The 72,089-nt window shown below is 42.2% G+C and overlaps 4 long non-coding RNA genes and 2 pseudogenes across 5 annotated transcripts in view; 2 read left to right on the forward strand and 4 right to left on the reverse strand.

Annotated features, from left to right (window-relative positions):
• Window positions 1-7,837: 7,837 nt before the first annotated feature.
• LOC133392891 (uncharacterized) lies at window positions 7,838-10,344 on the reverse strand (annotated as a pseudogene).
• A 14,140-nt stretch (window positions 10,345-24,484) lies between these two features.
• On the reverse strand, window positions 24,485-26,862 carry LOC133393729 (uncharacterized). Of its 2 annotated transcripts, XR_009766348.1 has the most exons (3): window positions 25,992-26,788; window positions 24,881-25,884; window positions 24,485-24,794 (listed from the first exon to the last, which is right to left on the reverse strand). It is a non-coding gene; the product is annotated as an uncharacterized LOC133393729 (long non-coding RNA). The 2 variants fall into 2 exon arrangements; XR_009766347.1 differs by having other exon boundaries at window positions 24,881-26,862.
• Window positions 26,863-33,136: 6,274 nt separating this feature from the next.
• On the reverse strand, window positions 33,137-35,835 carry LOC133393670 (uncharacterized). The gene is made up of 2 exons (XR_009766318.1): window positions 33,367-35,835; window positions 33,137-33,306 (listed from the first exon to the last, which is right to left on the reverse strand). It is a non-coding gene; the product is annotated as an uncharacterized LOC133393670 (long non-coding RNA).
• A 5,470-nt stretch (window positions 35,836-41,305) lies between these two features.
• On the forward strand, window positions 41,306-43,618 carry LOC133393465 (E3 SUMO-protein ligase ZBED1-like; annotated as a pseudogene).
• An 8,479-nt stretch (window positions 43,619-52,097) lies between these two features.
• On the reverse strand, window positions 52,098-52,828 carry LOC133393814 (uncharacterized). Its single transcript, XR_009766407.1, has 3 exons — window positions 52,556-52,828; window positions 52,295-52,498; window positions 52,098-52,228 (listed from the first exon to the last, which is right to left on the reverse strand). It is a non-coding gene; the product is annotated as an uncharacterized LOC133393814 (long non-coding RNA).
• A 14,330-nt stretch (window positions 52,829-67,158) lies between these two features.
• Window positions 67,159-72,089, forward strand: part of LOC133392895 (uncharacterized) — a 13,953-nt gene continuing 9,022 nt past the window's right edge. The window contains exon 1 of the long non-coding RNA XR_009765874.1: window positions 67,159-72,089. This exon is cut by the window's right edge and continues 7,189 nt beyond it. This is a non-coding gene — a long non-coding RNA (uncharacterized LOC133392895).

The following is a 72,089-nucleotide window of genomic DNA, read 5'->3' on the forward strand; positions in this document are numbered from 1 at the left end:
CACACACACACACACACACACACACACACACACACACACACACACACACACACACAAATAGCTACCATCTCTGCTGGCGTACCGCAAGGATCAGTACTTGGCCCCACCTTGTGGAACATTATGTACAACGGAGTATTAACCCTGGCCCTACCCACAGGAGCTGAGGTCATCGGGTTTGCAGACGATATTGCACTGACTGTCGTAGGAAATAGTGTAGAGGAGGTCGAGTTGCTGTCTACGGATGCTGTCGGCAGGATTGACTATTGGATGCGAGAAATGAAGTTGGAAATAGCACACGCCAAAACGGAATTTATTCTCATAAGTAGCCACAAGGAGGTTCAAAAAGCGCACATAATGGTAGGCACTAAGCAAATAGAATCTATAAGAAGCCTCAAATACCTTGGAGTTATCATAGATGACAGATTAAAGTTCCGAAAGCACCTTGAGGAAGTTTGCATAAAGGCCACAAAAACTGCAAACGCGTTGGCTAAATTTACACCCAACATAGGTGGTCCAAGCAGCACAATAAGACGCTTACATGCCAACGTAGCCATTTCTAATATAAGGTATGCAGCACCAGTATGGGCACACATACTAAGAAATAAACAGAACCAGTACGCTATAAATAAGGTGCACCGAAAAATGGCCATACGCGTTGCTAGCGCGTACCGTACCATCTCATATGAAGCAGTATGCGTAATTGCGAGTATGATGCCCCTTTGCATCACCCTAGAGGAGGACTCCGTAAATTTCCAGAGCTCACGCGCGGCAGATACTCGTGCTATATCCCCAAAGGAGGCAAATGAGGAGTCCATGCGAAGATGGCAGGCGGCTTGGAATAACGCTTGTAATGGGAGATGGACCTTCACGCTAATCCCCGATGTAGCAATGTGGATAAACCGGAAACATGGTGACGTGGATTATTTTGTCACGCAGATGCTCTCTGGCCACGGGTGTTTCAGGAGCTACCTCCACAAATTCCGGCACGCTTCTTCACCTCGATGCCCAGTATGTAAGGACAATGACGAGACTGCGGAACATGTAATGTTCTACTGTCCACGTTTCCTAGAGGAGCGCCAGCTGCTTGACACGAAGTGCAGAACCGCCGTAAGACAGACCAACCTAGTGCAGCTGATGCTACATAGCGAAGAGTTGTGGGAAGCTGCAACAACATGTATGAGACTGATCCTGACAAGGCTGGACCAGCTGTGGAGAGGAGATCAGGACCTGGGACGCGTGTGAACGTGGTACGGTTTGGAGTGTTTTGTATGTGTGCCCCATGGAGCAGTATGCGAAGTGTGAAGTGCTTGGTGTATTGATTGTGAGCTCTATTGCTGTGTGATGTTTGATAGTACTTTTGATCTGTCTCGCGAACTCTGGTTCATTGTGCAATAGCGAGGATGCAATGCTAATGCATAAGCCCTTCCCCAAGAAGCATACCGAAAGGTGAACCCATGGGGAAGGGTATATGGCCCAAGGAGGGGGTTTACTGGGTAAGAATCCCATGTCAACACCCGTGCGACAACGGGAGTCTTTCGAAGATTCCCCCTCCTTGTAAAACAAAAAAAAAAAAAAAAAAAAACACACACACACACACACACACACACACACACACAAACACACACACACACACACACACACACACACACACACACACACACACACACACACACACACACTCACACACACATACACACACACTCACACACACACACACACTCACACACACACATACACACACACACACACAAACACAAGTAACGTGGTAAAACAAGTGCAAGGTGCGTTGAAAACACCAGGGTTCTATCTTTATGTCCGATACTGTACCTGGTGATTGTTTAGCAAATTATACAAATTTTACGGAAAACTGACACGAACAAAGAAATTGCAACACTCGTTAGCTAGAAGTGTCCAAACCGACAGTATTGAAAAATGCATTCATAGCATGCTGCGATAATTGGTACCCTGATGTTTAGTTTGTGGCGACCACGTTATAGCCTCACCACAGTCCGGAGCTGACGTCAACCGTCAATTCAAAATATCGGGCACTCTAATTCGAACACCCTAATTCAAGCACCCTAATTCAAGCAAACTTATTCGAGCACCCTAATTCGAGCAATAGTTACCAACTTAGCCAGACTAAACTATTTCCCGTTAAAAAAGATTATAAAAGCCGTCGTTCCCACCACGCATTCTCTTCTCTTTTCTTTCTCATCCGCTAGTGGACGTGCTCCCGTAACTGCGTAACCCGTGATAAAAAACATTGTAAAAAATTGTATTTTGTGACATCTTGGGAATCCAAATAAAAAAGTGGTCTACCCACGAGGTAGCCAAAACTGGTGACCCCGACGTGATTCCCGAGATTCCCCGATCGACAGATTCATCATCGGCCCGCTTTCGCCTTTCCACGCTACGCGGTTCCCGTTCGCCCAGGTCCGTCAACGCCGCGAGTAAAATCGGTACGTGTAGTGTGTGTATCAAGCGTCGCCGAGTGTCGTGCCTTTTTTTTTTTTTTTTTTTGCAAGGACAAAAACCGTGTTCGATCGAGTTTCCGCGCGTGCATATAAGTGTCGCGAGTGCCCTACACGCCCGCGTGTGCATAATCGTCGCGAGTGCCCCTCACGCCCGCGTGTACATAAGTGTCGCGAGTGCCCTACACGCCCGCGTGTGCATAATCGTCGCGAGTGCCCTACACGCCCGCGTGTGCATAATCGTCGCGAGTGCCCTACACGCCCGCGTGTGTCCTTCACGCCCGTGTGTGCGTAATCGTCGCGTGTGTCCTTCACGCCCGTGTGTGCGTAATCGTCGCGTGTGTCCTTCACGTCCGCGTGTGCGTAAGTGTCGCGAGTGTCCCGTCCCGAGTGCATTGTTCTCCATACGCACCGACGTGTTTCCCTTGCATCGTGAACCCGCATCGCTACACAGGATCGAGCCGCGGGTTACATCGCCGTCCCCAAAGAGAAGGAAGAGCAACGATCCCATCGTTCCAGCCCGGACAAAAGAAAGCGCTCCTTGTAAAGCCGTTGACTGCCGCCATTTTGCACGTTCGACGCCATTGACAGCCGCCATTTTTGTCTCGCTGAAGTAAGCCCAACTCTCGACTACCACGTCACTTCTTTTGTTCTCGCTTCTCGTGAAACCACGTGCTCGCAAGCGAATAAAAGATGATGCAACATAGTCCAGAACGTCAACCCGCTCCCCAAGCGGCAACGCACGATGCACCCCCGGTGAACACGGAGAAAACTGGCACGTCCCAAGCAACAAATGCCATGCCAGCAGCAGAAACGGCAAGTGATCCTCGAGTGGAAGCAGCACAGGCCGTTCGACTGAGTGTACCCGAAATGGACCTGCACAATTTGCCTGCGTACTTTTGTGCACTGGAGCATTGGTTCGCCGCGACCGGAATCACCGCCAAAATGGACCATAAGCGCTACCACGTATTGATGGCCCAAATTCCTCTTCGAGTGTATAACGAGATCCAGCCGATAATCGAGAATGTACCTGCAACGGAACGGTACAATTACATCAAGCGGAACATCCTCCAGCATTTCGGGGAATCCCAGCGTAGCCGTCTCCATCGTCTCCTATACGGCATGGACTTAGGGGACCGCAAGCCATCCCAGCTGCTAGCTGAAATGCACCGAGCCTCCAGCGACACGTTGGCCAGTACGCTCCTCACCGACCTTTGGATCAACAAGCTTCCGCCACATGTGCAATCGGCCGTCGTTGCTGCACCCGGAAGTGTAACTGAGAAAGCTGCCGTCGCCGATACTATGGTGGAGTGCCTGTCCGCATCCAACAACACCAGTGTGCACCATGCCGTAGCCGGGGTGCGCACCACACCGAACGATTTCGAGCAACGCATTTCGCGCCAGGTGGACGAACTCACACAGCAACTTAACGACTTCATCACAGAGTGTCGTAACCGTGACCAACGCCAAAGTCGACCGCGCCCACGTCCACCAGTGTCATCTCGTGTCGGTACAGAACCATCTGAAGGAGAGTGCTACTACCATCGACGTTACGGGACAGCCGCCCGGACCTGCCGCCAGCCCTGTTCGTTTCCAGCCCCTGTCAGCCAGCGCGTCGGCCAGCCGTCGTCTTCAGCCTGAGGATACGCTGGAGATATCGGATCGCAGGTGGCTACCATCTCACCTGTGAGCAGTCGGTTGATGGTGATCGACCGACGAACCAACCAGCGTTACCTGATCGATACTGGTGCCGATGTCTCCGTGTTACCGAAGCCAGCCAACTACACCCCCCCGACGCCGTCCACCATGCGACTGTTTGCAGCCAACGGTACTCCGATCATGGTATTTGGTGAGTCCCTCCGTACACTTGATTTTAGTTTACGCCGCCCCTTTGTGTGGAATTTTATTATCGCGGACGTAAGCTCTGCTATCATTGGAGCGGACTTTCTTCGCCATTACCATCTTCTAGTAGACCTTCGACAGCGCTGTTTGGTGGATGCCCAAACCAATCTACGTGTGCCAGGACTTCCGGATACCACTCGACAAACCGCCGTCAAGGTGTGCGACGCAAATTCACCGATGGCCGACCTGCTGAACGAGTTTCCTACACTCATCACAAACTCACCGGGTGTGCGGATGCAATCCGAGGTGGTACATCGTATCGAAACAACGGGTCCTCCAACTTTCGCCCGTTCGCGTCGTCTTCCACCCGACAAGTACCAAGCAGCCAAAGCAGAATTCGACTCCCTCGTGCAGCTAGGAATTTGCAGACCGTCCAGTAGCAGTTGGGCCAGCCCGCTGCATATGGTTAAAAAGGCTGATGGTTCCTGGCGTCCGTGCGGTGATTATCGGTCCCTCAACGCGCGTACCACCCCTGACCGGTATCCATTGCCTTATCTACAAGACTTCACGATGCAACTGGGAGGAAAAACCGTTTTCTCAAAGGTGGATCTACAGAAAGCCTACCACCAGATCTCCATCCATCCAGAGGACATTCCGAAGACAGCGATCATCACTCCTTTCGGCCTATTTGAGTACGTGACGATGCCCTTCGGATTACGCAATGCGGCGCAGACGTTCCAACGGCTAATCCACGATGTGCTACGCGGCTTGAACTTTGTGTTTCCCTATATCGACGACATTATAGTGGCCTCGAAGACACCAGAAGAACATCGCGAACACCTGCGACTGCTATTAACTCGCCTCACGCAGTACGGTTTGACCATCAACCTTGCGAAGTGCGAGTTTGCCCAGCCTGAGATCTCCTTCCTGGAACACCGTGTTACGTCTGCAGGCATCCTACCACTGGAAGAGAAAGTCGTCACCATACGTCAGTTCCCGAAGCCAAACACTGTCATGGAGCTTAAGCGATTTTTGGCGATGATCAACTTCTACAGGCGCTTCATCCCTCACGCACTGCGAGCACAAGGACCGCTCCTGGAGATGATTCCCGGCAACAAACGGCGAGATAAGTCATCGCTGACGTGGACCCCAGCTACCGACACGGCCTTTGAGGACTGCAAACGGCAACTTGCACAGGCTACCATGCTGGTACACCCTGTACCATCCGCCGAACTATCACTGTGGTGTGATGCTTCAGATTTCGCTGCGGGCGCCGCCTTACATCAGGTCATCGACGGGCAGATGCAGCCGCTCGGTTTCTTCTCCCGAAAGTTCGACAATGCACAGCGCCGATATTCCACGTACGATCGCGAACTAGCAGCTGTTTACTTGGCCGTCCGGTATTTTCGTCATCATTTGGAACGACGTTCTTTCCATATTTACACGGATCATAAACCTCTGGTTTATGCTTTCCGCCAGTCGCTGGATAAGGCCTCTCCTAGACAAGCACGGCACCTCGACTTTATTGGCCAGTTCACCACCGACATCCGACATGTTGAAGGCCAGGAAAACGTCACTGCCGACTTGCTGTCCCGAATCGAACCCATCCGGTCATCAACATCCATCGACTACGAGAAATTGGCCGAAGACCAGACCCGAGATCCCGAGCTCGCTGACATCCTCAGCGGGAAAACAAGGACGGACCTGGTCCTTCAACGAGTTCCAATACCTGGCAGCAGCATGGCTTTGTACTGCGATTGCCCCACCGGCATCATTCGTCCGTATGTCACGAAACCGTTTCGTCAACAACTACTACGCGCGGTTCATCAGATGAGTCATCCCGGAGCGAAAACTACCACGAAGCTGATGACGGAGAGATTCGTCTGGCTGAACATCCGCCGAGATACGCGAGATTTCGTCCGCCACTGCTTAGCGTGTCAGGCTACGAAGGTGCAACGCCATACCCGCAGCCCTCTAGGACGCTACCCGGTACCGGATGCTAGGTTCGCACACATCAACCTGGACCTGGTTGGACCGTTCCCGATCAGCAATGGACACCGTTACTGCCTCACCATCATCGATCGCTTCACACGCTGGCCAGAAGCTATTCCCATCCCTGACATAACATTAACGACTGTAGCCGCAGCCCTACTCAGTGGATGGATAGCTCGCTTTGGCGTTCCATCGTTCATCACCACGGATCAAGGCAGGCAGTTCGAGTCGACGCTTTTCGCGGAGCTGAACCAGTTACTGGGCATCAAACATCTACGCACAACGGCTTATCATCCGCAGGCCAACGGCTTGATAGAACGATGGCACCGTACGCTGAAGGCAGCTATTTGTACCAAAAACACCGCTCATTGGACCGACCACCTTCCCATCATACTCCTTGGATTGCGCACAGCGTACAAAGACGACATCAAAGCTTCGCCAGCAGAGCTGGTTTATGGAAGCACGCTAAAGATCCCAGCGGAGTTTTTCAATAGCAGCCCGATGACCAGCCTGCCAGACACCACCGAGTTCACCAAGTCGCTTAAGTATGCCATGAACACCATTCGCCCAACACAAACGGCCTGGCATGACAAAGCAACACCCTTCGTCCATTCGGATCTTCGGACATGCAGCCACGTCTTCGTCCGGAATGACACCGTCCGCCCAGCCCTTACCCCGCCGTACCAAGGGCCTTACAAGGTGCTTAGGCGTAGTGACAAGTCATTCGAAGTCCTGATCAACGAGAGGGCAACTAACATCTCTATTGACCGCCTGAAACCGTGCTACTCACTCCAGCAACCCGAGCCAGTGACACAGCTTACGCCACCATCTGCAGCAGAGTATACGCCACCACCACCAGCGCTACCACCACCAGCTTCACCACCATCAGCGCCACCACCACCAGCTTCGCCACCACCGACAGAGCCGTCACCTCCGAACGACTTCTCGACCGGAGTTACGCGTTCACAGCGACGTGTCATCCCCGTTCGTTACCGGTAACTCCAGTCTAGCAGGGGAGCACTGTGGCGACCACGTTATAGCCTCACCACAGTCCGGAGCTGACGTCAACCGTCAATTCAAAATATCGGGCACTCTAATTCGAACACCCTAATTCAAGCACCCTAATTCGAGCAAACTTATTCGAGCACCCTAATTCGAGCAATAGTTACCAACTTAGCCAGACTAAACTATTTCCCGTTAAAAAAGATTATAAAAGCCGTCGTTCCCACCACGCATTCTCTTCTCTTTTCGTTCTCATCCGCTAGTGGACGTGCTCCCGTAACTGCGTAACCCGTGATAAAAAACATTGTAAAAAATTGTATTTTGTGACATCTTGGGAATCCAAATAAAAAAGTGGTCTACCCACGAGGTAGCCAAAAGTTGTTCCAATTGTGGACTATGGAAAATTACGCCCTTTTTCGATGAAATGTGAGAAAAATTTGAAGTGAAGTGATTAAATAACTAATATTTTGTAAAATGATGTTGTTTTTTCGAAGAAATACTGGTCTCTAATACTAAATATTCCTTATTACTCAACGGTATTCCCCTTAGCAAAATGGTAAGAGATGTCAAACATCTTGGCAACACATTTTAAAAGGGTGATATTTAAGAAACGGAAGTGCCCAGCATGGAACTAATGAAGCACAAATGTTTTAAAATGATCATATTTGAAATAAAAAATACTACCGTGGTTTCAAAACGCAAATTGACTGTTTTAGAGCCAAAATATTGTTCGTTATAGCCATAATTGGTGACATAGCCACAATTGGTACACTTACCCTAAATGTAAAGGCAAAAGCTGTAGAGAGAAATAGAGAAATGTAGAATTAACTGCGGTCGTTCAACATGAGTATGGTCATTATAGTAAGCTATACAAAAAAAGCATAGTCCCCCGATCTTTTTAGTATTCGATCGTCAGCAATTGACGTCGTATTCCAGCTAGCACCACGAGGAAGTAGGATTCGGAGTTTCAAGACAGCGGTTGCATAATAATACATCTGCTTCCTGGCATTAGCTAGCCAGCTGGAACGAGCGCGATGAATTTAAAATGTAAAAATAAGAAGAACAACATATAAATACATACTCAACCTCCTGAACTGTTTAAAAGGCACGCAAGATGGTTTGGAAATTGTTTGACTGGGATCGCTAAGTTGGTACTCGCGTATATTTCCTATCAATGGTCCCGGGTTTGTGCCTTTAGAGCTTAAAAAGGGCTTGACCCAGCGCCATAAATTCCTGATGGTCTGAGTGTGTATTGATGGAACGCTTGGGTCGACAACTCGCCAACTCGACATCTCGCGCTCATAGCCTTTTCCGTCCAATCCGATGTATGCGCGCCAACCATCCGTCACAATTGTCGTGCCGGGGGCCACATTGTTTATGATGATTTCCTGCAAGTTTCCAGCGTTGCGTTTCCGAACCAGCTCCAGAAAAATCTCCTTTGTCTCCCGACAAATACCACCGACCAGCCAAACCTGGTTGTTATCGGCGATCCGTCCTCTGTGGTACTTCCGTTTGGTAACGACGGACTCGTCGATCTCCACTGTGAGCTATTTGCCTCCAATCGATTGTCGGTGGGTTTCCACTTATTCAGCGCTAATTTCTCGGAGTATTTTGAACCATTTTAGAATGGCTGTCTTACCTGCAATGAGATAAAAATAAAACAGAACAAAACAATATTCAAATCAAATAATATAAAAAATCTTATAATAAATTGCCGGCTGCACATTCAGCTTCCGCAACCATTCGCGTCGTATCACGAGACCACTAGAAGGTTATCTCTATCAATTGTGATAGAGACAGCCTCGAATTTTTGAAAATACTATGCGTGCGAACAGTACATTCTCAGCCGGTGCAGCTCGATGTAGGCTTGAAAATCCATTTGCAAGCATTGAAGCGCTTGGTTACCTTTAGTTTCATTTGCCTATTCTATTTGCTGTGTTGTTGTGTTGGCGGCAAACCAACCGAAAAACTCTTCCTCATCCGCGGTTATTTTCTTCAGGTCACTTGAATTGTTAACTGCTGCAAATACATCCATGGTAAATGGTTTGTCCTGAAAATAAAACTTTCAAAAAGAGAGAATCTTTAATCAGTACACCACTTGTTGATCAAAACATTCAACTACATACGGAACGATATTTTCTCGCGCGATCAACACTTCCACACATAACCGATTTTACTCATTCGTTAGTACAATACATTTAAAAACACTCAACTGATCTCGAAGATTGATAGTGTGATATGTGAAGTAGTGATTGTTGTGTCTTTGATTTACCACTCAGGTACTTTATTAAACACTTAAATAAATAGTACACATAATAAATATATCTGACAAGCACAATTACACATTACAATATTCGGCCGCGCCAGCCGTACCGTGCCCTGCCGGGAGCTCTGCTCGACTTGCTGCTCGCAACAGCTGCTGCTTGTTCGAGCGCACGACACACACTAAGCAGCCCGCGCTTAGTGTGCGTACGACAGTGTGCGTGACACACTGTCGTCCCCTGGACATTGACCAGTGGTAACACAACTACCACGGCAAGTCCAGGGGTCGGCACGGCTGCCCACAACATTGTGATGTCCTGCTCTATCCGCACCGATCTGATTGGAGACATCTGTAAGCAACCCGGAGTCATTCGGAACGACCATTCACTTGGCGTTCACCATTCACTTGGCGCCCTGTAATACGGTTGGATCTTTTAGTTTGGAGTTTGGTTGGAGTTAACAGTCAATTTTAACTCGTCCAGTTTTATTTCGTATTTCGATTTTCGATCTACCACAAACTGCACTTTGTTTGCGTTTTATACAAAAAACAAAGCGTCGCGTAGGAAACAAGGTCCCAAATGACAGTGGCCAAAAAATGTCAAATTTTGACAGGATCGGATTTTGGATCGGATTGAATAGAAAATCCGATCTTCTGTCAGTCAGGCGAGCCAGTTAGTGAGAAGTGAAGAGCGAGTAGTGGGAGAATGTACACTCTCACATGATAATGAAAGAAAGTGAGAAAACACGAGGTGGATTGAAAGTAATGTAAAATTACAGGATTGCTAACCGAAAGAAAATATTTTTATTTTGCTTTTTCGGGAATTTTACATTTGGATGTTAGGAGCCAAGTGCTGTGTGTCATCTAAGGAGTTGTTTATCAGGAAGGTAAGGTCTAAGGCGGTGAGGCAGGAGCTATTGGAAGAGAAGAAGCATACATGTATAGATTAACATCAGAGGGACTTACCTTTTTTCTATAGATATCTCCGTGAACCGAACCTCGTGTGATTAAATGCTAGTCCAGCATCTTGCGTGTTACACCATTCCAGATCGTGCCAGATGAGCTGCATAGAGCTATAAAAAGGAGTTGCAGCATAATTGTCCAGTGCTTTTGCAGTAGCGTGAAATTGTTAAATATGAGTTGATTCTGAAATTTGATGTTCGAAAGCAGCAGTTAGTGTTTTGCGTATGTGAAATATGTATGATAATATCTGACTATATATAAAATCGAAAATCGCCACAATGACGTGAGAGTAACCATTCAGTGAGAGAGAGAAAGCGGTGAGAGCAGAGCTCTCTTAGCAACGCGCGTTGCTGCGAAAGGACTTGCTCCATGCCACACTGCCAGCCCGCGGGTAATGAGGGCAATGGTTACTTTGATTTTTTGTTTACACAAACCGATTTGAAAACACATGGTATTGGATATAATGATTTTTTTCAATAATTAAAGTTGCAAATTAGCCACCTGGTGATAAAGTGTCCCATCTCATACCCCTTCCCATTATAAATCAAGATATTCAAGGCAATATTAAAAAAAAACATGTTTGAAAACTATGCAAAATAGCTTAATTGTGAAATGGTTGATAGTCCATTTCATTGAATCATTAATAAAGCCAACCATACTCATTATTATTGCTTAAGCACCTCGAATACTACATACACCGTCGTCATCGGCAGATAAGTGTGGTACATAATATCCTGTAAAACGGGTTGCTATACCCAGGACGTCGAACATGTACACTCCCTCAAATCTTCTTCTTTTTGTCGTAACGTCCTACGCGGACATGCCGGCCTATACAGGTTTTCGAGACTTAATTCATTACCACGTAGCCGGATATTCAATCCTTGCTACGGGCGGACGGTCCATTCTGGGTTTGAACCCATGACGGGCATGTTATTGAGTCGTTCGAGTTGATGACCACGTACCAAGGGACCACCCCAAATCTACTACTCCCTCAAATCTACTACTCCGCAATATTGGCTGAGTCGGGACAAGGACAACGCATGACAATAAGAGGCAGCTGTAGCCGAGAGACCCTAAGCGGCCATATGCTAAAAAGCCTTGCTGAAATTCCGAGCAAGAAAGCGGAGGATGTTGATGGCTTGAAAGTTAAAATTCGATATGTAACGATTTGCTCGCGGGCGGGAAAACTACCTATTTCAGGAAGTCCGTCCGGAACAAAGCACTAAAGGGAGAGATGGTTCATTGTGCAACATAACTGCAACATACTGCGCGTTAGGTGAGACAACCGTGCGCACTGCATTCAGCCGGATTAGCATCAACTGCAGAATGATTGACAATGAAACTATGCTCAATGTAACGTGCTCAAGAGAGCTGAAAAGATTCTGACTGTTTCTATCAAGAGTGATGGCGAGTTCGATCAAGAGTGATATCTACCATGTGATGCTATCACCGTACTATGGTGTTGATCAAGAACAACCACGTTATAATTAAGGACACGTCAAATTAGAAGCAAAATCTGAAAAATGTGGGGCGGCAAGAGTAAATGAAGTAGTTAATTGGTCTAGAAAGGCTATAACAGTGTTGAACCATTCTTTTCTATAACAGTATAGATTGGAATATTAGAACTACACCTTTGGAATGGTTATATCAGGGTTATATGGTATATATGTTCACGGTTGAAATTTGATATTTGGCGCAACAATAACATTTGTTTCATACACAAATACCAATTGCATTCTTTACTTCAAAACCAGTTTCAGGATAATAAAATAAAATTTTGACGGTGTTTTTGAAAATGAACTTTATGAAATTTAAGACCGGGAAAATTTACATTGAAAATGTTCTAAGCATCTATTACTTATTATCTAACGTATGAAACATAAGTCGAAAAAAAGAGTAGAAATGGAATTCGAACCATGTGCGATATCATATTTTTATAGTTCAATCTTACATTTATGGGCACAAAAAACACAAAATGGATTGAAGCAGAAGTGAGCATTTCAAAAATTGTATGTTTTTAAGTACACTATTTGGATTGGATCCAAACATGTTGTATATGTATTAGCGGCACCCTATTTTTTAATCCACTGCACGTTATTCAATGCACACGTTGTTGAGGTTTCCAAAAAATCACGCCGATAACTAAAAAATAATAATCAAAAAATTATACATTTGTGTCAACAGAGGCATGGAATGTATCAGTTCGAAAATTACAAAATTGCGTGACTTGGCTCAAAAGTAGCCTCATCGATATTTAACGGTTCTGCAAAGTACAGTAAGAACTGTCCAGGAAGTTACAAGGTTAACGCATTTGTGGTGTAACGCATAAGAACAAATAGGTGTTTGAGTTATGGTTGTTGCCACTGAACGTGTAGAGTTTGAAAATAATTCCAAATTTGAGGACATCCGGTAGATTTTACCGGGCCTTAACTAGTCGTGTATAAAATATTGCAATTCACAGCGATTTATGACGGCGCGCGAGGGCTCGCACGCCATACAAGTTCGCAGCCTCAGAGCCCTCGCATCAAAGAGCTTGCGAGCCTAGGCAGTTTTTTCGTCCCTAGTTTTAGCAGTTATAATTATAGCATCGCGAGATCAGGTTTAGCAACGCGATTTGTAGCAGACTAAACACCTGAATTTTGACATTTTATTTTGCAAAAGCTAGTAAAATTGATAAATTGATCTTTTCGACGAATAACATCGCAAAAAAAAATTATGGATAAAAAATAAATATTATTTATAATACCTTAAAATTTCGAGCAGATGATACCGCATGCAACCCTCGTAATGTTTAACGGGTTTTAATATCTCGTATAACAACTGTTTTTGTTATTCTTAATAATTTTAGGAAAAATGAATTCGAGTGATCCTGGAGCTATTAAGCGTCCACAAGAATGGGGAACATATTTTATCAATAGACGATTTGGAAGATGAATTGATTGTCTGCGACGAAGATAAGGACCCATCATATTGTTCAAGCGATGTTATGGGACTATTAAATCAAATTAAAAAAAATCAAGCAGCTATACTTGATGAATTGCGCAGTCAGAAAGAAGATTTTTTGGAAATGATGGTATTATAGAAAGTTTCTATCAATCGTTTCAAAGCAATCGAAAAAAAAACCCATGTTCAAGTTTTTGTTGAACAATTAGCAACGTGGTGTGGTATGTGTAGGGAAAGGTGTAGAAGCTCAATCAAAAGTCCCAGAAGGGTTTCAAAAACTAAAAACAAAAGATGATATGGATAATTTTAACCAAAGTTTAGGAACAGAAGATAATTTCAAGAATAATATACACAAATGGCTGGATGAAAGCATAAAGAAAGCGGAAGTAAAAGACAGGGTGCACAAAACTCACGATTTGATTTTTGATCCAGAACTGTTGACAGGTTGCAACTGGAAAGGTGGTCCGTCTTATAACCCAAAAATTCCCTTAGTCACATAATCAAACATATTAGAACTGTTTGGAGCCATAGGTAGCAATTTCTTCCTACAGGCCACTGGAAAAGACGTGGAAGATTTTTTTTTAACTAAAGCTTCGCAATGGCAAAGATTGCCTGAATTTAAAAAAATCTAGCTTTAATCCTTCTAAAATGAATTGAATATAAGGAAGCTAAGGAAATGGTGGGAAGATGACGAATCTTCATTCTGACTACAATACGATAAGTGTTTTACGATAAGTAATCTAATCACTTGCCTCGTATATCCTGTTTATGGCTATCATTATAAAATCATTGGCTTTTTTAAACATATTGAAAAAGAATAGAAACAGAGCAGTACAAAATTGATGTTGAATAATAATAATGTTGTGGGAGCGATTAAAAGACGATGTAAACCGTTCTAAGAGTGAACTAAGACTAACTACATTTATTCGATATTCAGTGTAACCACCGTTGCTGTAACCAATGGCTACTTGATTACAACTAAGACATTGCTATAAGCAATCCACCACAGAGTCCCCCTCAGTTACGCCAAGAACCGAACACGGTGACCGGATGGCGTAACTTTTGTTCTTTCGTTATCTTCATTCGAATCCTTTTCACAAATTTGTTTGCTGGTTTAATACGATCAATCGAAATCCTTCGTTTCTCACCGTTCATATTTAAGTCCATATACTTTTCATGCCTTTCGATTATTTGAAAAGGTCCCTCGTATGGGTGTGTAAGAGGCCGCTTGACTGAATCGATTCGAACAAAAACGCTTTTGCAACTTTGCAAGTCCTTCGGAACAAATACCGATCGTTTGTCATGATGCGAGTTTCTGATTGGTCCAATTTGTTGCATGGTCCGGCAAAGCAGTTTGGCAAACTCTGAGCGACATATTTCCGTCTTCGAGGGTTCCAAAAAATCGCCAGGAATTCGCAGTGGCTGTCCGTATGTCATCTCGGCAACAGAACAATCGATATCTTCCCTGATAGCAGTTCGCAAACCGAGCAGGACCAACGGCAGTTTATCGCACCAACGTTTCGAATCGACACAAGTGAGCGAGGTTTTTAACGTTCGATGAAAACGCTCGATAAGACCGTTAGCTTCGGGATGATACGCTGTAGTACGAATACGGAGAGCCCCAAGAAGCCGCGTCAATTCCGTGAACAATTCGGATTCAAATTGTCGTCCTTGATCGGTCGTGATTGTTTCTGGAACACCAAACCGAGAAATCCAACATTCGCAAAATGCTTTAGCGACTGTTTCAGCTAGTATATCTGGCAAAGGAACTGCTTCCGGCCAACGACTAAACCGGTCGATCTTCGTTAATAAATACCGCTTTCCGTTCGACGTCGGAAGTGGTCCAACCAAATCGATATGAACATGGCGGAAACGACTTTTTGGAAGCTCGAATTCGTTGAGCGCCGCAGATGTATGCCGATGGATTTTCGATCGTTGACAATCAATACAAGATCTGACGAAGCGGGCGACGTCTCGATTCATTGAGGGCCAAACAAACCTTCGCGCAACCATTTTTCTCGTTGCTCGAACACCGGGATGAGAAAGGCAATGGATGTTGCGAAGAACTTCTAACCGTAACTTCTCTGGTACATACGGTCTGACATGTACATTATCCGACACATCACAATACAACAATTGATTAGTTGAAACAGATGATCTTAACTGCAAGTTCATTGATGTAGTTCGATCAGCAAGTAGCTTCTGTAGTTCTGGATCGTCATGCTGCGCTTTCGATAATAATTCAAAATCCACTGTTGAAGGAGCTGAGATGGTGTTGACTCTGGATAATGCGTCTGCAGCAGAATTGTCTTTGCCACTAATGTGCCGAATATCTTTTGTAAAACTCGAAATGTACTGCAAATATCGTTCTTCATGAGGAAGATGATTTGAATTAGAATTCAGAGCATACGTGAGCGGACGATGATCAGTATAAATAGTGAATTCTCTCCCTTCCACTAGATGTCGAAAATACTGCACCGCTAATTTCATGGCTGTTAACTCGCGACCGAAGACAGAATACTTTTTCTGTGAAGGGGAAAATTTCTGCGAGAAGAACCCCAGCGGTTGCCATGCGCCAGCGACATTTTGTTGTAGAGTAGCTCCTGCCGCTGTATCCGAAGCATCAATCATCAGTCCCATTCGTTTTGACGAGTCAGGATAGGACAATAAAGCTGCGTTTGCTAAACTTTCCTTGCATTTCACGAAAGCTTCGTCTGCTGCGATCGTCCACTGAAGTTTTCTTTTATCGTTTTTTCGATTCCCAATAATGAGTGCTTGCAATGGTTGTTGCAATGAGACAGCATTCCGGATGAAGCGTTTGTAACCATTCAGCAATGCCAAAAATCGTCGAAGATCCTTCACCGTAATCGGACGACTGTAATCAACAACGGCTTGAACGCGATTAGCTTGAGGTTTGATACCAGATGCATTGATGTGATACCCCAAAAAGTTGACTTCTGTTTGGACAAACTTGCATTTGTCCAAGTTCAGTACCAAGCCGTTTGATTTGAGACGCTCAAAGACAGTTCGCACGTGCGATAGGTGTTCCTCCTCATTAGACGATGCAATGCATATATCATCAACAAACACCTCCACAAAATCCAAATCACCGAAGACATGATGCATAAAGCGCTGAAATGTCTGGCTCGCGTTGCATAATCCAAATTGCATCTTGGTAAATTCAAAGAGCCCGAACGGAGTGATTACAGCAGTCTTTGGAACGTCGCTTTCCTCGACCGGAACAAAATGATATGCTCGTACCAAATCTAGAGTGGTAAAACAATTCTTACCTAAGAAATTGTTTAGCAAATCGTGAATATGTGGCACAGGATAACGATCTGGCACAGTTATCCGGTTTAAACTCCTGTAATCTCCGACAAAGCGCCATTGACCATTCTTTTTCGGTACGCAATGAAGTGGACTTGCCCAACTGCTTTTGGAAGGGCGACAAATCCCGAGCTCCATCATGGTCTCAAATTCTTTTTTAGCGGCTTGAAGTTTGTCTGGCGGCATTCTACGAGGTTTGGAAGCAACTGGAGGTCCAGTGGTTTGAATATGATGGGTTACATTATGTCTTACCTCAGTGCGCATTGTCGGCGGGCGGTGATTTCTCGAAATTCGACCAGCAAGTCTCGAAAAGGATGATCTTTTGCTATAGTTGTTACACCGTAAACCGAAGATTTCGATAATCCGCAAACAGTGTGTAATTTCGTACCACCATCAATAAGTTTTCTGTTTCCAAGATCTACAAGAAGACCAAAATGCGCGAGGAAATCGGCACCAATAATTGCAGAAGTAACGTCGGCTTGCAAAAAATTCCACGAAAACTTTCGGCGTAGTCCGAGATCCACTGAAACAAACTTGCTCCCATACGTTCGTATTTTCGTTCCGTTTGCTGCATGGAGTAAAAACGGCGATGGTTCTCGAGTCTTCTCTATCTTGGATGCAGGTATTATCGATACATCCGATCCCGTGTCGATTAAGAACCGAATACCAGAAGATTTGTCGAAGATTTGCAGACGGCGACTGATTCTTAATCCGCCCACCGCGCGACCATCGGCGACGATTTCGGATGGGCGGAAATCTAGTTTTTTGACTGATGATACTGGCAAGGGCTTCGACATCGCGTAGCTCGATTTCCATACTTCCGGTGATACCAACAGATGTTTTCATTGGTACGATTTTGAGAAGTGGAACGCAATCGACCGCGCTCAGGTTGCCGTGCTTTCATTTGGCGTAGCTCTACTTTCATGGCAGCAACTTCTTCTGCTAAATTTTCCGTCGTTTCTTTTTGCACAGAAGCATGGATAACTGATGTTTGAGGAGCCATTTCTATCATTTTATCTGCCATCTCCGCTAGCTTCGAAAGACTTCCATCGTGGATGCTAAGTATTGCACGTATATTAGCTGGAAGTTTTTGCAGGAATAGTCTTTTTAACAACGAATCATTCACATTCAATCCGGCAGCAAGTTCCTGCATCTTCGTTAAAAGATGCGTAGAACGAAGGTCTCCAAAATCGTACGATCCAAGTAGCTGATCCATTTTGGCTTGTTCCGTGAGCTCGAATCGAGATATGAGGCGCTGCTTAACGGCTTCATATTTTCCCGTCGCAGGAGGCTGTTTTACATAATCGGCGATATGACAAAGCACGGATTGTTCGAGTTTAGCGACAATATGATAAAATTTTGTTTCATCCTTATGAACGCCAGCCAACAAAAACTGAATTTCAGCTTGCGAAAACCACAACGATGGATCGTTCTTCCAGAATTCCGGAAGTTTAACCGAAACGGCTGCAGTAGCAGGGGAAGTTTCTTCGTTAGAAACGTTTTCGGTAGACATGTTCGTTCACAAATTTTCAAATTAGGAGAACTAATAACAATCCGGAGATCACGTCGGGGTCACCAATGTGGGAGCGATTAAAAGACGATGTAAACCGTTCTAAGAGTGAACTAAGACTAACTACATTTATTCGATATTCAGTGTAACCACCGTTGCTGTAACCAATGGCTACTTGATTACAACTAAGACATTGCTATAAGCAATCCACCACAATGTATTATGTAAAAGTTAGAACTTTACTGATTTCAATAAGTAATTGAGCTGCCTCAACTTATAATGTTTTTTCGTATTAAAAATGTAACTAACATTAATAAAAATGTTAGCTATGAACTCTGTACAGTGTCGGACAAATCAATAGGACCACTTAATAATGTTTTATTCACTTATCACATTTCATTACCGAAAGTCAATAAATATTTACCAAATTTTCATGAAAGCACTTTTCGGATGTTGGCTTAAAGTCTGCTTTGAAAGTTTGTTGATAAGTTAACAAACAAAAAAGTTATTATAAGAAATGTGAAAAAACCCCAAAAATCATGCGACAAAATAATAGGACCAGTATAGAAAATTTTATTATTTTAACCATTTATCATTATTAAATAACAGCTCCGGCTTTTAATTCGTAATGTGGCCAGCCCGTACATTTGAAAAACTAAAGAAAATAACAAAACAGCCTTATCCTGGGCTAACTTGGCAGCATTTAATATTTGGTAGCATGTCCATTGTTCCGGATGACAGCTCGCATCCTTTTAGGCATGGATTCCACCAAACTTTTGCAAGTCGATGGCGGAATGCTGTACCAAGCATTCTCTATTTGCTTCCACAGTTTCTCTTTAGTTCGAGAACCTGCCGGTGGAAGCTTAGCTTTAACAATCTTCCACAGGTTCTCGATCGGATTCAGGTCAGGCGATTGTGCAGGCCAATTCATGACGTCAATTTTTTGATCAACAAACCATTTTTTAACCGCTTTTGCGGTATGTTTTGGATCGTTGTCATGCATGAATTGCCATTTCAATGGCATCTCCCACTCTGCATGAGGCAGCATGACAGTTTGGATGATGTTTAAGTATCGGTGTTGGTCCATGATATCTTTTATCCAAAAGATAGGACCGACACCGTACCAAGAGAAACATGCCCAAACCATTATGTTGCCTCCGCCGTGCTTCACGGTTTTTAAAGTGTACTGTGGCCGGTAGGCGGTATTCTTTGGACGACGCACAAAGCGTTTCCCATCCGAACCTACCAAGTTCACTTTGGACTCGTCCGACCACAGTACATTTCGCCACTTGTTCAGGTTTTCACCTGCCCAGTCGTAGTGCTCTCGAGCAAACTGCAACCGGGCTTGAACGTGGCACCGTCGAAGCAACGGAACTTTGCGGGGATTCCGGCCGACCAGGTTGTTTTCAAATAGGCGACGCTGCACTGTCCGATCACTTACGGAAAGTTGCAGCTCGTCCCTAATTGCCCTGGCCGACTTGAAAGGATCAGCCTTGCACAATCGCGTCATCCGAGCATCATCTCTAGCGGATGTCTTGCGTGGCCGACCCGTTGGTATTTTCGTGCCCGTGCTATGCAGCGCGTTATACACGAATGTTTTGGATCGGCCAAGTATTTCCGCGATTTTACGCTGGGAGTACCCAGCAGCGGACAAACGTTTGATATCTAAACGCTGTTGTTGTGTGGAGTGTGCACTACGGCCCATCGTTGGAATTCCTTCAATCAAGCGCTTGAAGTAGTGCACCCAAAAATACACGAGCTAATGGATCGTGTGAAGTGTTCTAGGCAACGGCTTAGAACACAGTGTAAGCGATCCAGCGCTGTGACGCGCTTTTATACCCGTAGACGAAGGTACTCACCACTATTTCGTCCCTCAGTGCAAAGGGAGCTCAAAACCCTTAAGCGAGTGCCGTAATATTCTTGCATTAGTAAATTAGAGCATGTTAATTAAAAACACAGCGAATTGCCACTGCGCTAAGCGTTTCTACAAAAAAAAATGAATACGCATTAGTTCACTAATTTAAGTTAAGTTATCCGACAACTCAATAACATCAAAAACTGTGTTTTAACAATAATAAATGATAATTATTTTAAAATTTTCTGAACTGGTCCTATTATTTTGGCGCATGATTTTTGGGTTATTTTTACATTTCTTATCATAACTTTTTTGTTTCTTAACTTTTCACCAAACTTTAAAAACATTCTTAAAGTAAACATTCTAATAAAGCTTTCATGAAAGTTTGGTAAAGATTGATTCACTTTAAAACATGAAATATGATAAGTGAATAATAAATTGATAAGTGGTCCTATCGATTTGTCCGACACTGTATATCCCGCATGACAAAATGTCGCGCGACACGCATGCTTGAAATCGATGTTTGTTATCATTTTATTTCAAGAATCGTGAGTGACCCAGCGTGATTTCCGTGAGCGTAGACTATATTTTCCGCACCGAGTCTGAACTCGTTGGGAAGCGCCAAGACAGGAGGATTTTACCGTCCGACTTGGCTTGGAACAGACAAACAACTTAGTCTTTGAGTTCTTGTGCTTGAAAGTCGATTTATTCATGCTTAATCCTAACTTATATACTAATTTTCTGCTGATCGATCGCGATCAGCAGTTTTTATTTGGTCGATATTGTTTACATTAGATTTGCTTACAATTGTTTCGGTCGGTCAGTTCCCAGGCCGTGATGACCTAATTATGCGGCGCTGTCATCAACATAGACCGACCAAAAAAATCCAGGAATCCGAAAGTAAGTGTGCATTTTTTTATTCACAGTTCTATTTGGCAAAATATCTATTCTTGATAGCGCGTACTGGGCAATCAAATCGTTAGCTGTTTCCACCTATGGTGCGTGCCTTTGCAAGAAAAATAAGAAAGGTTATACGTGTAAAAAATATTCGACCGCATGTCCTCGGCGCAGAACAGTGTGTTCGAGAAATGTGCCGCAGATTCAGCATTGCATCCGATGAATTCAGGTATCATCAACGTTTTCAAGCATCATACCGCAGTCTTGGCTTTGGCTAAGACAGATTCGGGAGGATTCGGCGGTCTTGAGATAAACAGGCCTATTGTTTTACTCGAATGACATTCGTTTCCATCGGGAGCATTCGAGTCGAGTGGGAGAAAAATTGGTATCGTTTTCGCCATTCGAATCGATGAAGGTTTCATCGACATTTTTGTTCTAGCTTCTGTGTGTTTGACAGTTGGTCGAAGCAATCGACGGTCGGAGGAGTGTAAACCGGATTCAGCAATTCTTTAAAATCATTTTTTTCATAATTTTGTTTGAAATGGGGTAAATATGAGTAATGAGAGTGTTGATAAACTTATGTTAAACTTAATTACACACGTAAACAGTGGCTTAAATTCTTTGTGAGGTTAAATTTGCGCGTTTCCGACAGCTCGAGCTGCCGGCAGAAAATCTCTCGAATGCACCTTCCCAAGTAGCAGAGCCGAAGTTGTTGAGAGATTTTTCTGTGTGCCAAAGCGAGATGCCCTGTCTTCTCTCTCTAGATTTTGGACAGCAAACCGCCGCGCGTGTAGAGGTGTGTGTGTGTGACGAAAAATGATGGATGAAAAACGCGAGGAGCGGGGTCTGAAGTCTTTCGTTGGTCACACACACATGCATCTACCAGCGGATTGCGCTACACCGAGTCTACCCATCTCTCTCGATCTACCATGATTTTTTCTGCTATCGCACTCATCCGGGTGTTAGGCATCCTCAGTCTGTCCAGAACTTTCGTTGTGGAAGGATGTGCGGGAGTGATGTGCGATTTCTTGTGTCCCCTACTTTCCTTGTTTACGTTTTGCGCAGTGTTGCTTCTTATTCCATTGTGGAATGATTTATCCTAGGTAACTTGTTGAGGTAAGTTTCTTGATTTCATATTTGCTGCAATGTACCAATTCAACTAATGCTTATCGTTTTCAAAGTTACAGGTGCATGCGCCATTCATCAACGCCTACGTGTTGGCATCATCAACAATCTTCAAAATGGGTGACGGAAGGAAATTGTTTTCCAGTTTTAAAATATTAAGGTAAGTGTTGCTCTCATCATTTTCGCAAAACTATCCAAAGTAATACGTATTACATCCATTAATTATCGGTTTATTTTTATTAACAGCGTTCAGCACAACTCAGCCACAAAACAACGCACTGGATTGCGCTAAAAACCTGTCGAAACGCGCGCAGCCCCCGCGCGCGGTAGGAGAAAGGAAGAATGAGAGGAGGAAAAACTAAAACCAGCGCGCAGCTCTGATGGTACTCTGGACGCGGTAAGAAGAAACAAGATCGAGAGGAGGAAGAACGGTAAATTTGGAAGGGGGAGACCGTTCTGCCGTCTACATAGTGTGAGTATGCCAAAGCACGTGTTGGAAGGGAGAGAAAAAGTTGGAATAAACCGCATGCGAATGTGTGCATACAGCAAATGTAAAGATGTGTGCCTCATCATTTCTATAAGCAATCCGAAAAGGGGGTGGAGCAAACACATTTGTATGCGTGAGGTGCAGAAGAAATCAGAGCGTTATAGTATGTGTGAATGCGATTGTTCGGGTGGAATGTTTCTATGTGTGCGTGAGACCACATTTACACTTCTTCTGCAAGTGGGTACGTAAGTGCCCAAGGACGCAAAAACCGACGGCGGCCTGTGTAATCTGAGCTCCCTACAAAGCTCTCCACAAAGCTCTCGTTTGCAGTCTTGTCGAGAGCTTCGCCACAGGCGCCCGAACCATCCGTCACGCACACATCTAAACGTTCTGGTTTCTTCAGCCGCTCACGCATACCAATGTGTTTGCTCCACCCCCTTTTTCGGATTGCTTATAGAAATGATGAGGCTGTTCACATTTGCTTTATGCACACATTCGCATGCTGTTTATTGAATAATATCCCTCTCCCTTCCCACATGTGTTTTGGCATACTCCCGCTGTGTAGACGGCAGAACGCTTTCCCCCTTCCAAATTTACCGTTCTTCCTCCTCTCGTTCTTCCTTCCTCCTACTGCGCTCGGGGTACCATCCGTGCTGCGCGTGTTCAGCTGGCTTGAGTTTAGTGATGACGTCATGAACAGGAGCTGCGCGTGTTGAACCGGCTTCTGTTAAGTAATGACGTCCTCACCGGGGGCTGAATGAAGCAATAATGAATGTATGTAGTATGCATTATTATGGAGAGTTTAGCGCTTGGGATTAGATCAAAACTTTCTTTAATATTTTAAAACTGGAAAATGTTTTCTTTCCGTCGCTCCTTTGAAGATTGTTGACGACGCCAGCAGGTAGTAGTTGATAAATAGCGCACACACCTGTAACTTTTTAGACGCCAAGGGTTAGTTGAATGTACCTGCACAAGTGCACAGCAAGAAACTTACCTCAACAATTTGCTAGGATAAATCATTCCATAACAAAGGAAGAAGGAACACGGCACAAAACGTAAATGAACAAAGTACGTCGCACAATAAATCGCACCTAACTTCAGTACATCCTTCCATAGGGAAAGTTCTGGACAGACTGAGGATGCCTAACACCCGGATGAGCGCGATAGCAGAAAAATCATGTTGGATCGAGAGAGATGGGTAGACTCGGTCCAGCGTTATCCGCTGGTAAATGCATGTGTGTGTGACCAACGAAAGACTTCAAACCCCGCTTGCCCCGTATTTCATCCATAATTTTTCGTCACACGCACACACCTCTACACGGGCGGCGGTTTGCCGTCCAAAATCTAGAGAGAGAAGACAGGGCCTCTCGCTTTGGCACACAGAAAAACCTCTCAACAACTTCGGCTCTGCTACTTGGGTGGCTTTGAAGCTGAGTTGGCGAAATTATTCAACCGATCCGTCGGGTCCCGAAGCCGAAGTAAACCCGAAGCCGAAGCAAAACCCGAACGGGGTTCGGCACGAACCTTCCCCACCGGTCACCAGCACTCAGAGATCCGCTGAGATTGAAGCTGCCCAGTCCGCAAAAGCCGAAGTTTTGTATGGGATCGTGTCGTACACATATGGCCCCACTTACGTACCCACTTGCAGTAGAAGTGGAAATGTGGTTTCACGCACACATAGACACCTTCCACCCGAACGATCGCGTTCACACATACTATCATGATCTGATTTCTTCTGTACCTCACGCATACAAATGTGTTTGCTCCACCCCCTTTTCGGATTGCTTATAGAAATGATGAGGCACACATCTTTACATTTGCTGTATGCACACATTCGCATGAGGTTTATTCCAACTTTTTCTCTCCCTTCCAACACGTGCTTTGGCATACTCACACTATGTAGACGGCAGAACGGTCTCCCCCTTCCAAATTTACCGTTCTTCCTCCTCTCGATCTTGTTTCTTCTTACCGCGTCCAGAGTACCATCAGAGCTGCGCGCTGGTTTTAGTTTTTCCTCCTCTCATTCTTCCTTTCTCCTACCGCTCCCGGGGGCTGCGCGCGTTTCGACAGGTTCTTAGCGCAATCCAGTGCGTTGTTTTGTGGCTGAGTTGTGCTGAACGCTGTCAATAAAAATGAACCAATAATTAATGTATGTAGTACGTATTACTTTGGATAGTTTTGCGTATATGATGAGAGCAACACTTACCTTAATATTTTAAAACTGGAAAACAATTTCCTTCCGTCACCCATTTTGAAGATTGTTGATGATGCCAACACGTAGGCGTTGATGAATGGCGCATGCACCTGTAACTTTGAAAACGATAAGCATTAGTTGAATTGGTACATTGAAGCACAATGAGATCAAGAAACTTGCCTCAACAAGTTAGCTAGGATAAATCATTCCACAATGGAATAAGAAGCAACACTGCGCAAAACGTAAACAAGGAAAGTAGGGGACACAAGAAATCGCACATCACTCCCGCACATCCTTCCACAACGAAAGTTCTGGACAGACTGAGGATGCCTAACACCCGGATGAGCGCGATAGCAGAAAAAATCATGGTAGATCGAGAAAGATGGGTAGACTTGGTGTAGCGCAATCCGCTGGTAGATGCATGTGTGTGTGACCAACGAAAGACTTCAGACCCCGCTCCTCGCGTTTTTCATCCATCATTTTTCGTCACACGCACACACGCGCGGCGGTTTGCTGTCCAAAATCTAGAGAGAGAAGACAAGGCATCTCGCTTGGGCACACAGAAAAATCTCTGAAAAACTTCGGTTCTGCTACTTGGGTCTCCTCATTCTTAATGCCGCGTTTTTGGTTAATCCTCGCTCCCACCCTTTGTTTCCTTCTCCTCAACGAACCCACCATTCCCGCGAGCGTAGACAGATCAAAAAATTCCAGGAAATTCGGGCAGTAACTGTGCAGTTTTTTATTCACAGAGCTATTCAAGAATATTTCAATTCATGATGGTGCGTGCTGGGCGAACAAAATGTTGCCTGCTTGCTCCACCGATGGCGCGTGCTGTTGGAAGAAAAACACTTGCTGTTTGATGCGTTTTCCAGAGGAATGAAAGATAAATTGAGAATTAGAATGGTGAACAAAACTAGTACTATTTAAAACTTACCGATCACGAAGATATTTTAAATTAAACGGCGACTTTGTAAGCCCGCTTTGATCTGTTATCAGGAGCTTTGGTAATGAAATAGCTAGGTGTGATGGAAAATAACAGAAGAATAAATAAACATTGTAAGCAGTACGATTGTTAGAAGACAAACATCATTTGGATCATTCTTCGTTTTATGCATACACTTACCCGTAGATCAAGTAACAAAAAAATGGAATTTACGCGTGCGTTGACATCTGTCACGATTAACTTTACCACTTTTCTATTAACACTTAATGATATTCGCTGCATTTGACAGGGTCTCACGCTCAGAGCAAAACTTCTCCCTTCTTCGCAACGGTGGGAGCGATCGGTTATGGAGGGCTGGAGGAGTGCTAGTGTGTGTCTCATGCACACAGCGAAATTTTGGTCAACACCTCGATGGTGGGAGCGTTTTTCCAAGGGATGGGGTAGTGGAGTGCGAGTGTGTCGAATGATTCCTTCAAAGCTACCACGCAAACAATGAGTCCCCAAATTTTGAGTGATTCAGGCCGAGGGGTATGTGGAAGCTTGAGGAAGCAAGGAGAAACGCGCTGCGATGAGAGTTCGCATTCTGTTTTACACGCGCGCTTCACTAACACCAATACAAATACCGTGCTTTGACGAGCCGTCTGTGAATGTGTGTGTCTTCTTTCAGCGAGCTCACCAACTTGGATCTGCTCGTCACATCGTGTTGTCTCGCTTACACTACAGCATCGAACCATCGCTCCGTATGTCCCCCCCCCTCCTACGCGTACAAAACCACCAGTACCCCAACCAACCAAGCCGAGCTCTTTCGAAGCAAATCCTTCGTGATGAGCGAGAAAGCATGTCACGCATCTCACGTGTTGCCATGCGAACAGCTGCGCGTGTAGATGTGTGAGTGCGTGGAGAAAAATTGATGGATGACGAATGGAGGAAGGGGAGGAGCTTCACTCTCTCGAAGCATTTGAAGGGGGGCCGAACGCTCTCTTCACATTTTGCGAATTAGTTCAACTCAAACGCTTGGCAAAGAGGATATACTACTTTGAGGCACTAAATATTTCAGGCAATGGAGTCGTGGTCTATTAGTATTAGTATAAATTATTTCCCTTACCCCATTTATGAATTAATTTAAAGGAATAAACATTAATCTGAGTAAAATTTCAAAAGTCACTTTTAGCAAAAAACTTTTTCCAAATGTGTTTTGAAATTCTGAATCGATCTTGTAAAGACGGGTTTTTCATACAATGCGTACTTTTTAAGATATTTGGAAAAGTACGGTTCATAGGGTGCGCGGATGATATACTAGCAATGCTATTCCAATGAAATGCTATTCCGCTCTATCAAATTTTCAGCTGAGCGATTTTGTCTGTTTACGTTAGAACCGCTCCATTATTATTGCGCCTTTTACGTCCTCACGCGCGAATTCACAAATAGTTAAAGTGTTAGGCCCGCTTGTGATGAACAGTAGATCCACCATGTACCATGTTTCAATTCTCTGATTAAATCGCACGTTATAAATAAATCGAATATCTCTCCTTCCAATTTCAATTAAAAACACATAACCACTGCACATAAGGTAGGAAGATAGATGAGAGGAGGAGGAGGAGGAGGAGGGGCTATAAACACGTACGTAAATAAAAGGGGGCAGGGCGCGCGTGTGAGCGAAACGCGGCAGCAAACGAGAGAATTTTTTCTTTCTCTTTTGTAACATTTCGGCTAAACACCCGAGCTTAACTTCGGTAGGAACTGCCTATCAAAGTTGGTACACCTTCGGTAGAGAACTTCTATCGAAGCTATATCGAAGCAAATTTACTTCGAAAGAGCACGGTTTGGTTGGTTGGGACAGCGCGACGCTTTGTGGGAGATGGTTGTGCGCGTTTTGTTCTAAGTCCCGCGCGCAGTGTTTGTGCGTTGGTACGCATTTCGTCAAAGTCTCATGCGCTGGTGTGTTTTGGTGAAGTGTGAAGTAAAAAAAAAAACAGTGTGCACAGACGCACATGCAGTGCGGGCATCGACAGGTAAGGATTAGTGATGGGCGTTTCGGAGCGCACCAACGGCTCCGGAGCCGGCTCCGCACCAACGGCTCCGGAGCCGGCTCCGCACCAACGGCTCCGGAGCCGGCTCCGCACCAACGGCTCCGGAGCCCGCTCCGCACCAACGGCTCCGGAGCCGGCTCCGCACCAACGGCTCCGGAGCCGGCTCCGCACCAACGGCTCCGGAGCCGGCTCCGCACCAACGGCTCCGGAGCCGGCTCCGCACCAACGGCTCCGGAGCCGGCTCCACATCCACGGCTCCGGAGCCGGCTCCGCAATAACGGCTCCGGAGTTAGCTGCGCAAAACTAGCGTTCTTAAGTCCTTGTGCTCATACGAGGGCTGTAATTGTATGAGTGCGATGACTGATTTGTTTACAATTTTAAATCGATTCGAGCGATTCGGACGGATTCAATGTAGTGGGTTGAACCGAGAAGGCTGTGGGCAGGGTAGTTTAGCTGCAATATTTGTGAATTTTCAATAATGATTACGTGGATATTGTATAAACTGCAATCCGTACGAATTATGTAACATGTAAGCTGCATATAATTAAAGCAAAATCAAACAAAAAAAATAAAAATATGTTTTAAGAACAAAATTGTGTGTTTCAATGACGTTTTAATAAATTCTAAATTTAGTGTCGTTTGATTCTTTGTTAATGTGATTAATATCAATACACATCTCACCAGATATTGTACCCGTACGTAACATTTATAGGCGAAAGGCCATGGGAGTAACAAAATGCTGACAATTTTTTTAAAACGTGCGCTTTTGCCAAAATTTTGTAACCTGGACTAGCCAGAAAATAAAGTTAACAAAAGTTGACAAAAAGTGCCAAAACGTTCGCGAAAAAGCGTAAACAAACAAGCTATTCGGCGCAGTTGAGACCCATTGCTATGATAATAGTGCTAAAATGCATGTTTCTAATTGATTTATGTAACTATTTAGTACTTTTTAAATAAAATATCGATGACATTCAGATGTTTGAGCATTTTGATGTTTATGTGTAGATTTTTGATGCGGCCACGAAAAAAGTCTTTTTTGCATTTGATAAGCAGTTTTAACAAAGCTGATTTTTTTTATATTTTGTCACCTGCGTGGGCACGCGCCATATGGTTTTTTACCGTATCAATAAACCATGCGCAATCTCAGATTGTGCATTGATTCGTTTTGTCAAAAAATATATCAATTCGCGTAGCCAACCCTGAGCTATAAACGTCATTTCCATACAATTTCAGATTGCGCCAAGATTGCGCATAAATTTTCAAGATTATATGTCCGAGATATATAATTTTTTTTGACGGATAAATACAGTAGAACGTCGATTATCCGGCGATAGCCAAGAGGGCAACCAGTTTTTTTGTACAGCTCTGTAGTGTCTAGAGGTGTTTTCGAAATTCATTTTTGTTCATGAACAGTTGTCAAACCTATAGTTATTGATTGAAATAATATTCTACTAACGATTAATCGATTGATTCAAAGTAAATTAATTATAAAACTAGTCAATTCTATAATTTTTATATGAATTTGACATTCTTTGGACCATTATCCGTGCAAATCGATTAACCGGCAACCGTCCGGTCCCGAGCTACCCGGATAATCGACGTTCTACTGTATATCAAACCGACTCGTTTGACAGATAAATATATGCGCAATCTGAGATTGCGCATCGTCTATTGCTACGGTCAAGATCAAGGACCGTAAAGATATCAGGTCAAGTTATAAGCCCGTTTTGACAGCTAGGTGGAAGAAGAATCGACGAAGAAAACTGACAGTTAGTTTTCCGCTTTTGGCGAACGCTTCAAGTTCTCGAAGAAAAATTTCCATTTTAAATCACGGACTGTGTTCTAATAAACTAAAATATTCACCCAAATTGATCTCCACCAAATGTTGACCATGCAAAACGTAAACAATCCATCAATACATATACAAGCGGAAAACCATCTGTCAAAATCGGAGCCCATGGGGGGGGGGGGGGGGATCGCCAAAAGCGCTACAACTACACCTCATTACACATTCCACCTTGTTCAAGATATAATTTTTTTTTGACAGATAAACATATCAAACCGATCCGTTTGACAGATAAATACAGTAGAACGTCGATTATCCGGGGCCAGATTAACCGGCGGACGGCTTAACCGTGCGCATAATTCTGATTAAATCTGATTATCGGCACACGCTATAACTTAATAGACCTTGCTCGGTACAAACGGCTCCGGAGCCGGCTCCGCACCGGCCATTCCGGAGCCGGCTCCGCACCGGCCATTCCGGAGCCGGCTCCGCAACGGCCCTTCCGGAGCCGGCTCCGCACCGGCCATTCCGGAGCCGGCACTGAACCAACGGCTCCGAAACAAGGTGTGTAATGCGTTGCACATGCGTAAGATAACAGCGAAATTGAGATTGTACCCAAGTGACAATTTTTACAATGGTGAGCCCGACGACAGCTTGACGTTTCCATACTGAGACGCTACCTTGGACTGCCTTCTCCATACTGAGAGAGCATTGTTTTTCTCATTGCCATCGTGAGTTTTGAAGGTTTGTTTGGCGAGTTAACTGGTAACCGAAAATTGTACTCATGAGGCGATCTGGCACGTCTGGCCCATTCAATTAACTGTTTTAATACATAATAGTGAGGTCAGATTTTGGATCGGCTCCCGTTCTTGCTCTTGTGAGTTGAACTATCTGCCGTATGATGAAAAAGATGGGTACCGTGATTACAGGGTTGAGTGACTGGGTACCGTGTGTGTGTGTGATATATAATGACACATGAAACGGCGAAAAAGGTTCGTAAAAATGGTGTTGTGTTGAAGTCAAAACTTAAGCAGTTTTGTGTTAAATCTACCGTTTTGAGGCAATTAACCCTTTGATAGTCTCGTGATTTTGCAAAAAATGGATAAAAAATTGTCACCAGTTTTTATTTCAGATTTTGAAGGTTCCCGCTTAATATATGTAAAAAAAATGTTCATGTCGATTTTTTCCTCTTTTCTATTGATACATGCTTGAAACTTGTATTACTTGTAGTGACAATAAATAGTTCAAGTATTGGTGTTTTCGAGGTTTGTGTGTTGTATGCTTTTAGCAGCGTTGCGATTTTAATAAATTTATCGCATCACGTCTGCAGTTATCATGTCGTGAATAAAATTGTGTCTTAGAATTTCAGTTTCAGTGCAGACAATAACATCAAAAAATATCGGAAGCGCTCGTGAGTCATCACACAGCTGTTTCACAGCTAAGCGCGACGAAGAACGCTAACAACGGAGAAACAAATCAACCCGAGTCTCACTCGGGTAAATCACTACAAAAGCGATCTGCTACCCTGAGCGAGACTCGGGCAAAACACTGCATGGGTTTAAGTTTTCAATTGGTATTTTTTTACCAGTGTGCAAATGTTAGCAAGATTTATTCGTGTCATTCCGATTGTAAGAAAAAAGACAGGCTTAAGGAAAAGGGCGTGGGGCAGTGTAGTGCAACATCTGTCCAAGGTAAGTACTACAAATTATCCATCCATCCAAAACAATGGAAGTGTTAAAGAAAAATAGTTGTAGAAAGATTTACAAGTTTTATTTTTAGCCCTTTAGTCCTTTCAGGTAATCCTTATTGATGATTGATTGATTTGATGAGAAAAAATGACTAAAAACAAATCAATTATGAACAGAAGACATTCGCATACTCGATCAAATTATCGCTATTGCAGTACCTACAACTTTAAAAGACTTGTGCAAGTTAGAATAATCTTTTCTTCTTCTTTGGCACAACAACCGCTGTCGGTCAAGGCCTGCCTGTACCCACTTAGTGAAGTGAGCTTGGTTTTCAGCGACTTATAGAATAATCTAAAAAATTAAAAATTGGGTCCGCATAAATTTAAAACATGAGACGTGTATACGTACAGTGCAAACAAACCATTTATTTAATTGCTGCTCTTTGGTATGCTATTACAATTCACAGCAAATTAATTTAAAAGAGGATACACACATTAACACTGGGGATATGGGAATAGGACGACAGATCTCTGTCCGGTCACGATCCTTACTCCAGGTATCATTCGCTGACAGCCCTGCTGTCAACGGTGAGCCCTCAGAATACAGGGTTTACCTAGCCAATCCGGCATCGTCAAAGCGTTATCGGTCGCCGTAAATACTTTTTCGGGCAACGTCAACCCTCAATTGGGCACTGTCATTTCTATTCGAGCCTTGTGAAGTATGAATCGGGCATAGTACAGAATGAAAGCGTCCTACTCTAATCGGTCGCTCCGGTGTGTTTGGTCCATCAAGTTGTTTAAAAATACGTATTTTGGATGTTGTTTAACTTATTATGTATTATTTTAAAATGTTTACCTAATTAAATCACCAAACATATTACAGGGTTTACCTAGCCAATCGGGCGTCGTCAAAACGTTATCGGTCGCCGTTAATACTTTTTCGGGCGACGTAAACCCTCAATTGGGCACTGTCATTTCTATTCGGGCCTTGTGAAGTATGAATCGGGCATAGTACAGAATGAATTGGGCCTACTTTATATTTTGTTGCTTTCTAGCTGCAAAACAATACTTTTTTGCGAGTAGTTTAACTGATATGTAATAAAATTCACTATTTTTAAGTTTATTTACATAAAAAATTATTCAAAATCCTTTTTTTTAATTTTTAATTCAACGCCATACAATGCAATTTGGTTTTAATATTTAATATAATATTTTTGGTGTTTTAATTAGGTAAACATTTTAAAATAACACATAATAAGTTAAACAACATGCAAAATACGTATTTTTAAACTGCTTCATGGATCAAACACACCGGAGCGACCGATTTGACACCTTCAAGAGTAGGACGCTTTCATTCTGTACTATGCCCGATTCATACTTCACAAGGCCCGAATAGAAATGACAGTGCCCAATTGAGGGTTTACGTCGCCCGAAAAAGTATTAACGACGACCGATAACGCTTTGACGATGCCGGATTGGCTAGGTAAACCCTGTAAGGCAGCTGTCTGCACACAACAATAGGTATTTACCCAAGTAGCACAATCCTGTTAAGAAACCGTTAAAAGTATGCCTAAAAGTATTACTTTTAGTTTTCCATACAGCAGTAATTTCAGGGCTTAAAACACTGCGTAACGCTTTCCTGGCTTCGTCAATGCTTCGTTAAAAATTAAAATTTTGCCGGTATTTTTAACGAAAAATATCAAACTCAACGAACAAATCGACAGAGATGGCTGTATTGCTCTTTCTCATTCTATATGCATTTTCTAGATCTTCGTTAAGTAGCAACAAAAGGTTTTTAAATTGCATTGAATAAATGCATAAATTCACCACAAATACTTTTATTCGACATTTCATCGTTTTGTCGCTGCATATTGTCACTGTATCACATAAGTTTCTTCCATTCCATGGGTTTCTTCCATTATATCAGCATGGAGGTCAGCTGCAGCCTTGGACGAAAAACATGATGTCCAAACGCTATCCAAATCAAATATGCTGCGGAATATAAAACTTATGTAGCTCATGTGAAGATAATGGTAATATCGATAAACTGACCTGTTATAAAATCATGATGACACACAAATTAAACAATAGCTGATAGAAATTGTCGCAGACGCTTGGTTTTGTTGCCATCTACACACAAGCTACACACACGAAGCTTGACGAACTTTTTGACATAAGAAATGGAGGCGCCATGTACGTGACCATGTACAGTATGTCTCAAAAATTATCGTCATCAAGAGCATATTATTTTGCCCAAGAAAATATATATTTTTATGAAAATTTTTCTCATTTGCAAATATTGCATACCCTTCATCAAACTCTTCACATCTATCATTTGAAAATATGAAATGTAAAACCTCGAATTTTACCAATTTGAATTAAACGTTCAAGTTATAACAAAGCACAAAATCGCAAAGTAGAAGAATAAACAGAAGGCTGAAGGTGTTGTCAGTACAACGATCCGTAAACGAATGATCTTTATTTTGACATTCAGATTATCGCACAGTTGTCACGGTGATGGTCATATTCTGATCCGGCATATTGGGCACTATGGTCTTATCAGGGGTCAAATCTCCAGGATATTACAGCTCGGCTATTCTGACAAACAAATTGACCTCAATTTGAGCGGCTTTGCTGTAGAAATCTTCAATACTTATTGAACAGAGCTGGCATGAGAATAACTCACATACTTTCAATCACAACTGCTTTTCTGACCAACATCTCCTCCGGAAGTCTTGCTGAAGGTTACGGAAGTTACAGCCAAGCATAAGGACGATGATGATATCGAAAGGTGTTGATCCGGATTGATGTCGTCATATGATGCGTAAAGTTGGGTCAACTTCAAGGTGGGTGTCAATTTCAATCACAGCTGCTTTTCTGACCAACATCTCCTCCGGAAGTCTTGCTGAAGTTTACGGAAGTTACAGCCAAGCATGAGGACGATGCTGATATCGAAAAGAACTGATCCTGAATGATGTCGTCATGTGATGCGTGCGGTTGAATCAATCTCATAGCGGGTGTAAGTACTGCTGCCGCTGATCGGCATCTCCTCCAGAAGTCTTGCTGACGTTTACAGAAGTTACAGCCAAGCATAAGGACAATGTCGATCAGGATGAACCTGAATACTGAACGACACCACGATGATTGTTGTTCAACAGTTCAGTAGGCTACAACCGATGCCACAGCACTCGAACATGACGCGGCGGTAGAGGGTGGTAGCGGGGTCAATCCATAAAGTGGCGGAAGGCAATACACACGATGAATCGGAGGCGATGACAACACGGCATGCGGTGCACATGCAATAACAGAAGTGATGCGCGAAGCTTTTCCAGTATTCCAAGTATGAGCGATGATGAAAGAATAGCCAGCGGCCGTATTCATACTAAATGGCGGCGTCGTCATTGTCGCGCAACATGAACAAGATGGCGGCCACACAAAATGCAAATGCTGGATGGCTGGTGTCTATGCGGTTGCAGGGATCGAGATCGTTGCGGGTGGTGAATCTGGCCATCTACCCATGAGGCAAATCGTGCCTAATCATCGAATTTGCTGCCTATACCGGCAAGCACACACAGAAGCTTCTCGTTTTTGCGCATCGCAATGGCAGATGGTAGCGTCGTCTCACACACAAACACACAAACTCTTTGATACACAATCTTGTGCCGTGCTGGATTGGACAGAAAAGCAGGTGCAGGCGATAAGACGTATCCCACTTCTGAGATGTAAAACCTCGAATTTTACCAATTTGAATTAAACGTTCAAGTTAGAACAAAGGCACAAAATCGCAAAGTAGAAGAATAAACAGAAGGCTGAAGGTGTTGTCAGTACAACGATCCGTAAACGAATGATCTTTATTTTGACATTCAGATTATCGCACAGTTGTCACGGTGATGGTCATATTCTGATCCGGCATATTGGGCACTATGGTCTTATCAGGGGTCATATCTCCAGGATATTACAGAAATATATTTTTTTTATTTTTAAATTCTTTTTTTATTATCACCGCAGATTCAAAGAGAGGAATAAAAGAAAACACATAGTTTTCAAACAGTTAATAAAAAAATAGTATGGTATAAAAATAAATACGCATTATTACATAAATAAGAATGAAAAATGATTTTCCGAATATTGAATAAATTGGAAATGGTGTAGATAAAATTTGAAAAACACTGTGTGTTATACAGTAGAACGTGGATTATCCGGGGGCGGATTAACCGGCGGGCGGCTTAACCGTGCGCATAAATGTGACAGCTGTTCAAACGTACGGCGAACATTTGCAGCGATAGTCAAGTGGGCAACCAGTTTTTTGTGCAGCTCTGTAGTGTCTAGTGGTGTATTTGAAATTTATTTTTGTTCATGAAAAGTTGTTAAACCTATAGTCAATAATTAAAATAATATTCTACTAACGATTTTTCGATGGATACAAGGTGAATTTATCATAAAACTAGGGGATTATTAAATTTTTATATGAATTTGACATTTCTTGGACCATTATCCGTCCCGAGCTGCCCGGATAATCGACGTTCCACTGTATTAACCCGAATAGAAAAAAAACGATTGTAACGGTATACGTCGTTATGATGTAACGCTGGCAAGTGTCATATTCTCTTAAGAAACACTATTTGATTTTTTAAGGCTTTAAAAAACTGTTAATAATCAAATAGAGTTTCTTAAGGCTACTTGGGTATTTATTTATTTTATAATTCTTGTCCGCCAATGATGGCCCCACAAGATATCGTAAGTTATTATAGATTAATGTAGCGCAGACCTTCACTAATAGTGGACATAGATGTGTGAAAATCAACTCCTGCATGGAATGAATTTATACTGCGTGCCATTGCTGATATCGGTTCATTTGCCGCATAATTAGTGTTATGCCTATCTACATACAAAAGGGACGATGAACGAGGACTACAGCGAGGAACGTGTATGTTCACTTTGCTTAATAAGCGAGGTGCGTCAATTTCTCCTTTTATCAGTTTGGCCATAAAGATTGTTTTTCTTCATTGTTTCTTCAAGATTGATTCTTCACCTAACAATAACCATCTTGTCCTATAGGGTAGCGTGTCACCATTTGGTCATCTAAGCTTTTTAATCGCGAAACGAGTCATTTTCCTTTGTACACTTTCAATGCGTTATCATGAAAAGGTAGATCATGAAAAGGTCAAAACAGTAGTTGGATTGGATAACATATGATCTAAACATATGTCCGGCTTCCTGCTACACGACTGCAAATACAGCAAATCACGACAATTATAGTGAAGCAAAATAGAGATTTACATAAGCCTGCCAACTACAGTTGTTCAGTCGATTACGAGCAGATAGGATAATATAGGAAACTAGTATATTTTGAAAAATGAACACATCACATCCAATACGAAGATTTTCGCAAATAGTTACATTCATCTACGATAGTCAAACAAAAATTGTAGCGAACGTCTTCTAGGCAAACAACGCAGTGAGTTTCAAACAAGTGAGTTTCAACAAAAGAGCCGAGAATTAAGTGAAGTTATAATTATTTTTTTATATAAAGGCCGGGCTAAATTGATCGTACTCGCAAGCGTAATTTTGATTTTCACTAGCGCATCTGGCGGCGACTGGTGGAAGCTATTTTTGGTCATCCAGGGAATGGTCATGCCGGATCTCAAAATTAAGTAGTTTTTCCATCGTTTTCCATTGCAAAAATGGATGCAATGCGTGCAAAACATGTGTATCTACGTTTTACAAAACTTTTCTCCTCCGTTTTTAGTAAAAAACATAGAAAAATAACGTATTTTCTGGAGCAGTCCCAAATTGTTTGGCAAAATGCTTCGGTCAGCCGCCGCCAGATGCGCTAGTGAAAATCAAAATTACACCAGAGAGTACGATCAATGTAGCCCGGCCTTAACAGTTTTTGTGTCATATAATCTCAAATGCGTTATGTCTATTCCTATGTATAACTGTTTTTATATAACAAATCCTTCTCGTAATTTACTTTTCCTTCTGAAAATAACTTTATTTATTGTATAAATTTTATTCAATGCAATCAAAGAATTATGCTAGTACATTTTAAACCTTTTTCAATTTTGCATATCATGGAATTATTTCTTAATTATTAAATTATTAAATGCCTACTTCCGAGCAATTCTGTATCTCGCTGAAAGAGTCTATTATATGCCTGAACAAAACTATAACTCGCTGAACATGTCTGTATAATATTCGAAAACCCTGTACTATAAAGACAATTAGGCATTTTGATTTACCACCATTATTTTCTAGGGGGCGGTCCCATGGCTAAGTCGTCAATTCGCACGACTTCACAACAGCCCCGTAGAGGGTTTAAGCCCAACATGGACTCTCGAAGGATAGTCTGACCATCCGACTGCGTGGTACTGAATAGGTCTCAAAAGCCTGTTTAGGGCGGCATGTCCACGTAGGACGTTACACAGACACACACGAAGCGTAAACTTTGGTGCGAATTAAATTTCATCCATACAATCCTATAATCTTTTGACAGGAAGTTTACGCTCTTCCATACAAATCAAGAGTACACTTTTTGAGTTTACGCCTCGTGTGACGTCCGTATTACGCCAAACAGAAGAAGACCTGTGTGAATTACGATGGTCGTCGCGGGTTTTGTGTTGCAGTGTGTGTGAAAAGATGCGTAACACAATCACACCCACACCTATCAAACTTTCGTTCCAAAGCTATAAGCTTACCTTTATATCCACTTTGACTTATTGCGAAAACTTCACACAGCTCGCTTATTCAAAAATATTAATACATTTCGTGAAAGTTTTCAGTCAAAATAAGGAAATGTCTTTAAAATGATTTTTTTTTACAAAATTGCGTTTATCTATAAATCGTGAAAATATACGCAATATAAAATCAAATCAATCATATAAAAAATCACTTTAAAACGTTATTCAATAGTTCGTTCTCAAGTGCGGACTAAGTAGCGATAATTGGTCGTGCGTGCATGCAGACGTATTCGTTTTCAAACTGACATCATGCACTGCAGCTGTCAAAATCTTAACATTTTCAAAAAACGCCCGAATCCCACAAGGGCGATCACTGCTACTTTTCCAAGCGTGCGATTGATCATAACTTTACTTCACGTTTTCCTTCTCATTATGCCTGCATTTTCTCATTACTGAACTGCTTCTCACCAAGAAGATAAGAATGTATCCCATCCGATCCCCAATCCGATCCCCAATCCGATCCCCAATCCGATCCCCAATCCGATCCCCAATCCGATCCCCAATCCGATTTTTACTCTTTTTGGCCAAACTTCAAGGTGTCCCATTGTCATTGGGCGATATCAAGAGAAAATAAGATTGGCGGTTCTTTTTCAATTTGACTTCACATGAAACACTCGGACACATCAAGATTTGTCTCTTCGTAGTTAATTCCTGACATATTTTCATTTCTACTCCCACCGAAATAATTCATTACGTGCGTTTTTTATCATCTGTGATGGTGCGAACAAGGAACGAAAAGAGGTAAGTTTAATTTTAAGACATTAACGCGATATATTGTAAAGTGATTATAAGTGAGAATTAGTATGTGTATGAGTGCATGGAAATTCATGTTTCATGGTGTTTCAATACAAAAGTTGATATAATGCGCGCCTCTGCTTTGTTGTGTGGATATGAATACATAGATTGTTGGTTAACACGTTCAGCCCGGTGGCAGGCCCCAGGACCTGCTAGTGAACTTTCCCGTATGTCGGTGGTCTTTTGCTAGGGAAACATACAACATAGCGAACTGTACTGTTCTCGCATGAATAGCAGCAGTGGGCAATAAAAATGGGCGAAACAATGGTGTTCTAAGAATTATTGCGGTTGATGAAAAAGTTGGTGAAAATAAGCGCCGGGCTGAACGTGTTAACTGTGTTGTCTACGACCAGAATATTTTATGTTACTATACTACCGCATACCTTATGTAAATTGTGTATAGATAAATTATATTTTCCTTGTTCGAAACAATATGGAGTACGCAAAAATAGAAAATGATTTTACATCGACTTACAGGGTATCCCACGATTTATTGGTTGATTTTGGGATTGTTTTTTAGCTCGTCTTACGATTTATTCACCGTTTCCCATAGATTTCCAAAAATTTCTGGATATCAACCAATACATTGTGGGAACACATAAAAAATTTCTGAGAAGTAACCTAATTTTTTAAGGAAATAACTAAAAACTCTTAAAACCCTGTACAAGTTAGCCGGCTCCGGTTAAATTAGTTAAACAAATTTGTTAAACTAAATCAATGGATTGTTATTATTCAAATCAGATGACCATTACAAAATATTCGCTTTATATACGCTTCAAAATAAAATGCGTGGTTGGCGGTTGTAGAAATGACGGTGCGGTTTCTTTGAAATCAGCTAGTTAAAACATGTTCGTTCACTGGTTACGGTGAACTGTTGGCAAAAAAACAACAACGTCGTGTTAATACAATACTTTCTGGAAGTATTGTTTTCTACTTTCTACAATACAAGATTGGAACAGGCAGACTGCCTTGCGAACAACTTTACTCTAACCACATGAATAGCAGCGGTGCGCCGGTAAAAGAATCGTGTACTTGGAAATATTGCTGTTGACAAAAATCTCTTCGCACACACAATGGTATTGATGGACACAGAAGAGTTGAATTTGCTTGCGTTGGTTATGTCGCTGAAATGGAAATTTGACGAAAATCAGTGTCAGGCTGAACGTGTGAAAGATTCTATTGCTTTCTTTACACTCGAGTGTTAATGTGTACTTGTTTGATTTCTAACGAAATAATTGGCATATGAAACTTTAATTTGATTTGAAATTTTGATTTGATTTTTTGATTTGATTTTTTGATTTGATTTTTTAATTTGATTTGAAATTTTGAGCACCCACGTGCCGCTGCACACCACAAACCACGATAACAATATGTTCATCAAATGTCCTCCAGCGGCTTCTAGAACGTTAACAGTTGATTTTGAACCTATCATTCATGTAACAAAAATTTTTTTTTTTTTTAACTTAATTTCAACTCTACTCTGTGCATCAATGCGGTGTGAATTGATAGTTTTGACAACCGTAATAATTCTTCGAAAGCTTTTCTTTTAACTACGCATTGCTGCTACTCATGTAGCAGTACATTTGTGAGCAATGTTTGTTGTTTTTCTAGCATAAGACCCAGCGGCGGATCTAACGGTAGGCGGACTAGGCGGTCGCCTGGGGCCCCGCCGATTTAGGGGCCCCGTAGATCGCCATTCTATAGTATGCCGTATGGACAGAGTACTAGCGACAAGGGCCCCGAAAGGATGGCCGATGGGGCCCCGAGGCTGGCCAACCATTTGCACCCCCCCCCCCCCGTCAGCAAAAATTTTAGAGTTTGCGACTAAAGGGGCCCCGAGAGTTAATCGAAGGGGCCCCGACGGCATTTCATGTTTACTGTTCAATCTCCCAACAGCAAGTTTAGTGCCGCTAACCCCCCCCCCCCCCCCCCCAACAACATTTATCATTTACAGAGGGCCTCAACTCGTCGTTCCGCCTAGGGCCCCCGATACCCTTGATCCGCCACTGATAAGACCAAGAGCAGGCCGCACGGTTTGTCGTTACGGTTTGTTTGGTTTTGTCCGGTGTGCTGGCTGCCACCTCATAGTTTTTTTTCTTCTCGTTTTTTTCCCATTTGTATTGGTATGTTCATACACATTGAAAACTTTATTTTTGTTATAACTGCTACTTATGAAAAATCATAACTGAACATAAATACTAAGCATATTAAATGTTCGAAGTCTGCATTGACAGGTTTTGACAGTTTTTTGGAATCGCTTCCGGATAGTAGGTTCGGAATCAGCTTTCGGAATTAATTGCGGAAGCGGCTCCAGAATCGTAATCTATTCCGCAATTGGTTCCGTAATCGGTTCCGGAATCGGAATCGGAATCTGAATTGGTTCCGGAATTTGAATCGGTTCTGGAATTGGAATCTGTTCTGGAATTCGAATCTGTTCCTGAATTGGAATCGATTCCGGAATTGGACTCGGTTCAGGAATTGGATTCAGTTCTGGAATTGAAATCGGTTCCGGAATCGATATCGGAACTGGAATCGGTTCTGGAATTAATTTAGGAATCGGATTCGGAGTCGGAATCAGTTCCGGAATAGGAATCGGTACCGGAATCGACATTGAAATCGACTCCGGAATTGGCATCGGCACCAGAATCGACACTGAAATCGACTCCGGAATCGGAATCGGTTCTGGAATCGACTCCGATATTGGCTCCGGAATCGGCTCTGGAATCAATTCCGTACACGGAATCGAAATCGGGTAGGTCCGATTCCGAGCTCCCACCACTAGTTTCGATGGAGTAAAACTAATGAAAAGATGGAAATAATTGACTATTGAAAATCCAAAGACAATTCAAACACATTTAACAAACTCTAAGCAATGTTATTCTCTTATTTAAAACCTATTAAATGTAGTCTAATAATTGCACAATGTTTTTACAGATCTATGAAAATGGCTGCAGTAAATAGCGACATCTGGCAACATTTTACCAAAGATTCTGAAGGAGCGAAATGCAACTACTGTAAAAGTTTAATGGCATTCAACAAAGGATCAACATCAAACCTAAAGCGTCACTTAGAACGTAAACATCCTACGGTCCCCGTAAGCCGAACCATACCGTCAGTGGAAGCAATGGAATCAAATCAGTCCGTCAGTAACACACGCCCAATTTCAGCATTTTACTGTTCCACTAAGCCAATTACAGCATCTAAAAAGCAAGATCTCGATCATTCTTTGCTTCTAATGATATGTAAGGAGTACTATCCTTTTTCAATCGTAGAAGATAAGTATTTTATAAAATTCATGAAAAATGCTTGCCCTAACTACGACCTGCCAAGTCGCAAAACCCTTTCAAATGCTGCTCTTTCTCGATTGTACGGTGAAGCACTTGAAGCCGTAAAATTGAAGCTAGATTCAGCGTCACATATTTCCATCACTGTTGATGCCTGGACTAACATCAATCACGACAGCTTTGGTGCAATGACTGCTCATTTCATCGACAATGATTCTCAAATCGTTTCATTCTTGCTTGAATGTTCATAATTTTCATTAAGTCATACAGCTGCGAATATTGAAATATGGATAAAAGAGATACTACAAAGCTTCAATGTACACCAAAAAGTTTTTGTAGTGGTAACAGATAATGCAGCAAATATGAAAGCAGCTGCACACCGTCTAAATTTTCAACACCTTCCATGTAGTGCCCATTCTCTTAATCTTGTTGTCCGACACGCTTTGCAAGCATCTCTAAAAGAAATAATAGAAGAAGTCAAATCCATAGTTCTACATTTTAGAAAAAGCAATAAATCTTCAAAGAAACTGTTAGAAATGCAAATAAACATGAAATATCCTCCTTTAAAGCTAACACAAGAATGCCCAACAAGATGGAATTCCACTTACGAAATGATGGATCGTGTAATTAAAAATAAAATCCCTGTGGTATCGTGTTTGGCCGCTGAAGGATTTAATTATATACTACAAGAAAGAGAATGGGTGATAATGGAACAGGCTGTTACAATTTTACGGATGTTTGACAGGGTAACTACTGAAATTATGGGAGAAAAAAGTGTGAGCCTTTCTAAAATGGGAGTTTTGATACGTTCACTAAAATATCAAATTATTTCTAAAAGAAGCAGCGATACATTTAGCGATGAAATCTCTATAATGTTAGATGAGCTCGAAGCGGAGCTCGACTCAAGGTTTTCTGATCTATTAAATTCTGAATTGGTCTCTTTTTCAATAATGTTAGACCCTCGATTAAAAAAAACGGGGTTTTAGGGAAAGAAGCGATTTATGAAACAACGTATGAAAAAAATATTAACAAAATTATCAATTCTGAAAGCGGCACAAATAACAACGAAAATGAAAATATTAATGACAATAGCGACGACGAAATTTGGGATTGCCTAAAACAATACGGCACAAACGGAGAAAGAATGACTAATCGGTCGCATGCAGCTTCAGAGCTAGATTCTTTTTTTAGCGAAAAAACTTTAGGAGTTAAGGAAAACCCCCTTAAATGGTGGCAACAACGAAAAAATATTTATCCAAACCTTTTTGAATTAGTAAAAAAATATTTAAGCGTTCCGGCAACATCTGTTCCTTGCGAACGGATTTTTTCTAAAGCTGGACAGATTTCGACTGAACGAAGGAACAGACTAACTTCAAAAAAGCTTAAAGAAATTCTGTTTATTCAACACAACTACGAATAATTTCTCAGACTTGCATTTATAATCTTTCATTTCATTTATTGAATAAATGAATTTTCTTGTTACCAATATAATAATGTTTTACAAGTATGTATAAGTTGTAATATTATTTTATATTTAGTTCATGTAAGCATTAGTTGTTTCAGAATTCATAACCATTTGTTTTTCGTTGAGTTTATTAGTTATAAGTTTAAATTTGTATGAATTAAGAACTTTATAAATAATAAACTAAATCGGTTAAAACAATAATTGATTGAAATAATATATCTGAGTAGAACTTGCTCCAAAATCGACCATGCTTTATTTTTTGGCTTTTGAAAATGTACCATGCAAAATACAGATAATAAAAACATAATATATGTAATAATTGATTCTTCTTCTACTTTACCTAACGTCCTACGGGGACATGACAATCGAGACTTATACAGTAACACGCAGTAGGCCCTTGCTGTTATTTAGTCAGTTAGCCCTTGCTAAGGGAGGATGGTCCAAATAAGACTTGAACCCACCATGGTCATGTTGTTAGTTGTTTACCGGCCATGCTGATAAGAAATAGTACAGTAGATGATGTAAAATAGAAGAATGATTAAATAGTAAATTCCAATTACATATATTGTAGAAATTTATAAATTTCGTGCCCAAACGTCAACCTCTGACAGCTGAGAGTGAAGCGAAGTGATGCAACCCGGTGACAGTTGTTATGTCAAATCGTAGAAATAAACCGGCTCAATTGCCACTTGAAAACCGAAAAAGCCAAACGTGTTTTCTGTGTGACCCCAAGTGTGAAGTGAGATTTAGCTACATTTACAACCTCAGAAGTGGGATTTACTCACGAAAATGCCTACAAAGGACCAAATGGTGTGTGTTTTATCGGATGCTGGCGTAGATTGTCCTGCCAACGCTACAATTAACCAAATCCGGAGTCTGTATGACACCGTGATGCCGGTGCAAGCAAAAACAAAATGGAAAGCACACTGTTGGACACTGCTGAAGAATGTTCCGGTAATAGCTGTGCCGTTCAGAAGAAAATTGATCAGCTGGAGTTGGAGAAGAAACTGCTGACCTTGCAGAAGGAAGTTTCGGAGATGAAGCTGCAGAGTAATGCTGAGAAAAACATTCCCAACCTTACGACGATTGAAAGCTTGGTTCCGTCGTTTAGCGGACAAAATGGCGTTGACATCTCTATGTGGTTCGAGGAATTAGAAAGAGTCTTTCAATTGTTCAGCATCGACTTAAAGCAAAAACTGGTGATAACGCTTCGACTGCTTTCCGGGACAGCTCAAGTATTAGCTCGAGCTTCAGGTTTATTAGAATATAATGCTCTGAAGCAAACACTCATCGAAACATTTCAACAAACATATTCCGTTGAAAGTGTTTATCACGAGCTACGCAGTCGCCGCCTTTCTGCCTCCGAATCGACCATAACATACTTCATTGACATGAAGAATATTGCCAGGAAAGCGAAAATTCCCGAGGGTGAGCTTGTTGACATCATAATCGAAGGTATAAATGATCTGGTCAACACCGCCGCTATGCGTTATGCTGCTCGTCAGATGGATGATCTCCTACCCTTGCCGAAAAGATATGAAGAGATGCGGACACGTCACCAGCCGTCAACATCTGCACCCAAGGACAGACGATCTACTCGCGACGTACCCATGAACATCGAGCACGTGAAGTGCTACAATTGTCTGCAACAAGGGCATTATCAAAGCCAATGCCAACGACCCCAACGTCCTCATGGATCGTGTTTCCGGTGTTCGAAGACGGGACATTCACATCGCGAATGTCCGAACCGTAACAACGTACCAGCCGGTGCGGTGCATTCAATGGATATGGAAACGGGTTATTTACAACAAATTCCAGCCATGCAGAAGGTATGTGTGACGTTTGTAGAATTAAGTGGGCCGAATAGTTTTCTTCCACGTGTGTTTTCTCTTTTCGATTCAGGGAGCCCCAGAAGCTTTATACATGAAAATTTGGTGCCCATAAGCCTCTTACAAAAACCGGAAAATTCGGGATACTGCGGTTTAGGAAATAGTGCGTTACTGTCACTGGGACGAATTAATTGCCGAATGAAGTATCGGAAAAATGAAATAAAACATGAATTTATTATTTTGCCTAAAAACTGTATGTTATGGCCCATTATTGTAGGTAGAGATGTTATGCCAAAATTTAAAATTACTCTAGCTATATTGCAACATCAAATTTATGATAAAAGCACATTATTAAACCATAAATTGAGTTCCATAATACCACCCCTGAAAACACACGTGGTAGAGAAACTTCGCGATCTAGGCATTCTAAAAGAGCTAGGAGGCGATGTACAAGTAGGTAAAAAATTGTCGACTAAATTATTGACCTCTCCTCAAGATGAGGACCTCTCCTCAATCAATACATTCTTACAATTGTGCGCTATTGATACTTCGTCTGATAATGACACTTTATTTGACATAGGTAAAGATCTCCTTGATGAACAAATCTCGTTAGTAGCTAGAACTGTTGAAGAATGTTACTGCAAGTTTCCTTTAGAGAAAATTATTCCACCGGAGTATGGTATGAAAATTAGCTTAATGCACGATACTCCAATATTTTCCAAACCGAGACGGTTGTCTTACGCCGAACGGAACCAAGTGAGAGAGATTGTTAAAAATTTACTCGAAAAGAATATAATCCGCCCTAGTAATTCACCCTACGCCTCGCCCCTTGTGCTGGTGAGAAAAAAGAACGGAGAAATCCAAAAGTGTGTAGACTACAGGCCTTTAAACAAAATCACAATCCGTGATAACTATCCTTTGCCACTGATCGAAACGTGCCTCGAGCATTTAGGGAACAAGAATTATTTTACGTTACTTGATTTGAAAAGTGGTTTTCATCAGGTTAAAATGGATGAAAATTCGATCAAGTATACAGCTTTTGTCACGCCTGACGGGCAATACGAATACACTGGTGGACATAAAAATAGGAACTTTTTTCTGTGACCGAAAGACATAGTTCTTGTCAGAAATATTTGGTAGCCCTGAAAAGGACTGTTTAAGTGGTTGTTGGGAGGAGGTGTTGCGGTGTTCCACTGAGCGAAAACACATTCTAACGGTCAATCTGGTGACCGTTATTCGCTATCACTTCCTGACAGCGTTTGGCCATATCGCCGATGAGATTACGGCATTCGCTTCTGTCTATGCGTTCCCACATAAACTTGCAGCGTGTCCATAGATCATCGGCTGAACGTGCAGGCTGGTTCTTAAGCTGACGCTTGAGAGTTGACCACAGATTTTCAATCGGGTTGAGGTCAGGACTCAACGCAGGCCACGGTAGAACTTGCACATCCTGGTTTGCCAAATAACATTTAACTGTTCGCGATGTGTGCTTAGAGTCGTTATCATGCTGAAAGATGTAATGCTCTTCGTCTCCGAATTGTTGTCGGGCGTATGGCAACATCTTACGACTAAGTATTTTTCTATACCCTTCCGAGTTCAGTGTCCCGTTGATACGGAACAAAGGACCCGTGCCGTGCCAGGAGAAGCAACCCCACACCATTACGTGGCCGCCTCCGTGACTAAGGGTTTTTATCGTATTTTTCGGATGATACGCCTGATTAGGAAAGCGCCAGACGTATTTAATGCCGTCCGAACCATCCAGATTGATTCTGGACTCATCCGAAAAAATGATTTTGCTCCACCAAAAGATGGATGCAGCTAAATGTTCTTCGGCAAACCGAATGCGCGCTTCTACGTGGTGCGGCTGCAGATTCCGAATCTTCCGTGGTCTCCGGGCACAGAACCCAGCGGCGTGTAAACGGCGAGACACCGTTTTCGCCGAAACTTGCAAACCAAGCTCCTGCTTGATACGAGTGCAAGTTTTGAAAGGATCCGCCCTGATCATCTCAACAATCCGCGCGTCAACGTCGGCCGTTGTTTTTCGCGGACGACCTGTCGATTTACCCGTAGCCTCGCTACGGCGTTGTCCACAAACGTCCGCAAACGGCCGAACGCCTTGCAGATTGTCTTGATTGGCACGTTCTCACGATACAAACCCTGAATGTGTTTTCGCTCCTCTGGTGTGCAGTGCTTTCCGCGACCCATGATGATTTTGTGGAATTTTTAAACAGCAACCTTTCACCTTGACCAATGATGGAAGAATGAAGCACAACACGGTTTGGCTCTCCTTTTATACTGCCGCAAAACGCTGCCGGCACTCAAAACTCAGATAAGTAGCGCACCAAAAATGAGAGTATAAAAGGCAAAATTCGGCTATTACAAATTCAGTACGCCTCGAACTGTTGGCGATGACACACCTAGTGTATGCTAAAAAACACACAAATTTTTTTTTCCTATTTTAATGTCCACCAGTGTACCTACGTATGCCATTCGGGCTGAAAAACGCGCCGGCCGAATTTCAAAGGTTTATAAACAACGTGTTGAGAGATTTCATTGAAAAGGGTAAGCTGGTCGTATATATTGATGATATCATTATAGCATCAGTTGATTTTTATGAACATCTTGATATCATTAAAGAAGTTTTATATACATTGCGGAAAAATGGATTGGAATTGCGTTTGGATAAGTGTAAGTTTGCGCATGAAGAATTGGACTACCTAGGCTATCGTGCAAATGCTGCTGGTATACGCCCCAGCGATCATCATATAAAAGCAATAACTAATTACCCACAGCCACAAAACAAGAAGCAATTGCAGCAGTGCTTAGGGTTATTTTCCTTTTTCCGTCGTTTTGTCCCATCCTTTTCTATGCTGGCCAAACCTTTAACCAATTTGTTGAAAGACAAAGTTACCTTCGTCTTCGATAATCAATGTGTTACAGCTTTTGAAACTCTGAAGAAAAAATGGGTTGAAGCACCTTTATTATCTGTATACGATCCTGCAAGAGAAACAGAACTGCACTGTGATGCTTGTGCGATAGGCTTTGGCTCAGTTCTATTACAGAGGCAAGAAGATGGAAAACTTCATCCAGTTGCCTACTTTTCGAAAACAGCATCTTCAGACGAGGCAAAATTGCATAGTTATGAGTTGGAAACGTTGTCCATCATTTATGCTTTGAAACGTTTTCATGCCTATGTTCATGGAATACCATTGAAAATTGTCACCGATTGTAACTCCTTAGTAGAGACTCTAAAAAATCGAAACACTTCGGCAAAAATTGCTCGCTGGTCGTTGTTCTTGAAGAACTACGATTATTCAATAATACATAGACCAGGTAGTTCGATGAGCCATGTCGACGCGCTAAGTCGTAAACAGGTAGCGATAGTAGTCGATGACAAAGATATTGACTTGCAGTTACAGATCGCTCAGTCTCGTGATTCATACATATCAGAGCTGAAGGAAAAAATAGAAGCGAATTCAATTGATGGTTATTTGATAAAAGATAATGTAGTGTACAGGCAACCTTCCCAGGATAAATTGCAATTACTGGTACCAAAAGAAATGATCAATAACGTCATTCGCAGTATTCATGAAAAAATGGGTCATTTAGGCGTAGACAAGTGTTGTACTTCAATTAGTAGACAATATAGGTTCCCTACAATGAAGGCACGCGTTGAAAATTTTGTACGAAACTGTTTGAAATGTTTAATCTATTCTGAACCTGCACGTAAAGACCAGCGAAATCTCCATAGCATACCAAAAGTTCAACTTCCTTTCGACACTGTACATATTGATCACTTGGGCCCTTTACCATCAATCGCATCGCAGAAAAAGTATATTTTAGTTGTGATAGATGCATTTACTAAATTTACAAAGCTTTATGCAGCAACATCAACTAGCAGCAAGAGCGCATGTAGTGCTCTAGAGCAGTACTTCTCATACTATAGCCGGCCAAGACGAATCATTAGCGATAGAGGGACATGTTTCACATCGAACGAATTTACCAAATTTTTGTCGAGTCGTGGCGTTACCCATATTTTAACGGCCACTTCATCACCACAAGCCAATGGCCAGGTGGAAAGAGTGAATCGAGTATTACGACCCATGCTTAGCAAAACGACTGACCCATACGATCACTCAGATTGGAGCACTAAACTTCGTGCGTTGGAATTCGCGTTGAACAACACAGTACATTCTTCAACATGTTTTACCCCTTCAATGCTACTGTTTGGAACGGACCAACGTGGTCCCCAAGTTGATGAATTAACAGAATTTCTCAAAGAAAAGTCGACCCAGGTACAGGCAAATCTAGTTAGCATACGACAAACTGCGTCAGAAAACATTATTCAATCACAAATAATCAATGAGGAACAATTTAGTAAAAAACATCGCCCAGCAATTGAGTTTCAAGTAGGAGATCTTGTAGTCATCCGCAATGTCGACAACAGCACTAATGTAAATAAGAAACTGATAGCTAGGTACAAGGGACCTTACATAATTCATAAGCGGTTGCCCAACGATAGATATGTAGTAAGGGACATTGACGGTATACAGCACACTCAAATTCCGTACGACGGCGTACTAGAAGCTGACAAATTGAGAAAGTGGATCTCGCAAGAAACAGATCCTGCTTCCGACTTAGGCGAAAGTTAATTGAGGCCAATTAAATGTCAGGATGGCCGAGCTGTAGAAATTTATAAATTTCGTGCCCAAACGTCAACCTCTGACAGCTGAGAGTGAAGCGAAGTGATGCAACCCGGTGACAGTTGTTATGTCAAATCGTAGAAATAAACCGGCTCAATTGCCACTTGAAAACCGAAAAAGCCAAACGTGTTTTCTGTGTGACCCCAAGTGTGAAGTGAGATTTAGCTACATTTACAATATATATTATGATTCTGCACGACGATGCCAATAACGTGTTACATATCTGATTGAAAAACTCTATTGTTGTTTTTCACACTTTTGCTGTGTGGAATTTTGCGACCAAATACTGGCGGTTTTCCTAATGGCACACACCAATTAAGAAAAAGGTAAGCATTTATATCGCTTGAGCCTTAATCCGGCTTAACTCTTTATTGTACTTAATCGCATACGCACGCGAAAACAATTTGTGCTCTTTATCATGAGTGTTGATCCCTACTGATCACATCGTCTACTGTCGCCACTTGGTTTAATTTACTCAGTCTTAGGGACTACCTTCAACCTGGCTAATCGTGGTGGCCTGGTTCGGCTGTTACAACTGCTTTGGCAACACATGAGTGTTAGACATATTCCCCTTAATGCTTACAAACCTTCAAAGCACCATTTCAAATTTCCCCTACAGGCCCTATCACATTGAGGAATTTGAAATTGAATTGGTATGTCAAACAGCGTTTAACATTTTTTACCTCGCTAGAGAAATGAATTGGTGTTCACTAATGTAGATTATGTCAACAAAAATTCTACTGTCAAGGTGTAAAACGGTGGTTTATTGAATAGAAACACGTAAATCACTTCTCAAAGAGTCTTCGTAAAACAACTAATTTGGCAAAATATTAGTATTTTTTATCGAAAGATATACAGTGAACTCTCTCTTATTTGACACCTCTCCAATTTGAAAAACCTCTCTTATTTGAACATTTTTCATATTGAGAACCCCTCTTATTCGACAGTCCCATCGCCTCTCAAATAAGAGAGAGTTGACTGTATGTTATATACAGTCCATTCCGTAATTTAGAGCGTCTCAAATTCCGACGCTCCTAAACCTAAATTTAGACAGATAAGTTCCGGAATTATTCGTGTAATGTAATAGGACCTTGATCATTAGAAACCGAAAAAATCAAGCATTCCGTTATTTGATGCGAAACACTGTAAAATATATGGAATATGACAGGAACGCGAGTGCGGAGCCGGCTTTGGAGCTGTTGGTGCGGAGCCGTCGGAGCGGAGCCGGCCCCGGAGCCGTTGGTGCGGAGCCGGCTCCGGAGCCGTGGGTGTGAAGCCTGCTCCGGAGCCGTGGGTGTGAAGCCGGTTCCGGAGCCGTTGGTGCGGAGCCGGCTCCGAAAATTTCCGGAGCCGGCCGGAGCCGGCTCCGGCCCCGGAGCCGTTTTGCCCATCACTAGTAAGGATCCATTTATTCACAGATATGTGTTTGCTGGATGGAGGTCGTACTTAGCAGGACGACGACATGATGTGTGTTTTTGTCAGGTTCTAAATGTGTGACGAAAGTTTACATTAAGTTTCAATAAAGTGTTTAATGTAACCAAAAATGACCGTGTTTATTTTTGCTTTTAGAATTAGTGCGCATTTGCGATCGTGTCTATTCATGAAAGAAAACGAGAAACGAAAGAAACAACTATCTTTACATGTGTTCGTAGCATGGCTCGAAAGAACACAAACACATTGAGAAGTGCAGAGCGCACCGTGCGTTGTGGGTGGGGTGGGGGAGGGCTCGCGTGAGTGTGTAACTCATTGGTCGAAGAGACCCCTTTCAACAATCTCAGAGAGAGTTTGTATGGAAACCGCCACAGCTTCTTCTCTGCTTCAACTTTGCTTGTTGGTATAAGCAGAACTCAGAGAAGAAGCTTTAAATGAACCGGCGCTCAGTGACGTCACGGATCGGATCGAATCCTGTCCGGAGAATGATTGTTCCAAATCGCTCAAGCCATCACCACACCCGCTGTCAAAATTAAATTAAAACGAAACTCTTTTGTTTACTTTTTATTCAAAGATAGCCGCGTCGCTTTTCGTGCGCTTATAAAACCCAGTTTTTGTGTAGATTTCTGTGTACAAGCTTGATTTCCTTGCTACCTATCCGTGTTACCTGTAAGTATGGAGATAAATATTAAAAATAAGACATTTTAAAGACATGCAAAACTCATCTACTTACTTTTACAGCTGTGATTGTGGGTGGTTGTTGTGTGCAATTCGAATGAAACAATCATCGAAATTAAAGACAAGCACACCTTACCTCAGCGTCGGCATCGTGCGTGAAGGCTAGAAATTTCATCCGGTTTTATTCCATGCTCCAAGCATTTTTTTTTCGCTTCCACCACAACTAAATCATACTTCCGTGGTTGATTTTATGTTTATTCTACAAAACAAAACGTTTTTAATGATAAATATCATATAATTTGCATAAAATACTTACAAAATCACGGCACACGCGAACACTTGTTGTTTACATTTTAGCTTCACTCTCATTTGACATGTCAAAAATTTGCAAGCCCCAAAGCGAGGATCAAAAAGAGGGGTGGGAGGGGAAAGAAGGTGATGAGATCGAAGCGGCACGAAATGACCGTTGCAAAAACCGCATGCACAGAACGCTAAGTCCCAGAAGAAGGAGATCGAGCTACGAATGTGACAGAGAGGGCATGAGAAAATGAGAGAATTTGAGTGCCATTGTCGGGAGGGACACCTCCACGCAAACAATGAGACCCCAAATTTTGAGTGATTCTTGCCGAGGGGTATGAGGAAGCTTGAGGAAGCACGGAGAAACGCGCTGCGATGAGAGTTCGCATTCTGTTTTACACGCGCGCTTCACTAACACCAATACAAATACCGTGCTTTGACGAGCCGTCTGTGAATGTGTGTGTCTTCTTTCAGCGAGCTCACCAACTTGGATCTGCTCGTCACATCGTGTTGTCTCGCTTACACTACAGCATTGAACCATCGCTCCGTATGTCCCCCCTCCTACGCGTACAAAATCACCAGTACAGCGCGACGCTTTGTGGGAGATGGTTGTGCGCGTTTTGTTCTAAGTTCCGCGCGCAGTGTTAGTGCGTTGATGCGCATTTCGTTATAAGTCTCGTGCGCCGGTGTGTTTTGATAAAGTGTGAAGTGAACAGTGTGTACAGACGCACATGCAGTGCGTGCATCGACAGGTAAGAATTTGCTGAACAGAGGCAACGCAGATTGTCGACAAGTTTCCCGCAGCTTGGCTCGACCCGGTACTTTACAGTATGACGCCATTCGTGAGTATGAAGAATTCTAAATGTGTTGTGAAAGTGTAATTTATGTTTCAATAAAGTGTTTAATGTAACCAAAAATGACCGAAACAAATATCTTTGGATGTGTTGGTAGCATGATTGGAAAGAACACAACACATTGAGAACTGCAGAGCGCACCGTGCGTTACGGGTGGGGTGAGGGGGAGGGCTCGCGCGAGGGTGTAACTCATTCCTCTAAGAGTAACTGCTAACGGGGGACGGTACTCAAATCACTCAAAAAATACACTCATTTTGCCGGACGGGTCAAAAAATACACTCATTTTGCCGGACGGGTGTATTTCGACAGCGTCACTCAAATCACTCAAAAAATACACTCATTTTGCCGGACGGGTATTCTCTCAGAACTGAGCATTTGCAGTTCAACCCGTGCAGTGAGAATGTATGTGTTAATGTGCAGCGAAATTTGTCTCTGTATCTCATTCTCCCACCCCCAAATTTCAGTTTGAAATGTTGATAAACGTCCATAAATTGCCACACAATTAGGCCGGTAATTGTTGTTGTTGGACAAATCGTCATTCATACAAAGCGCTGGGCAACATTTCTTCGCATCTTCCAATATCTATTCATCATTGGGTAAAATTATAGCCTCCTCGACCCAAAACGTTTTTTGACAGATACATTATACCAGCCTCTAGCTTCAACCCGGCGCCGCTAGATGGCGTACGCGTTCAGAAAAATTACACTACGGAGTGCGATCAATGTAGCCCGGCCTTAACGAATTCTGATCGTCTTTACACATAGTGTCATCTCTTACGCTCCAGGGTCTCACGCTCAGAGCAAAAATTCTCCCATCTTCGCAACGGTGGGAGCGTTCAGCTATGGAGGGCTGGAGGAGTGCGAGTGTGTGTCTCATGTACACAGCAAGATTTTGGTCAACCCCTCGATGGTGGGAGCGTTTGGACATTGGATGGGGTAGTGATAATGTATGGCACGATGGTCTGCTGCATAAAGTGATTCGATTTGGCATCCCGCTCCATCTCACAAAGCTGATGCAGAGCTACCTTAGCGGATGGTCGTATCAAGTCTTACTTGGTTCGATCAATTCGCTTACCAAAGACATCCCGGCTGGCGTCCCGCAAGGCAGCATACTAGGCCCTCTGATGTATACATTGTAGATAGCTGACCTGCCAGAGCTGCCAAGATCCTGTCAACTGTATCTATATGCTGACGACACTGCAGTGACAGTTAAGGGGAGGTGTTTACCACAACTTCCCAACACCACCCAACGTTGCCTGGATATCATTCATAAGTGGATGACAACCTGGAAAGTTGCACCCAATGAGGGTAAAATTCAAGCGATGATTGTCCCACATAGGTGGAAAGAAAAACTGCCAAACCATAGCACAACTATAAATATGGACGGTATCCCACTTACATTAGAGAACGAACTTAAGTATCTTCGATTAATTATAGATAAAAAAAATACTTTTTAGATCTCACACCATTAATATTGCTAAGACATGTGCAATACTAACAAAGAATCTCTTCAGCCTTATAAATAGAAAATCCAAACTTTCAATTAAAAATAGATTGCTAATTTATAAATAAGTATTCGTCCCAACAGCAACTTATACTTATGGGATATGTTTATGGGAAAATTGTGCCATGATGCATAAAAAAAGAGTACAAGTAACTCTAATCAATGTACTAAGAATGATAACTCATGCACCATCAAGGACTAGGCTAACTCATCTCCACGAAATTACAAAAACCCTAATTTTAGAAGATATTAGCATAGCTAATAGAGAAAAAATGCTAACATCTTGTATGAAGTCATCAAATAATATTATAATAAACATTTGTTTCTAAGATTAGGTAATATTGTAAAATTAAAATTCTAATAATCTTTAGATTAGAAAAAAAACATTAGTATAAGTTAGGATTAGATAAAACAGATCATACCATTCCCACTTGCAAAAACTGAACGGTCTCAGGACTAATTATAATAGATTAGGCGTTGAAAATCAAAACCGCTGTAACTCGCGGAACCCCCAATATAAGTACTGTAAACATAAATATAAAATGAACTTTAAGAAGAAAGAAGAAGGATGGGGTAGTGGAGTGCGAGTGTGTAGCATGATTCCTTCAAAACTATGGCCAGGGGTAGCGGGAGGCATTAAAATGAGTTACTCGTTTCCAAGCGGGATATAATCGTGAAATATATAGGGTTCTTCTCAGAATATTTCAAACTTTTTCCAATTCATATAAACATTGCTTTATTTAACGTACATCTTACATTTTTTTTTTGTAAATTACAATATTCTTAAGGCAACTTTGAGACAGAGTATTTAGTTCTGTCTCTGGGTTAAGTCCGACCTTAAACCGGATCTACTCGGCTGCTTAATATCTATAACTGGTTCGAAGCGTTGGTGAAGTGTCGTTTTCATATCCGATATAATTATAAATTTTATCGGATGCGCAAGGAGTTGTGAATGCCTGAAAACGCCTTACTAAAGCATAACCATATATAATTACAGATCCGGACTCCTCGACGGCTTTATTGTACTTGACTATTAAATTCCTCTTAGTTTAAAAACTAACAATCCCTAAACTGTATCCTTAACAAAAACCCCTGTCTAATTTATAAAAATGTTTCATCCTTTTTTACTTTAAGTGTCGGATGTGTTATAATTTCCTGGTTACTAGCAGTTTCTATATCTCGCAATAATATATTTTTTCCTATAGCTTGATGTAAACTTCTATAACTAGATGTTACGTAACTATGTTTGATTATCTGTAGCATATTTTTACAAGCATGCGTCGAAAAAGTTATCAAAGGGCCTAATCTGTCTACCTCTTCGTATACATGAAGCAAAAGATGAACGTTACTACAAGATGTACACGGTCATATACAACACTGTAATCCTCGACAAATTGCTTCAGTAATGTACTTGCATACTCCCACTGATCCTTAAATGCCCGAGACAATAACATAGTTATAGCGCAATATAATAATTTAAAATGTTCATATGCTAGTTTTTCTATTCTACCTGCGTAATGCAAAAAACTACCAAATTCTGTACCTTTCCAAAAGTGCAAATAATTAAGGGACCTAAACTTTCTATGGATTTCATAGGGAAATAGCATGCTGATAAGCTCTCCTAATATTTCAATAATATATTCTTCACTTTTTACCTAACCTAACAGAAGTTTGAAAACTATCCCTAATTGTATTAAATGTAACAAATCACTAGTAGCTATACCTTTTATCATGTCGAATCGTTTTAAATCCGTAAGAGGTGGGGTTTTCATGTCTAAATTCCTTATCTGTTCTTGGTGGTGCTTTTGTATCTTCGAAAATAACTTTTTTTTTAGTTTTGAGGGGAAGCTATTCAGCATTTACACTTTAAGCACCCGTGTACTCCGTTGTAGTAGCAAACCTCTGCAATAAAATTGAACAACTAAATAAGTACACATTAATAATAAAAGCAGAATTTAATTTACTTACGTTTAATAAATGCGCGTGCTGGCGAGTCAGCGATAATAAGTCTAACCGAAACAGATATTTTTTGCCATTCAGGGTCATTTTGTTATCATGTAGCCTATTAAGTTCCTCCACTAAAGGTCTCAGGAAAGGCTCAACATCGGATGGTTTTGAAGCGCCGCAAAATATCCCTACGACCATAACAGAAGCATTCGACATGTTGTGCAACTGCATCAGTATAGATCACATCTGTATAGCGCTGCGGTTATAAATGGGTATTCCATCCACTGAAAGATTCAGCTCAAATACATTTTCTGATATGTCCACACCACTGAATAAAAATAAAAGAAATAATAGTAACGTTAGAAAGGCATTACTCAATTACTTTGGCAATACATAGTTTACTGAAAATAATGCTTAAACCAACTTTCAACGCCTTGGTACCACATTTCACCTCCACCTGGAACCTTATTTATCTGTTGGCTGACGTTCACCACAGCTTTCAGTAATGTCCTGACATCCTGGGGAAAAGATGAAAAAGCAGAAAGAGAAGGCGCTTTTCGCAGTATTACAAGTAAACTATTGCTTCCGCTACGAGCAACTTTATTTCGAATCAACCAAGTTCGCAAAGAATTTCGTAACTTCGCGCTTTCTGGATCAATTTCCAGGCTCGCCAACTCCAAAAACTCTCCCGTCAAATACTCTTCGCCGTCGGTATTTTGCCGAATATCCTTCGAGAACACACCGTTGAAGTCGGTTCGCCGTGTGTAGGGGAATCCCCTTAGAATCGAAGATGGAAAGTAGTGGCTTGTGGTCATTCAGCCTGTGCCTGTGCTTGATGCATCCGCAACCACAAGCACAAGCATTACCATGCAGGTTTGATTGAAGCGTTGTTTTGAACTGGTCGAAACCTTTTTGGCATGCCGGTGTAATATGAAAATGGTTTATCGTTTGACTTCTCACTTCAGACTTGAGATCATCCAGGCGATCTAAGAAATTTGTAAGAAATTTCCCTTACTGGAATCGTTGGAGCTAAGAGGCCTTACCTTGGGAAGCGGAAGGCACTCCCAGCTCATGAATAAAGACCTGTAGTCTTATGTACTGTCTAATTCAATTTTTCCTTTATTTAACGAAAACTCTGGTTTATATTTTGGAATTATTTCTGTGTGTTGGTTTTGTATGTACATCTTGCATCGATGTGTAGGTGTATATGATTATGCTATGTCTATTTTGTATTTTTTTCCATTGGTCTGCTTTCGGATTTTGCGCAAGGATGGTGGCTGCCAACCGGTCATTTTACAGCCTGAAAAATCAGTTCACCTCAAAGTATCTGTCGCGACGGACGAAACTGGGACTATATAGTACCTATATAGTACCGGTACTCACATACGCTTCTGAGACATGGACACTGTCCAAATCTGACGAAACCCTCTTAGCCGCGTTCGAGAGGAAGATGCTCAGAAGGATACTTGGCCCCGTATGTGTGGAAGGACAATGGAGGAGCCGCTATAATGACGAGCTAAGCGAGATGTACGGTGACCTCACTGTCGTGCACCGTATAAAGCTCGCCAGGCACCGGTGGGCTGGCCATGTTTTACGCATGAAAACGGACAGAGGAGGTGGTAGGCCCAAATTGAGGTGGCAAGATGGCGTGGAGGCGTCCGCCATTAAGGCCGGGATAACGGACTGGCAGACGAAGGCGCGAGACCGTGAGCGGTTTCGGACACTCCTGAGGCAGGCCTAGACTGCAAAGCGGTTGTAGCGCCGGATAAGGTGTAAGGTAAGGCTTTCGGATTTTAGGTTTCTCTGGGTATCTTTATGTTTCACCTTTTTATGTTTGTCTTGAAATCCTTCTCGTTTCTAGAACGTTCCTAAACACACTTGAGATTTTATGACCTATACGTCTTGCGTTGTTATCCTACAGGATTCAATTATTGCTACGCATATGCATGTTGCATCATACAGTCTGTTTCCTATTTTCTTCTCATGCTGACGGACCAACGCTGAGACTTTTATTGCCCTACGCTTACCGATGAAGTAGATTACCGGGCCGTTCCAAAATGCTTGTTTATTTAGGACAACGATAATGATTCCATACGATAAGTTACAGTTTGATTCTATCCTTGCATGTGCTGCATTTATCAGTTACATTTCAAATGGGTTTTATTACTATGCTGTTATAACCTGATGTGACAAAGATTTAACTATTTGATCTGTGAAATGTGATACTTTCCAGATGGTTCTGTGATTATATAATCTTGTATAGCAGACATGCTACACCATGTTTGAAACTACATACTCTTGCGAGCAGCTTTTTACATGTTACAATCATGTTAAATCTAAATCAAGGTCCGCTAAATCAGGATGACGAATGAAATCAATCAAATATGCTGCTAATGCTTTACCCTAAGCTTGTGGTTGCGGATGCATCAAGCACAGGCATTGGGGCAGTCATTTTTCACCAGTTCCCTGATGGCAGCATGAAGGCAGAACAACACGCTTCGGGGACGCTCGCACCCGCGGACTTCAACGGTGTTGTGAAATATATTCACGAAAAGGGGCTGGCTGTGATATATGGAGGAAATTTGAATAGGAAAGTGTACACCTCTTTCGCTGGTCGGTTTGCTACTGTATATTCGTTTGTCCTTTTTTGTATATAATAATGCATGCAGTTCATAACATTCATGCAGATCGAGCAGTTTCTAACGTCGAGTAGTTTATAACCTAATCTTAGATTCCTAACGCTTTGTTTCATGTACAATTCAAATTTAAGTTCGAAAATAATTATTCAAATTCCAACAGGTGTGCTCTCACGATGCTGAACTACGTTTTCGAGATTCAGCATGTATCCACCAACGAATTTGGATGTGCAGATCTGTTATCGCAACTGATCGACCAGACCATCCATCCCGAAGAAGAATACGTTATCGCTACGCTGAGCCTTGAGGAAGATTTGGTAAGCATTCTTCTTGACACAACAAAAAAGGTTCCTGTTTCATTCGCAGCACTGCAAAAGGATACCACAACTGACGAAACACTCCAATATGTTACTCAACACATACGCGACGGATGGCCCAGCTACCCCAAGAACCTCTCCGCTGCTGTTCAACCGTATTTTCTACGACGGGAATAGTTCAGCATGATTGACGGATGTGTCACGTTTGGTAACAGAGTCGTCGTTCCGGCTCAGTTTCGACAAAGGACCCTGCAACAGTTTCATCGAGGCCATCCGGGAATTGTTCGGATGAAGGCAATTGCACGAAGCTTTGTGTACTGGCCTGAAATCGATAACGAAACTGAGGACTTAGTAAAACGCTGCAATCCGTGTTCGACTGCTGGCAAGACTCCCACCAAGACCACGTTGGAATCTTGGCCAGTATCTACCAAAGCATGGTCCAGAATCCATATCGACTACGCAGGTCCTGTAGATGGAGTTTACTTCCTGATCATAGCGGATCCCAACTACTAGTGGCCTGAGGTAAACATTACCAAAACTACTACTACGCAACATTCGGGGTTCCGGTAGTAATCGTTTCGGATAACGGCACCCAGTTTTCAAGCCACAAATTCCTGACGTTCTGCATTAGTGAAGGTAATCGACACATTCGAATTGCTCCATACCATCCACAATACAACGGTCTTGCTGAAAGATTTGTGGACACGTTAAAAGAAGCCTTCGAAAAATTCGTTCGAGGGGAGAGACGCTCAAAGAAGCTCTAGTCACTTTCTTACAAGTGTACCGCTCCATTCCTTCTAGTGATCTGGGCGGAAAATTCCCGGCTGAATTGATGTTCAACAGAACTCTTCGTACTGTTTCGTCATTGCTACGGACAACCACAAGTGAAGTTGGCAGCGCAGTGCGAAGAGATAGGACAATGCAGAACGATGCGTTCAACCTCAAGCACGGGGCCGATCGAAAAGGTCAATTTTGTTAACCACAACATTTTTCTTGAGGATCAACAACGACTGATAAGATCGCATGCCAGCCAGCTCAAGACGCGCATCGCAGAAACCAGCCAGCATACAGATCAGCTTACTCCACTATCTATCTTTTTCGACAATTTCGGCCTACGATTTCCATCTGAACTACCTTCGACCGAAATTTACGCAGATGTTTATTCACAAAATGAAGAAGCACTAGCCGTTAGCCAGAGCAACTCCTTCTCAACAGAAGATATTTTAGAAGATGAAAACGAAAACAGCGACGTTTCAATTGTCGAACCAGTAGACGACGAACCAATTTCTGTTCCAGTAGAACTAAGCGAACAGGCAACATCCAAAATGAACAGACCGCGATGAACAATCCTTCTTCATGGATGGATGTTCAAAGGAAGGGGGAAATTATGGATTCCAGTTACCAGAGGGATAGTGGAAAACGAAACTGCAATGGTAATACAAAGCAACCATACGGTATAAAAGCAGCTCGATAGATCATCACTCACTCACTCTTTAGTTGACTTCCAAATACATATCTTAAAACTAGAACTTGTGTAAAATAGTCCGAGCAGTTCGGCCATATCAGAACGGAAATTTATTAATGAAAAGTGTTGACACTGTTCGTTACATCACCTGTTTTGTCTTAGTTTGGTACCTTTTGCATTGGTGGAGTTTCTCGAACCAACGATTATATTGCTGTGCGGGTTACTAAAGGAAGCGATCGGATGTGATACAAAAATGACCATGGAATGTTGCAAAGCAATACACATAATGTGGCTCATTTATACATTGGTGAGTGTCATTGTGATTTTTTTCATTCTTTCCTTCTCACACTTTTTTTAATCGTTTCACCGTTTTCAGTTATAGAAAATAAATGTCTTGTAGGAAATACCGACTTCAGAACCAGTCATCATGAATATGACCATGAATGTAAAGGATCCGAGGCACGTGTATCTGCCCAAAGAATTTCGTGATGGGGAAGTGCGGATTGGAGTTTTGCTCTACAGTCGCACGTTCTGATCAGATCGTAAGCTAATAGTCTATGGTAGTTGCTGGCAACTTTGTTCAATATGTCTTTGACAAACAACAAAGTTGTGTTCGCTGTCAAATAGAAAAACGTTGATCGTAATGGTTAGAGAATTTTTAACATTTCTGTTTAGGATTGAAATGCGCCAAAATGTAGGCAATTTGTTGTGCACGTAAATTAAGCCATAAAACCAATAGCAGCGCCATCTCGAGGCAATGACACAATTACTCCCAACTTCACAGTAGCGCCATCTGTGTGATTAGTTATGCATATCATAGGGTCAAAGGGTGATGATATTGGCTAATAATTAGGAAACATTTGTATGTCCACGGAAAGAGGGGAAATTAAGCCAGCGTACAAACCAAAAAATGTAAACATCGCTAACGGAACACAGCACTTTGTAATAAGTACCCCAAGAAATACATTCAGAATTCAGTTAACAGCACAGATTTTGGAGCTAGAATTTATTTCTACATCTTCATATCACCTTGCTAGCAAATCTTGCATAGAGTCCTTGGCGGGTAGCTCTTGCTTGACACTTGTTAGCGCTCTCCGGTGAATATGGTATCTGTGCTGATTTTTGCTCCCATAGAAAACTCGAGTCGCGAGTTTTAACTATCTAGTGTAGGGCGCAATCCTACACAATTTCTTTATATCGTTTTGAAGTAATCATCTTACAATATGAAAATATATTGGATGATAGTGCAGACGTACTTGTTCAATAGTGTAGAAGTTTTTCTCAAACGGTACAATATGGAGATTATCAAGAAGAGCTTGTAGTTTTTGACGGATTTGCCTTTTGATGATTTCGTGCGGATGGACAGCTTTTTCCTAATGTAGTTACCAACGGTTGCAATAGAAAATCGAAGTGCTTAAGTGAGTTTAATTCATTAGAGACCCAGGGATTTTAGGCTGCAATATTTTCATAAGATTCATAAGACACAGATAGTAGATAAGCTGTTCTAATTCAATTCATTGTATTTAATTTATTCAAATTTAAATTATTCATGTAACATTGGTTGTTACATACTTACATTGTTTTATTTAATGAATAGTTTTTACAAAACCGTCCATAGTAAGTTGTTTTGTAGAGCTTATTTTGTAATTTTAAATTTGTGTATAAACAGCCATCTCCTTGCGTTTATAACAATTTACTTTCGAGAACCTCTATTCATTTTCGTCCATTTTTCGATTTCAGCTTGGGCTTGCTCCATATAGCTGGAAGCTTGTTCGTTTTAAAGGATTTTTTATCAGTCTCCTCATCACTACTTTCCTCGTCATTCTTTAAATACTCTTCCAGAACTTCTGAAGATTCTATTTTAATTACCTCATCATTTGATAACGGCTCTGCCACTTCTATAATAAGCTGCTTCATTTAATCTAAATTAACTGCTATTTTTAATTGATTTGCCAACACATTCTTCGACAATATCATTTATTTGTGTTTTGAATGTGTCGTCAAAATGCTCCACATGCCCCAACCTTTTTAGCATCGCGGACCACTTGGCTTCGAAAATACTTTTCCCGTGGCCCACATCTATGAGCATAAATTGTTTGGCTTTGTTCAATGTTTTTGATAAACTTTATATTATAATCTCATTCTAGACATGCCTGTTGACAATTTAATCTAAGTGGTGGGGACAAACATGCACGATATGTACAAACATGCACTGCTCTACAGCAATTAATATGTTGAATTGTTTCCAAAAATCAATTAACGTCAAATTTGCCTGATTTTCCATGCTTTCTGATGCCTGATCTGCTAAGCATGCAATGGCTTAAACACGCGACGTAGGTAAAATGATTTCAGATTATGAATAATTTATTGGTTCATTGGTTGTATTAAGGCTATTGTTCTTGGTGGTAGAGAAATTACCCCTACGTTTTGGTCCATGTCATCTAGTAGCACCACCTCGAATATAATTTTTTACAGCAAAATATTATTTTACTTCCGGTATAAAATATTCGCTACACCAAATTGAACGCTACACCAAATTCACCCATGCTTTGGAATTCCACTTCGAAACTAGTTATACGATATCCAAATTAAAAATTTTGAATGCTCGTGGTTTGCGACAACGATAGACTATGGGAAGTTTTAGTTTCATGCCCCCAGCTATCCCAGTCCTAACTAAATTATCAGTTAGTCTATCTTTGGCCACTTTGAATCCCGGCATTACTTCCGTTTGCTTAGTAATGTAGCTGCGCTCTATAATTTTCTTAAAATCGAAGCCTCATGTACATTGAATATTTGTTCCAGAAGATACCCTGTTTCAGCTATAAGATTTGTATAATTATCTGGGAAGCGGTATTCCGCTTCTTCATCTGCACTCGAAACTTCACCATAAATTTTAACATTGCGCAAATTTGCACGTTTCTGTAACCTTGTAAACTAGCCTTTAATAGCCTTAAATTCCTCGCGATCATTTGTTTTATCATCATTTATTTTATAATACAAAGATAATGGTTTTCCTTGAATGTTTTTGAGGCTAAGCGATATGTGATTTTGTGTTAAATCATTCATCCGTATAAACAATTGTTCTAACTGCTTTCGGATGTTGTTCAAATTTTCTGCAAGCCGTAGACGATTTTAGGCAGCTTGACATGAGCGCCTAAATTACAATCCATCTAATTTTTCGGTTTACAGCCTTTTCGTTTCTATCTAACTTTTTCCTATCATTTTGGCCGATTTTCCTTGGCAGATGTTCTACGCTTCCGATCGCTCAAACCTATTGTATAGCTCTAGCCATCCTACACTGTCAGTGCCAGCGGCAACTCTGTTCGTAACAAATAGTTTCCAAACTTCAACTATGCTATCCTCCCGAGCTCTTATCGTTATAGTAGACTTGTAATGTTCTGGTCAGGTTGCAATTGTTAGAGCAGCGGTGCAAGAGGATTAAATATCACTCGCGAGGTTAATTCGTCAAAACACAGCAGAGTTTCGGATGATCACTGGGAGCCATCGGTGCTCCAGGTAACGGGTAGACACAATGAATTAATTTAACACATTTGTGTTGTTTGCGCGAATTACGATAAGACTTAAACGTGTAAAAAGAGCTACAGTGGAGCCGTTTGAGTCGTTTGAGTGTGTGGTCCGCCCAGCGGGGGAGAGGTTTAGGACGCTGAACTGGGACGCATGCAATTAAAGCTTGCAGCATAAAGGACGAGAATGAACATACTGCTTCGTCAAGTGAAACAAAGTTGGTATCCTTAACCGGGCAATTATCCCAATAAAAGGTCTGCAGTGACGGAATCGCAACCCCGTATGCAAGCGGAGTAAGTAAACGCTACACTGTTCTTAGGGAAGAACGGAACTGGCTTTATTCATTCAATTCGGCGTAGCCGTTCTACGCTGCTATCTTACTCTAGCGATGCCTAATCCAAATTTTCCTAATCCTAGTTTCCTTATGCCCTATGTCCTTATGATGAATACCCCCACCCTTATTTTAATGTGACTTCTATGCCCACGCACTTTACGCGCGCATCCTAATTACTAACACTACTTAAACTACTAATCGCACTAGCTGTCCTAATCTATAAAGTGGGCGTGGCCTTCCTATCTAATCCTATGCTATAGTTCATCCTACTTCCGAATTCATCCTAGTTCTAGTCTTAATCCTAATTAGTTCATTTCTATTTTTAGAATCCACCTAGTTCATTTCTGTCGGCGACAGTTGGAACAATGAAAGCTATTGTTAAACATTGATATAATGTCGTTCAGTTTCATATAGTCAGCTTTAGCAAAGTTATAACGATAAAATGCGGTTGTCGTCGAGTTTTGTCGAGTCGTCGAATTGCGTCGGGTCGGCGAGTTAATACGATTATATTGAAGTCAAACGCCGAATGGTAGGAGTCAAGAGGTACAAGCGGAACAACACTTGGAAAGACAGGCGAACACAATTTAGCTGCAGCATTGTTAGCCTAGAGCAGGTCAAGCATGCGTCCGTGCGAATTATTGATGTGATTAAGTTGCACTAATCCGTTAAATTTAAATCCATCCACAAAGGTGTTGTTGGCCAGTGAGCGCGCAGTTGGTTCATAGTGCGTGATTGATAAGTATGCTGGCGAGGACGAAGGATCAGCTGTGGACCAGCTTATGCTAGGCTGATTGAAATCACCAATAACAAACAGCAGATCCGAAGGCTTCAGTGTGAGAGTGAAGCCGCTGATACAATCATATAGAGAGCGAAGAGTCGATATCTCGGAGCTAAGCTGCGGTGGAATGTATACTGCCATGACGTACAGATGTGCGTTATTGCAAGCGACGCGCACACAAATATACTCGAGAGAACGATCACGGGAAGGTAATTCTATCGACTCGTATGCGTTAGAAACGGCTAGCAAAACACCACCACCGCGAGAGCTAGAGCCGCTGAGAGAGCAATCGCCGCGGTAAACAGAGAAGTTGTTGTTGAAGAGAAGAGCAGATGGAATGTTGTCAACAAGCCAAGTTTCCGTGAGGGCGATGAGATCGAAATCAGCCTCCGAAACAGCTAGGTGAAATTCTTTTGTTTTAGTACGCAAACCTCTAACGTTTTGATAATAGCAGCTTAAATACTCAGCGGTAGCGTTGTCATTGTGGCGGTTGGATAAAGCGGGTATACGATAAGTCAATTGAGCTGCGTTGTCAGAGCATGAGGCTTGGCGTGTTTGTTGCATGCATTGAGCGGAACTTCGTCTAGTTGAGAAAAAAGCGATCGATTGTAGACTGGTGCAGGTGCGGCGATGAAGCGCGGTGGTTTTGGGGCGGTCCGGAAACAAGTGTTGAGTTCGGTGCTTCCTAGGTACAGTATCGGACATAAAGATAGAACCCTGGTGTTTTCAACGCAGCATACACCTGTTGGGACAGGTTTTTGTGTGGTTTGTGTGTATGTGTGTGTATGTGTGTGTGTGTGCATGTGTGTGTGTGTGTGTATGTATGTTTGAATTTGTATTGGTGTGCATATCCCACTGCTCGACTTTTTAACCACGTTGCTATGGCGGCAAACACCATTCCACTCCACTGCCAAACCGATCGGTTAGCGAAGATTCTGATTGAGAAAACGCAATTGGATAACATTGGAATTTTGCTAACCGATCGGCTAAATTATCCACTCCGTTATCGACTTTCGTTCGCGATGAGGCCCAGTATTCATTTCAGTTGAATTTGATCGCAAAAAAGAAATAAAGTAGTTTTTCCATTTTATAAACCATTAATTTTTTTTATTCAAGAGTAAAAGATTTTTTTTAGTGGCAAGTAGGTAGTCTTAATTCTACACACAAGAACCAAAAATATCATAATCTATAGTCTATGTAGAAGTCAAATTAATTAATTGCTAATCATAACTAGTTCTGGTTTTTGTTTTGCTTTGATTTTTTTGGTTTTCCTCCTTTCTTATGTTTTTCGCGTTCCTCCAATCTTGCCCGTTTTGCTTCTTCTCTTTTTTCTTTGGCTTCTCGGCGTTCTTCAGCCTTTCTTTTTCTTAGTTGCTCCTCTTTCTCTTTTTGTTCTTTTTTCTGTCGGATTGCCTCCGTACGCTCTCCAGCCGTTAGTACGGGGTGAAAATTTGTTTTGTAATTTCGATGTTTAATACTACGACGCGGCGTTGGCGGTAGAGTTAATACCTCGGGCAGGCTAAGTGTAGTATTATGTCCGTCCAAGATGTCTATCTCCACTGTAATTACAAAATTAATATCAGTTGGGAAAATGTTCTATAGTTCGTTTGGCAATTTTTTTTTGCAAACGTCAGTTTTTTACTTACCATGCTCGAAATCCTTAGGCTGTTCTAACATAATATTGCCAGTTCGTGGTTGATCGAATAGATATTCATTTAAAGGCAATATATTTGGCAACATTTCACTGTCTTCAATGTGAACAATTTCACATTTGCTTACATCGATGTCCGTAGAATTGGTCTCAAAGATATTCATTGGAGATCTTTGTTGATCGAATACAACATGAGGACGAACAAATTCTCTGTAAAAAAAATCGAATGACACGTTCTTCACGAGACAAGAGGTTCACAAGACAAGAGGTCTCCTTCGATTTTAGATCTCATATCAACACCAATCAGGTCGTATGCCTCAATTATACGTTCTATGCTTATTTTGACGTTGTCCTCACCGCTATCTTCCTGTCTAGCTGTGCTATTTGGCTCCATAATTGATGTATGAAGAGCTTCGCAAGAGTCATCAACTTCAGAATGTTCAACTTTAAAAGCAGCTGCTGTCTTGGCAATGCACTTGGAATAGTCTACCGCATTAGCATCAAATGGATGCAATCCGCATGCCCGAAAACCATTGATAATCGATGGCTTTTGAATTCCTTTTTCAATAGCCTCACATAAAACTGGCCCAAAGTGCAAGATGTTAAGAGCACAACCTTGATTTTTCAATCTCCAACCTTCTACTGCACGCTTCCATTCGTTTTTTAATGGCTTAAATATAGCCACGTCTGCGGGCTGTGTAATATGTGTGGTATTAGGATATAGGCATATCAAAATTATGCTCAGTGATTTGCAGAGCTCGGCTACTTCTAGTGCATTGTGCGATGCATGGCCATGAAATGGCCATAATATTATAGGAAATTTCACCCCTTGTTTGATGACAAAAGGGTGAAATATTTTATGAATAAATCCTTTAAAATTAGGAGAATCCATCCAACCGCGTTCGCTTTGACCAAGACCCCATTCGGAAGGAAAACTTTGCACTAACTCTTGCCGCAAACGTTTACTTGGCAGTATCACAGTATCACACGTTCACCTGGCAGTAACGCAAACGTTTACCTGGCAGTATTGGCAGGATGTACAATAAAATGGCTCCGAATGCAAACATAACTGTTACATTATGTTCGGCAGCAGCTTGCTCTGCTTCGTAAACATTGCGGGAACCAGTACGAGCAATAACCTCTTTTGATTTTGGATGAAGGAAAAATGAGGTTTCGTCTGCGTTAAAAATTCTAGCTGGATCATTCAATATTTCTCGCATTCCATTCTCAGTTAGCCAACCATCTATCAAATTAAACGATCCGCGGATATCTTTCTCACTAACTCGGCTACTAGCACTAGACAAAGCTTCCGGCATACGGAAGGAAAAACTGTTGTTGCGCCTCATAAAGCCGCGTAACCATTTGCGACCTGAAGTGAGGAGATATTGTAAATTATTGGTATTTAAACACTGACTCATACGCTGCTTACCCGGTTTGTTGTTACGAAAAGGAGTCACTCGATCTGGATTAGCTTCTAGAAATTCTTTTAACTTAAAGAGCAAAACTCTTCGAGTGACTGGAAATCCACGATCCTGCATTTCGTTCAACCAGTCAGCAATGTTTTGTTTCTCATCTGCTGATAGTACAGACTGTGGACCCGGTTTAAACTTATTTCTCCAATTACCACTTATTCTGTAACGGATGGTGGACATTGGGATACCAAATTCCTTACAGGCAGCGTACAATGTTTTACCGGCATTAATAGAATTAATACAGTCGCTAATCGCATCTTCGGTGTACGTTTTCAAATTACGTGATGGAGCCATTCTAAAAAAAACACAACACATAAATTGAACAAACGTTTTCTTTTCAATCTAAACTCTACATACAGTATCGGACATAAAGATAGAACCCTGGTTTTTTCAACGCACCGTGCACTTGTTTTGCCTCGTTACTTGTGTTTGTGTGTATGTATGTATGTGTGTGTGTGTGTGTGTGTGTGTGTGTGTGTGTGTGTGTGTGTGTGTGTGTGTGTGTGTGTGTGTGTGTGTGTGTGTGTGTGTGTGTGTGTGTGTGTGTGTGTGTGTGTGTGTGTGTGTGTGTGTGTGTGTGTGTGTGTGTGTGTGTGTGTGTGTGTGTGTGTGTGTGTGTGTGTGCATGTGTGTGTGTGTGTGTGTGTGTGTGTGTGTGTGTGTGTGTGTTTGAATGTGTATTGGTGTGTGTGTGTTTGTTTCACAAGTATGTCGTTTCGTTTAGATTTGTTAGTAGTTTTTCTGTGTTTTGGGTAAGGTTTTTGATGTAATAAGCAGAACCACCGCCCTCGCGATCAGTGTTTTTTCGATCTATTAACAACTTTACGGTCTTCTTTCGCCGTGGTCTTCTGAGGAAGTCCGGTTGACTTGCGCGTTTCGGTTGTCCAAGCGCGTTTCAGTTGTCCAAGCGCGTTTTGGTTGTCTAAACACATTTCGGATGTCCGAAGCGCGTTTGCGACAAAAGTGCGCGATCGTTCCATTACAAACTCGATCGTTTTGCGCTTAATGCCAGCAGCCGCCATTCGCTTTATTATATGGCGCTGATCATCGGTACAATGTTTACCTCGACCCATTGTTACTAACATTGCTTGCTTGGACCGTCAAGAACGCGCTGGTTAAAAAGTTGGACACGGCTGATCCCGTGCTCAGCCTGCGTTCTGCTTCTACACGTGTTAAATTACATCGTTGTAGAGCAGCAAAAAAAGCGTATGGATAAAAACTATCAATGAGTAAGCGAGTGAGTGTCTACCCATTTAAATCGAGAACCGAATACTGCCGCGCTCATGAAACAAAACGCCCATTGAAAAGAACACCTGCGCGCCAGCTCAATGCACGCACAAAGTTTAACATGCGCACACAACGTTCAACGCAGAGATGCACGCAGGCATTTCTATGGCGTGCACTGGAGAAACACCTGTGAGGGAATGCCGAGTTCATTGCTGTTGTGCGCGTGTCCATTTCACATCGCTGCGCATGCACATTCATCAACCAGCACACCTGCGGTTTCTTCCGAGGAACAAGCGCTGCTGTCGATGCAAACTTTAGCTTTTATCCAAGTGCAAACGCACGCTGTTTCACATGATAACACACATTATCAGAATACTTTCCATGCAATATGAAACCATAGCAAGCTACGTTTTTCAGACACAAACCCGCGCACTTGCAAATACACATTAAAAAGCACACTCTCTTTCTACTACACACACACACACACACAAACACACACACACACACACACACACACACACACACAAGTAACGTGGTAAAACAAGTGCAAGGTGCGTTGAAAACACCAGGGTTCTATCTTTATGTCCGATACTGTATCATTCACCGGGGGGTGATACTGTTGTGATGATGTTGTTTCAGGACCAGGTGGAGTAGACGTGCGTGCGGCTAAACGGTGAGTCGTTGTTGGTGTGCGTGTGGTGTAGCGGTGATCAGACTCTCTCTTTGAATGAAAGCCAATTCATGCTGTCCACACTAACCCCTCTTCTCAGCAGACAATACGCTTTAACGTCATCGGTGGCTAAGCGACGCTTTACAGAAACGACCACTTGTTCCACAGTGACGGCCGTTGATAAGCGGGATAGGCGGATCCAGATCCTATCTGTGAATGGCTCACGAGGTGCAGCTTGAAGCGGTGATGATAATGGATCGGTTCCCACCAGTTCATGCGGTTGTGTAGGTCCCGGCTGGACGGCAATCGTGGTGTTGGTGTATGCGTTTGGCGATGACGCGGCACAAAGGATGTTGCCGCGACTGTTTACAATTTTGTTTACACCAGGAGATGCCGAATCCTCGATTATACGCCTCCGCTTTCCACCAGTAGCTGGTCGAGGATCAGAGTTCCGATTGTGAGGCGTGGATGCAGTTTGAAGGAGGGTAAAACCACTGCGAACTTCGGCGACAATAGGCTCAACGAGCTTGCCAATAGCTGCTACAGCTGAGTTGAGGGCGGCTTGGAAATCGACCTGGGCGCCTATTTCTTTTACCGAACGGCAGCGCGGATTTTTAAGCATGTTAGTGCAGCCAATGCAGCTCCAGTGCAGGTCGACATTGGACAATACTGCGTCAATCAGCTCGGGGGGCAATTTGCAACAGCCGCGGTGGAACGTAGCGTCACAATATGCACAACTGATGATGCAGCCGGTGGCCTCTAGCGGTTCAGCACACGAGAAGCAAATAGCCGTCATCGCGAAATCACGCGTAGTCACAGCACAACACTGCTAAGCCGAGCAGGAAAAAACAGCAGGAAACCACAGTTGCGGTGCAACTAAACAATTCGCCATGACGAAACGATGATGTGAAACAGTTTAGTAGTCCGTAGAATAGGCAACAATGCGATGCGACGCAGAAAACACTAGGAAATTACTGAAAAATCACGGAGCGCGACAGGAGTGCGGCCGAACAAATTAAACGTCAAACGTAAAACGTGTTATGGTTTTACGCTCCAAGTGCGTTCTAACGGGTTTTGTGCTGAGTAATGTTTTTCTCGCCTTTGAATGTTACTGTGTGGCTTGCATGTTTTTAAGTGTGTTGGGATACGAGTGTTTTTGCTGATTTACATTTCC

This window comes from Anopheles gambiae, chromosome 3, assembly GCF_943734735.2.
Source record: "Anopheles gambiae chromosome 3, idAnoGambNW_F1_1, whole genome shotgun sequence".
NCBI lineage: Eukaryota > Metazoa > Arthropoda > Insecta > Diptera > Culicidae > Anopheles > Anopheles gambiae.